Raw genomic sequence first — 72,089 nt, forward strand, 5'->3', positions numbered from 1 at the left:
AAAAATTACATAGATTTATCTGAGTTATTTTAAGAAATCCTTTTCTGCAGAATATAAACGTCTTCGGCCAAAATATTAAATTAAAGTAAAGTTATATACTATAAAATAGCGAATTTTTCATTATCCTGGCTGTCATTTTCCTGGCTTATGAATGCCAGGACATTAAAGTGTTACCAGAAATCCTTTTTAACTGCTAATACTGTAAAGAGGGAAAGCAAATATTAACCTAATACCAAGTTTATGTATGATTGTAATATGCTTGGATGTAATCAAAGTTATTTATTTATTTAATGATTGATTATTATTCACAATTTTATTCTGTACATATCAGCAACAAAATTTTTTTTGTTTCTTTCTACAGTGGATTAAAAGAATTAATTTAAGCAATTTATGATCCATCTAACATAAAGGCTTAAGTTACGTTACTTACTATTAACTTAAAATGACTGTTTTTTAAACTTCTAAGGTAATATGTCATTTTCCTGGCATTCAAGATTTGGTGAATTTCTATTTTTTTTCCTCAAGCAAATGTCAATGAACTACACTGCTGTCTATAAGATATTAATAAGTGTAGCTAAAGAAGTATACAAAAAAATTTTTTGATAATTTTGAAGACTTAAAATTTGAAGAAATTTAAAAAATAAATATTTTTTTTAAATTGAAGGGGATCTAGCATTCAGGCTAAATTTTTATTATTACGAACATCAACTTTTTTAATGACTCATAATTTCTTTTGCATTAAGATAATCTTATATGATGTGCCTATTTTATTACGCAAGCGTTTTGTAATTTTCGCTTTAAAGAAGAAAATATAACTTTTTTGTTATTTTTGTATTTTTATTTAGAGGTAAACAGATATTATAAGATGATTAAAATTTTGAAAAAAGTCTCTATGATCATAAGCAAAAATGTTTGTTATAGGAAGCAGTGCAAAAGTATGTAAAAAAAACAGTATAAAGGAAAGTAAAATAAAAAAGAAAAAGAAAACAACGAGCGAGAAAAACATTCGTCATACTAGAAAATAGTATAAGGCTTATATTTTTTTTTTATGAATGTAAACATTATCAAATAGGAATAATATTTTCCCCTTATTCTCATTTCTTAAACAGTTTCCTGTTCCGGAAATTTAAGTGCATGGTTGACTCTTCTTTTTCTTACAAACTTGGTTTTCAAGAAAAGATTTTTTTCTTCTTTTTTTTAAAGAGTTGTCTTGGATTTCGGTTTAAAGGAATATAATTATAAAGGAATAGTTATAATTATAAAGGATTATAAAGGAATAGTTTATTCCCTCTTTTTATTTACAGTTTTAAAAAAAGAAAACTTTAAAATAGTTTTAGTACATCTAAGTTTACTTTGCATAAAGTTGCAGATAATGGGATTTGTTTTGTTCTTAATAAAATAAAATTTCGAATATTTCATATAAGAATGCCTGCCGGTCTGTATACTTTATTAAAAGTTAATAATTTTTAGCACGTTTTACAGTTTATTGTGGTTTAGGTTACCGATTTTAAACTGTTTTAGTTGTCGATTTTAAATATGCTCAGTATAAAATAAGGTTGCCCTTTCTTTTTACTGCATTTTCTACTGTTGAATCCGATTTGCCATACTAAGAAAAGTTGTAATATATACTAGAGCTGCTGATATACTTTAACTTCTTAGATTAATTATCTTGTTGTACACTGTTAGAAATTTCATTCTAAAATTATCTTAAAATAACCGGCAGCAAATCTGTTATATGTTAGTCTGTCAGCAGCCAATTAACCGTAAAGTTTACGATAAAGAATTTTTTTTCAAACTTTTATGGCTTGGAAACCGTTTACATACAGTATGGTGAAGAAATCATGAATACAAAATCATATGGTTTCTTGTCCATTTATAAACCGTTTCTTGCCTAGCATTAAACCGTAAAAAAGAAATTTAACTCTACATTGGAGATAGATTAGCAGCTTTGTGGTGCTAAAATCTATGTGAGAAGGAGAGAATATTATTCTTATAGTCCAGGGTCACACATGTCCAGACACTGGAAACTCTTCACGTGTTGAAAGTGATCGCAAAACTGAGAGTCGAACCCCTGGTTTTGTAGGTCAATTTATTGACAGATTAACCCTCTGGGCTATAATATGTACCCATCTGCAAGGAACTAAGTGGCTTCTTTAGGTGGGTCTAGTAGGTGCTATAAAATTCTGGTTGTTTAACCATATTATAAGAAGACAGCTAATAAGTAATTTTTCTCACAGTTAACAGTTTGAATACCATCTTATTTATGCTTATTTGACTGTTTTGTTTGAATATGGTAAAATAACAATTAAATAGATTGCTAAATAACCATTTTTTTCAGAAGCATAAGAAAGAGAGAAATCCTTGCAGACTTTAAATCTAATGATCGCATATTCACATTCTAGGACTCAGCTTAAATTACTGGATGTAAATGATTACCTAAGTATATGATTTCCTAAATATGCTTATTTGTTGAATCAGAGAGTGTTCAACATTTTAAAGTTGCGAAATCAGACATAAACGTACTTTCCTTAAATTAGCACAACTTCATTTAAAGGATTTAGATTTTTAAAACTAAAAATAATTGAAAAATGTGTCCCTATATTCGAAGCAAGATAAATTGAAAATTTAAGTTTCTTAACGTTAATTTAAATTTTTGCGTATTTCGTAATCCCCAAGATTCTTCTTTAGTTTCTTTTCTTCAGTTTTATTAACTAAGAGCTATTCGTTTGATTTCTTTTCTGTTTCGCACGAGGAAGATTATTTTGATACAATTATAGCACTGTAAGACAGAGTAATTTCTGGTTAAAAAAATGAATAAAATAAATAAAAATCATATTTTTGGTTAAAAAACAAAATTTAAAAAACAAAATTAAAAATGAAAAAATTACTGTTTTTAAACTATTAATTTGTTAATTTGTCTGTTCATATTCTAGCGGTTTGCCTAAAATTCTGGTATTCTAAATTATAGTTCTTCATTTAGGGAAAAAAGACAAAAATTAAATATGGCCATCTAAATATTTTTTTTTCTGCCTTGCTCTTAGGTTCCCGGATGAAATTACTAAATTTTACCATATTTTCAAATTTTTTCAGATGTTATAAGACCATATATTATTTTAAATTTTACCAAAATCAATACCTAAGTGGTTTGGTAAAGATTACTGAAATTTTTGATCACCTATAGAGCCAGAAATTTGGTAAATGTTACCATTTTCTGGTCGTTTCAACCAGACTTTTTTCCCAATATGAATTTTTTTATTTATAATTACAAAAATTAATTTGATGTGTAATCCTGCTAATCTTAAAATTAAAAAATTTTCCCTCTATTAGTGAATTATATAAAAAATAAATAATGAATAATTATAATACTAATTTTTTACTTGTTAGATAAGCTTCATAATTGTGTGAAAAGTTTTCTATCTTTGTTAAGTTCAATTAAAATTAACTATCTTAGCAAAAGTTCTATAATTGGGTGAAAAATTGCTTTTATTCCATTCTTTTTTTGAGTCATAATGAAATCATTTGTTCACTTCTTAATTAATTTCTTTACAGAAATTTTGTAATAAATTTTTAAAGATTCAAATATAACATAATTTTGTACAAAAATGTAAATAAATGATTTGTAATAAATCTTATGAATTTAAAATAAGAGAGTCTTGTAATAAATTTTAAAAAAAATATTTACTAAAAAATTTTTTTTTCTTGTTCTTCTCTGAAAATATTAGCTATTGTCTACTTTGATGAACAGTGTTCCTTATTTTACATCTATCGCTTTCTTATACTATTGAAAATAGCGTTAATCTCTAGCTTCTGTTAGAAATAAACATTAAATCTTGTATCAAACTAGACTTTTATTTCACAAATAATTGCAATGACAAAATATTTTTAAATATTTTAATTTTGATTGAAGCGACTCAAAGACACCATATAATTCTGAATACAAAATTTTAAGTGATGTAAACTATCATTTTTTTTCAAATAGATACTTTTTAACTTTTTAATTTAAAAATTCTAGTGCTTTTAAAACTATTTCAAAATTGATGATAGCTAATTCACCTACACCATGTATAAAAAATCATGTATGTTAATCTTTAGTTATATAATAGATTGAGAGAAAAAAAATCAGGCATTTGAAGATAATAATAATCTTAACTTATTCTTTCTTAAAATTAAGTAATTTCTTTAAAATATTTACGAAAATAATATTCATAAAAAATATTTTTGAAACACTACGCTCTCTTTTTCCCCTTCAAAGCTTGAAATTCACAAAAACTTGCTCTTCCGGAAACTTTTAAAAGGCGTTTTGAAAAAAAAAAGAATGTAATTTGTTAGAAGATTTTAAATTGTGTTTTTCAAATGATTGCGGAACTTCCAAAAATACCCGGTTAAAAGTTATTTAAAACTAATTTAATCCTCTCAAAATATTTTTTTTTGGTTTGTTCTTTCTCCTATCATTATCTCATGTATAAATTACATTTAAAATAAAATTTATTTATTCTCTACATAATTTATTTATTTATTTAGCGATATTTTCTGAACTATGCTAATTTAATAAACTCTTCGCTAAATTAAACGTTTGTTTTAATATGAATACAAAATATTTACATACGCTTACAAAAATATTTCATCGACAGAATTTTCTTTTTTATATTTATACATAATAGAATTTAATTTTTAAATATGTCTAGACAATTTTCTTTTTTTTTAAATAATGTTGCTTTTAGTATACATTTAAAAATTGCTGCTTTATGACTATGCAATAAAATGCATTTTCAAGATAAATTATTTGTGATTGCGAAGTTTGCCAACATTAAAAATAACGGACAGCCATCTACTTGAGCAATGGAAATGACATCGCATAAAGCAGCAAGAAATTTGGAGGCCATAAATTGCTGTTTTACGGCGTTGTTATAAAATGTATTTTTAAGATAAATTATTTGTGACTGCGAAGCTTGCAAACATTAAAAAGAACGGACAACCATTTACTTGAGCATTGGAAATGATATTGTACAAGGCATCATAAAATTTGAAAGCGATATACAGTCAAATCTCTCTATAGTGAACACTGTTTATAGTAAACTCCCGGATATAATAAAGGAAATGTTTGATCTTTTGCCTTGCTATACACGTATAATGTTGGATATTATGAGTTTTTTCTGTCTTCGACTGATTTTTCTTCTTCATTTTCTTAAAAATAATTTTGAAGTGTCTACTTCTAAATAAATACTTATACTGATTTTTAAAACCATTTATAGAGAGTGGAATGTTGCAATAAGCATTTTCGTTTGTTCCCTTCTTTTATCACACTTTTCCACTCCTAAACAAAGGCCTATCCAGGCAGATGTATGGACAAATTTTTCCCTGCATCTGCTAAAGATTACTAATTTTTTTTTTGTACACAAGACGAAAAGTAATACAAAAACAGCTAGTTAACAAATTTTTTGTTGCTACGTGTTATTTTTCCGTCATTTTTCTATTTCATTTTATTGGTCATTTATTTAAGTAATGTATAATGAAAAGGATGTCGAAATCATTAGTTAAAATTGGTTGCGGAACAGATACAGTGAACTCCCGGTTACAGTGAACCAAAATTTCAGTCCCTTGAAGGTTCACTATAGCGGGGTTTGACTGTATAATATAGCTGTTTAATGACTGTGATGCCAGAATTGGCATTACATATTTATTTTCTATCTTTTAAAATATCTTTCATTATTTAAGCTAATTATTATTAATAGAAGGATTATATTTAAAATAAATCACAAACTTAATCTTTTTAAAACGAACATGAATATAAAATATTTATTTCTTCTCTTCTAGATCAATGTAACGGATACTTTCTTTTTATTTCATTATTATGCAGACATATTAATTCACTGTCGCCTCTAATCCAATACAAAAATCTATTTATAACTTTTTATTATAAATTTCCAACCGCAAAAATGTTTCAGTTGCATGGTTGTAATAATTCACATAAATTTGTTGGCGACTCGTGATCGCCAAGGTATTATTTTAAACCCAATATTGATATGCTGGTTGGTTTTATTTTGGCTATGTTATATTTTGATAATTCGCCAATTTTGGATCTCCTACCCATGCTTCTGTGTCCATTGGGAACAAAATACACGTACTTTTTAATTTGGCTTTTGTCTAGGCAGGTTGTGGGGGATTCGTCTCCCATGGCCTGTCCTTATTAATATTATTATGCAAAAATTGATTTGTTGGCGACTCGTGATCGCCAAGGTATTATTTTAAACCCAATATTGATATGCTGGTTGGCTTTGTTTTGGCTATGTTATATTTTGATAATTCGCCAATTTTGGATCTCCTACCCATGCTTCTGTGTCCATTGGGAACAAAATACACGTACTTTTTAATTTGGCTTTTGTCTAGGCAGGTAGTGGGGGATTCGTCTCCCATGGCCTGTCCTTTTTAATATTATTATGCAAAAATTGATTTGTTGGCGACTCGTGATCGCCAAGGTATTATTTTAAACCCAATATTGATATGCTGGTTGGCTTTGTTTTGGCTATGTTATATTTTGATAATTCGCCAATTTTGGATCTCCTACCCATGCTTCTGTGTCCATTGGGAACAAAATACACGTACTTTTTAATTTGGCTTTTGTCTAGGCAGGTTGTGGGGGATTCGTCTCCCATGGCCTGTCCTTATTAATATTATTATGCAAAAATTGATTTGTTGGCGACTCGTGATCGCCAAGGTATTATTTTAAACCCAATATTGATATGCTGGTTGGCTTTGTTTTGGCTATGTTATATTTTGATAATTCGCCAATTTTGGATCTCCTACCCATGCTTCTGTGTCCATTGGGAACAAAATACACGTACTTTTTAATTTGGCTTTTGTCTAGGCAGGTTGTGGGGGATTCGTCTCCCATGACCTGTCCTTATTAATATTATTATGCAAAAATTGATTTGTTGGCGACTCGTGATCGCCAAGGTATTATTTTAAACCCAATATTGATATGCTGGTTGGCTTTGTTTTGGCTATGTTATATTTTGATAATTCGCCAATTTTGGATCTCCTACCCATGCTTCTGCGTCCATTGGGAACAAAATACACGTACTTTTTAATTTGGCTTTTGTCTAGGCAGGTTGTGGGGGATTCGTCTCCCATGGTCTGTCCTTATTAATATTATTATGCAAAAATTGATTCAACTGAAATTCTTTTGGATAATATGTATATTTGGTACCTCGAGCTCTGCAAGTATATAAAATAAAAGCTTTTAATTAATTTTGATCCAGTTCAAGTATTATTTTCATCACCCTTCTGTTTTCATCGCAATCTTCAATTTGCCAATTATCTTCAACTGGCCCACTATACCAATACACTTCTCCTCACCACCTGAATATCCATCACCAATATAAAATGGCACCCTGAATATTCCTCATCTTCACCATAATGACGATGTTACAAAATGCATTTTTAAAATAAATTATTTGTGATTGCGAAGCTTGCAAACATTAAAAAGAAAAAAACAATCATTTACTTGAGCAATGGAAATGATATCGCATAAAGCAGCATGAAATTTGGATGCCATATATAATATTTTTAGGTCGTTTTCATCTTAAACTATTATGTATTTAATGTTGCTTTATATATTTCCTCTATATATTCAGCAATTCCGTCTGTTTGTGATTTTAAAGATATCAGAATCAGATTTATGTTTCCACTTATCAAGTGAGAATATTTTGCATCCATACATTGTTAATTTTATCTGTGTAACACAATTATGCTGTAAAGCGTCCAAAACAGTTTAATACAGCTAATTTTATAATTGTAAAGAATATTCCAAAACCATAAGATATCTAGTATTGTCTTCTTATGATTTAAAAAGAGTTGATGCTTAAAATTACTTTAAGAGAAAAGTTTTTGATGTATTTTTGTTAAATAGGCTTCAAATCAATATTGTATTTCTAATTATAGTACCGATAAAAAAAGATAAAATAGAAAAAAAACTTCCTTTTTTGATGAAAAAAAATTTAATACAGTTTAATACAGCTAGTTTTATAATTTTCCAAAATTTTACAAAATCATAAAATATTTAGTATTGCATTCACACGTTTTGAAAAGAATTGAAGCTTAGAATTAGTTTAAGCAAAAAATCTTATTTGCTTCTTTCTAATTTCAACTGCATCTCTTGATTATTTTTATGTGCTTTTAGTAAGCTCCTTTTTGGAGCTAAGTGAATGAATTTTGTTGTGTAAGCTTCAAATCAATATTCTGTGTGTGTGTGTGTGTGTGTGTGTGTGCGTGCGTGTGTGTGTGTGTGTGTGTGTGTGTGTAATTATATTACTGAAAAAGAAAGATAAAAGTAAAAACTCCGTCGTCCTTTTTTGATACATTAGATTTAAATTTATTTGCAGAGCTAATGTAATGCTGTAAAAATATTGATATATTGTAACAGAAAGAAAATAAACTAAAAAGATTTCTCTTTAAATGTAAGTTGTTTTTAACGAATCTTGACTAAGAGTGCTAAAAAATACTGAAAATCAATTTACTTCATGTAACTCAATAATGAATTTCACTAGTTCTTTTATTATTTTGTTGCTAAAAATGTGCTTATTACTGAGGTTATGTTTTATTTATAATTTTAGATAAATTATTTATTTTTATATCATATTTTTCTATTTAAAGGACAATCCCAAAAATGTCAAGCGGAAATATGTGATTGATAATTAAAAAACTTCCTTTGTATTGAAGTTTTTTTTGGTAATTTAAGTCAATGTTTTGAGTGCTAAAAAAATAAGTAATCATTCTGAAGAGTTTTCAGATGTGAATAAGGTAATAAAAAGGTTATTAGAAACAGAACGATTAGATTAGAACAACAAAAAGTTGCCAAAAAAAGCTGTGCTGGCTCAGGGGAATCCCAGTGATGGCTGGTCGATTCGAATTCTGCACCCGACTCGTACCGACCATAGTGCTGACGTAAAGTATCCTTAGTAGTAGACAGATCATGGGTTAAAGTCCCCTTGCCATCAGGCTAATTGTGGGAGTTTTTTTGTGATTTTCCTCTCCTTGTAATGCAGATGCGGGTCCGTTTCATCGAAAAAACATTCACGAATTCTAATTTCTCCCAATATATCATCCAGGAGTTCCCTCGTCTTATGGATCGGGTGCAAAATTACAGGGCTACGGAGTCGATCATCGGTAGTTGTAAACCAAAAATTGGGTTGGCTGTTCAGCGACTGATATAAAAAAAGAAAAAAGTAAAATAAAGATGAAAATCAAAATTATTAATAAATCTGCGGTTGTCGTCAGTGAAAAAAGTTTAAAAAAAAAGACTAGAAAAATCGCAATGGTCAAAGGAGACTAATCAGGACAAAATGCATTTCCACGAGCTATGGAGATATGTGAAGAACTCATGTTGTTAACAAGTTAATCAGTATACACAAGAATAAAACTAGACTTCAGAATATCAAAATAAGCTGATTTGAATGATGTGAAAAGAATTTTTTTCATTGATGAAATCAAATTTATTCCCAATATTCGAATAATACATAGCAATCGATGATTTATCGTGTTATTGGAAGAATACGATAAATCATCGATTGTTGTCACTTTTAATCATAATAATTTGTATAATTATTCATAGATTTGAAGCCATCATCATTTTTAATCATCAAGTACATTTTCCATTAATTTAACAGAAGTTTAAAAAAAAAATTACGAAAGAAAATTAATGTATGTTATTGCTCAATAACTTGTTTTTAATAAGTGCTGATTTAGTTGTTTTTATTCATACCAAAAGTTCAATTTTTTTAATCCTAACGTCCTATCATTACATTTGTTATAAAAATAGTAAATTTACGTTTATAATTTTTGGCACTTAAATACAAACATATAGGGTCAGTTGTCGATTAGTGGCTAAAAATGGATCGAAACTTCGAACTTTTTCTTTTATTATTATGTTGATACAGAAAATATTGACAGAATGCTCTCATAAAAAACTATAAACGATATGACAGGAAATGCAAGCGAACTAAAGATGAGGTGAAAACGAAGACTTTATTACAACAGAGCTATAAGCATGTTTGACTAATATTTCAATGATTTTTCATTTCAGGCCAAACAAGGATCAAAAGCTGCTCGTGATATTTATGCTATGAATGGAAGAATAGAAGTTTTAACCTCAAAAAGACTTCTCCTTCTTGCCGTTGTGTCGAGTTCGATGAACAGTAATTAAAACAAGTCTTGCACAAAACTCCGCGTCAAAGCGAAAGAGAGCTCTGGTAGAGAATCGGAAATGTTACCGTATTTTAAAATTTAAAAAAAAAGTCCCGCATGAATTAATAATTTTTTTAAAGTCATTTATGATATTAAAACAACGTTAGTTTAATTCTTTTACTTTTAAAAAATTTGATTTTAATACACCTAATTAATATGCCCCACATGGTATACCTACGTTTCATTTGGCTGGTAAGGAAGTAAAAGAAAACTTTTTCGAAAGTGATACAACACTGAGAAAAAAGCATGGTCGAAACTACCAGAAACGGTAAAACTTACCGGGTCTGGCTCTATGGCTACATTAAAAAGCGCTGTAATTTTTACGAAAGCACTTTGGTTATGATTTTCGTAAAATTAATAATGAAGCATATTTTTATGATTTGTGATAATTTCTGTGAAATTTGGTAATTTTATAGTGATACCTTACAGCATGGAATAAAAATTTATTCGGTTAAATTTAGTTTTAAATTGCGTATTTCCTGTAAATCTTGTGGTAATAAGAACTATAGAATTTTGAATTCCAGAATTTCGGTAAACCGCTATTATATGAATGAAAGAATTTCCAAAATAATGGTTTGGAAACTGTATAATATATAATGATAGATTTTTCCAGAATTTCGGTTCTTTATTTTACTAGAATATCATTGCAGTACTGTAATTTTAGCAAAGAACTTTTCTTCAAGAATTGTTTTGACTCGAAGCAATGCAAGCACGATTGGAAAGAAACCGTGCCAAGTGTGGTAATGGATTCCGCTTTCTCTTTTTTATAGAACAACTCAGAAATTTTCGAAGAGGAAATAGATCTTCAGACATTATTTTTGGATGTAAGAATTCTATAGTTGCGACGCACAGAATTGGCACCTTTTGCATTTTACGTACATATGAAATAAACATTCGCAAGCAACAAAATAGAGTTTTCGTTTTTTTTTTATCAAAACAGCTTTATTTAAACTTATTTAAATGGATAATTTAAAAAAAATTAATCAATTTGCCTAATAATAATTTGAACAAAATTGATCAAGCCGCTCTTGAGAGATTAAATTTTAAATTTTTAGATCTAATTAATTAGATATAAGAATTCTATAGTTCCAACCATAGAATCTAGCACCTTTTGTATTAATTTGTGTACAGATGAAATAAACATTCGAAAGCAATAAAATAGAGTTTTTTTTTCTTCTCAAAACAGCTTTATTTAAGCTTATTCAAACGGATAATTCAAATATTTTTTAATAAATTTGCCTAATAATATTTAGAACAAAATTGATGAAGCAGTTTATGAGAAATTCTTTTCAAAAAACTTGATGACTTTTAATTTAAATCTGATAACTAAGAAAATATCAAATTTTGCGTTTGGCAATTTAAAATTACACTCTTCAAAATGCTGTAAAAAGTTATATGTCTTACAATTCAACTTTTCTACTATTATTAAATAAAATAAGAAATGGTAAGTAGATATTAAATTTATTTTTGCATGGAATTTTGTTTTTATAAATGTATTTTATAATTGTAGACAATCGTTCCTGGATTCGCTTTATATTTTCTCGAGTTAGAGAGAAATATGGAGAAAAAATAATATTAAGGGATCCAAAGTTTCGGATTTCTAGATTGTGTCAATCCCCTCTCAACATTTATTAGGTCAAGAATCCGAAATCATAAAAAAAAGTTATGTTTATTTTGAGAGAGTACGATTTTATAACTGATTTTTCAACTTAAAATCATCATTGCTCTAATTAATTAGGATATTTAAAGCTAGACACTTAAATCAATAATGAGTTAGTCCTAGTACGCGGAAATTCGCTGATTAGAACAAACGCTATTTGAGATGTTCTCTTTTTCCATTTGTGCAATTTTCTTTTCAAGTGGCAGTTTTATTTCGTGAGAAAAATTGACAGTCTTTTACTAATTGCAGGTGAAAATACGGATATTAAAATCTTTTTTAGTTTAAAAAACATGCCAATTTAAATGTCACTGCACTGTTTTCATTCTTATGAATTCAAATTTGCATTTTTAGGAAACTGTTGACACTTTCTGATGCTGAATACGAATTAATTTAAAATAAGAAACTTGGTGTTCTAAAAAATTTACAATTTTTGTTTTAAGATATGCAAATGGAAATGTTAAATCTAAAGCATTACACACGCAAAAAATTTAAAAAATAGACTATTTTTTTATTTGAAAAGAAAGTTTTGATTTAAAGTTTTCCTCCCTCATGTATTCGTTAAATTTCGTCAATTTTTTAGTTTTCTCTATAGTTAAAAATGTGCAAAGTTGTATAACTTTCTATGGAATAGTTAGATAAATAGTTAATAAATTTTTTTTATTGTTCTTAAGAAAAACTTTTTGATATTCTTCTCTTGCAAATGTCGGCATCTCAGAAGTCTATAATAGTTCATTTAAAATTTTCACAGTGTCAGAAGAAAACAAATTTAAAAATATGGTTTAAAAACAAAAATTTACTTTGACTAACAATCACTTTCGTAGTAATGAAAACTTTTAATGACTATATTTGACTTTTTGATATCAAACGAACAATTTTAAAGAAATCTACGTAGGCAGATATTTCTTTTAGCTTTCTAGTTTTTCGTTTATTAAGGAAAAAACGGAAAAATTGCTCCATGTCATTTTATGCCAAAACATACTTCTGAAATTTCACGTTAGAACCGTTCTTCGAAGCGTTTTTCAGAAATTGCGAGGAATATTTTTGTTTTTTGCTAATTAAAAAACGCTTCTTTTCAGTTAAACATAACATAAAGACTAATTTCCAAACAAACAATTTCAAAAACCGATGTAAGGGAATTTTTTTTTGAAGTTTTAAAGTTCTTAAGTTTTTAGTTTATTTAGAGTAAGCCTACGGTCAATCGCCTAAGAGTAGAGATGGCTAGTTTCAATATCTTCAATATTTATTAATATATTGCAGCATATGTAGTTTCCAAGGAAGTAGTTTAACTTGTTTATCAATTTGGACAAAATGTTGCATTTCGTGATGGCCAAAGATAAACAAATGAAAACTCCTGATTTCCCCATCAAAAGATTTTCATGGCTTCAGTGCGATTCACGATGGTCCAACATCATTTGATGGTCATCATCATCATCCAACGTCCCGCAGTGGACTGATCGTTAAGAAACGGCTCCCAGCAGATCACCGAAGTCAAGCATCACTGGCTACGGTCAGTGTGCGGGTGGGTAACCACTTGGATCAGCCTGCTTAAAGACCGAGGATGCGCAGTATCAGTCCTCGTTAAGCTGTTCTACCGTAAAGTGCTCGACTTCGCGCGCAGGTCGTCGGGCTATCGAAACGGGGGTGCCATCCCCTCCGCAGAGGATCAAAATTGCGATGGCATGTCTTCGGATCATCCTCCGGGATGTTTCCCAGACCGTCGCCAATAGCCCATTGTGCAGCTCTAGTGCGACGTAAATTAACAACAGCAACAACATTATCATCCAACATTTACCATTATGCGTTCATGGTTTTCGATATGACAAACTTACATCAAGGAAAGTGATTCTTTAATACACTATTATGGTTAACCATCAAGAGAATCTTGATTCCCATAGCACAACAATCGATGATGATCCATGATGGTCCATGGTGATTCCAACTATACATTTCCATGATGGTTAATGGGAATTCTAGTTGGTTCTTAGGAATAAATCATCAAAAAAAAATTTTTTTTATTTTATTGGCCCATCATAAATCAGTCCGAATTCCTACATGGGGGTGATGGTGGTTCATGATCGTTCCAACATTTGATTTCTAAGAAACTATGGAAATTTCAGATGGTTCAACATAAAGAAACCATTAAAACAAATTACTCTTCTTATGTTGGACCATCATAAATCTGTCCGAGTTTTTACATGTTGGTGATGGTTACTTATTTTGGTTACCATCAAAAAGTATAATAGTTCATGGCGGAATAATTGATATTGGTCCATCAATGGAAAACGTTCAAACATTTTGATTTGGGTATGTAAATGTAGATTTCAGATAAGGATAAAAAATCTTTTTAATTAGTTATTTTGTTGCTTTTCATTATGTAGGCTATAATTTATTCAACTTGCTGAACCTTTAGAGTAAATACATAGTCATATCTTTATACCTGAGTAAAAAGAAAAAAGAATAATTCAGTGGAATGAAGTTATAAATGCAATGGCCTTCTCATCTTATCTTCATTCTTAGAAGAGATGGCCACATAAAACCGACTAGTGAGGAATACGTTTTATTAACGAATATAGACATATTAAGAATCTTAAGGTCGTTAGAAAGTTTAAAAATTGGTAAAAACGGTTGGAAAAATAAAATGTATTTGAATAAATTTGTATTCACTACGATCCAAAATATCTTCAAATAAGTTTGAAAAACTAGTTACAAAATTTAATGACATAATCTTTGGTATCGCAAATGGTTTTCGTTTTGTTTAATTTCAAAATTTTAAAATGAAAGCTAATAAAAACAAATGCTTCGATTTTTTTCCAAAATATTGAAGCCACTTCTTCGACTTTTTTTTAAAAAACCATACAAAAACGTATATATTACATTTTGATTCTACTGACTTATCACATTTTTACTTGCATTTATAACTTTCTACTGACTTATCACCCTATGACCTACTTTGTAGAACCTTACTTATTATCCGATTCTACCAACTCGAAATTTTATGTATGCCATTGTATTATGTGTAGAGAAGAGCAAAAATACTACAATAGATACAGAATAACAAGTGTAATGTATGTGCAGTTGTTCCATGAAACATGCACAAACTTCGAAAACTTTTGCAAAAAATTCTAAAAAAGTTTCTTCGAAAGTGATAGATTAAATATATTCATTCTCTACAACTTATCTTAAGTTTTTCCTGGTTAACTGTACAATGTTAAAAGTTTCTAGGAAAATAATGGTTAAATGACAATTTATTTAACTTTTATTTATGGCTATATCACACGAGAGAAAATATGTGCAACTGCAAGTGTAAGTGCAACTGTAAGTGAAATTTCTCCAAAAATTGCTCGTGTGATATAGAAATCACGGTTGCACGAAATATCTGCAACCGTTCAGGCAATTTCTTTCATGAACCAATCAGATCGTTTGCTTTTATGACGTTTCAATTTTATGTGATGACGTTTACAAATGTAAATAAAAATGGCGGCGACGTTGGTGAAGAGGATGATCGGATGAAATTTTTTTATAGACGAAACGGAACAGTTTTTTAGTTTAATAATAACATTTTCTTTAAAATCAAAGCATTAAAAATACTTTCACACGATGAAATAACCATCTCAATGCAGTTGATGTACTACCATAACAGGAACCTGCACATCATTTTAGTATCGGTGAGTATAGTACACTATTTTCTAGATAAATTTTCTTTTAAAATATTTATTTATTTTAAGCTAATAAAATTAAAACTTATTATAATTTGTTCCGATCAAAGTTTTAATTACTTTAAATAGAAATAATTTCAATTTTTATATATGTAAAGATTTGTACTGGCGAAAAGCTTTATTTTGAAATATTCGCCAAGCAACTCGCCAAACTTTGTTACATTATTATAACATAAAATATAATAATGATTATATTTCTTTATTTTCAAATTTTAAACTTTATTACTGTTGATTGAAAAAGCATGTGTCCGATTATTTGAAATTTTTTTATTATTATAATTATTTGTGAATTAATTATTTTATTCTTCCCTAAGAATTCTTTTAATTTTTGAAAATCTAAAATACAAATTTCCAATCTCCTTGTCTGTTTCTACATTCATCCCCTCAATTCTTTTTTTTTTTGTGCGTGTGATGATTTACTAATGATACTTTACTTTTTATTTATACTTCACATTTATATTTTGATACTTAGCTTTTCTACAATGACAGTAAGTATGTAAGTGTACCTTACTAATTTTTCAATATACATAAATTTTTAATAGTCTTCGATCATAAATACAATCTATTTTTCTTAAAACAAATTTCAATCCAAACATAAGAACTACAAAACCAAATATACCTGCCATCTTTCATTAGTGTATAGAATAATCTTAGAACTCTAATCAAAATATCTGTCAAACTTAAAATAAATTTAAAGGGGATACCTAAGGACTTAAATGATTTCAAATTAATGGTATTTAATCTCTCTTATTCTAATAATGTGTTGGTAAAATTTTATCATGAAAGTGATTTCTTTCTTTTATTTCAGATATTTCGTATAATCCTGTAAGGTTTGTCTGGTGAAGAAGGAAAGAGATGCAATACTGTTTTTATGAAAGAAATTAAAAAATAAGAAATGAAAATGAATAATGTTCTAAATGTTTCACTTGACAATAAATGTTTTGTTTTTTAAATTGATTCTTGTATTATTTAAAAAGCGAAACAAAACATGTAAAAGTCTGTAACAAAATAATATGATACATAAAAAGTATGTTCTTAATAAAATATTGTTTTTTTTTCATAGTTATAAATAAATTTTAATTTATATACTGTATATTACAATAAATTTGTCCTAAAATAAATCCTATAATTTTTAATTAAATTATCTCATATCAATAAAGAATGTTTTAAATTTTACAATAATAAATTGTAAGTATGACATTGAAAATCCTCTTATATTTAAAAAACAATTTTACTAAGAAATTGGAAAAAATAATTTTCATAAAAGTGATACTCCAGATATGCAATGAGTAAATGAATAAAATTGATGATCCCTTAAAAACTAAACTCAGCGACACAGCCCACAGAGGGCCAAGGCCTTCTGTGTCCATCTTAGTTTTCTTGACCTTTGGGCTCTGGGATGCAGGAGCATTTGTTCCGGTTAGGTAGTCAGCCATACGTGAAACCCCCAGTGTTTAGCTCCCAAGTATGCTTGGTACTCATTTATCGACCCACTGAAGGAATGAAAGGCTGAGTCAACCTTGCTCGGCCCGACGATCGAACCAGGGACCTGTGGCACGACAGCGCGAAGAGCTACCGCTCAGCCACCGGGCGTGATGATTCCTTAATGCAATGTAAATTAATTTGATGACAATAAAATTCTGACACATTGTAGTATAGACAAGTAAGACATTAGTAGTATAGACATTATTTATTATGTATTGTTTAGACTAAATTAAAAAAATAGAATTGATTTGATAGAACTAATAGTTTTGATGTTATAAATATTTTATGAGCAAAAGGAAAGTCAAAAATTTTATATTTCATACATTAAACCCTCATTTCTTCTAAAGAATTATTTCAAAGGACTATGTTTTTTAATTATGCTTAAAAAATTAAATTTGAAGAAATGCCTTACTTGTTTAGATAGCAATGTCAGTTGCATAAAATGGTATAAGTCATAAAATTGTCCTTTCTACACATGAAACTTTTATAAATTTTCGAGTAGCTAAACTATTAAATCAGACAGCTTGTTTTTATTCTCATTCGATTTAGCGTATACATAGATAACGATACCGCACTTGCCTAGCTAGCATGTTAGATAGTAAATATATATAAATAAACTATGCTTTTACAGGGTGCGGAGCCAAATTCAACAAAAAATAAGCAACTTTTAAGAACATTTTAGGCACTCAAAAAATATTTTCAAGCACTATGTAAATTGACAAAATGCAAAATAAATCTCAGACTTCACATGATCATGATAAAATAACTAGAATTTGACAAAGAACTCTTTTCTTGATTATATTAGCCATTAAAAAATGATCAGGAGATTTTTCGGTTCGATTTCAGAGAGTGAAAAATAAAGCCTGAAATTGAGAATATCTTGCAAAATACAGCAGAGTTGCACATGAGAAAGCAAGGATCTCACCGAACCCAGCTCACTAGACGCACATGCGGACTCGCAAGTACTTCACCAAACCTGTGAAATGATTGGCGCTTTCATACGCTATGGACTGACGGTACGCTGAAATTGATCGTGGTTGAATGAATTCTGAAAACGTGAAAGAGAAAAATGTGAAAAACACGTTTTTACATAATACGTGGCGAAAATCGACATTCCCTTTCATAAATTTCATTTTCGAAAAGGGAAAATAAAGCACCTTTTAAAAACACCCATTAAGAAAAGCACCTTTAAGGGCCTTTAAAAAATGAAAATCGAAAATAAGCACCTTTAAGCACTTTTCAAAAGCGCTGCGCACCATGTTCTATACCTTAGTCACTCAAATCAAGATAAAAAAAATTGTCAAAATTCTAGATAGTATTTAAGTCCATCCCCCTTTCAACCCCTTATCCTTTTAGAGACGCAGCATGTATTTAAGTCCATCTCCCTTTCACCCTCTTATCCTTTCAGGGACGCAGCATGAAATTCAATGATATCTTAATATCGTCTCATATTATGAAGTAGAAATCATAGTCCTTTCTATACTATGCTACTTCACTATTGGGGAAATAAAGTTTTTTAGAATTTTAATTTGCTGCTGAAAAAAAGACTTAACACAAATACAAATGTAAAAAATTAAATCAAAATCAATCAATATTCTACAGCGTCTGTGATTTCTTTTTCCTCCCTTTACGAACATCGTTCAGAAACTATGATATAATAAAATATGATAAAATAAAATATGAGCCAAAAGTAAAGATAAATAACAAAATATGGTAACCCAATTACATGCAACCGTTCAGGCAATTAAGCAACCCTTTCGGCAACTCCGAACGGAGGAATTGCGCTTAGAGTTTCACTTACACTTGCAGTTACACTTGCAGTTGCACATATTTTTCTCTCGTGTGATAGAGGCATTAATCACATTCAAACAAAACAGTCAAATAACCAAAATAAGATGGTATTTAAACTGTTAACTGGGAGAAAAACCACTTATTAACTGCTTCCGCCTAATATGGTTAAACAAACAGAATTCTATCGTTGCAACTAGACCCACCTAAGGAAGCCACTTAATTTTCTAACATATGTGTACATACTATAACAGAGGGGGATAGCTGTTGATCTCGGGACCGACAGAACGGGGATCGAGTCTCAGCGGTGACATCAGTCATAAAAAGTTTCCAGTGTCCGGCATTCCCTAATTTGTGGTCTTAGGCTTTTCGAATCCGGCATTCTCATTCTTAGATGGCATCAGAATAAAACTGCTAAATTAGCTCCATTGTCTAGTTAAATTCTTTTTTTTTACGGTTTTGCAACCGTGTTAGCTGTAAATGGTTGAAAACTGTGTGGCTTTATATTCATGGTTTTTTAACCGTACTAGTTGTAAACGGTTTAAAAACTGTACAGGTAAAGATGTTCTTTACCATAAACTTCATCGTTGACTGGGTAGGCAGACTACTGCTGGTTATTTTATAATGATTTTTTTTAATGAAAAATCGAACAGTGTATGAAATGTGTTATTTTCATATTTTAACTTCACTTTTACTTTACTGTATTGAATGACTAACACCAGCAGTCCCCTAACACCAACATTCATATATAGCAATTATGCACTCAGCATAAAATAATCATTAACAATTCTTGTATCTCTTTTCTTAAAATTTTTATTTCTATTTAAAAGAAAACAAACTATGTAAACTATCTTAGACTTACCCTATGAGAAAATTATTCCACTTCCTTCATCATTATTCCACTACAAGCGTTCTTTTGAATTTGCATTTTCAATTGCAAAGAATGTTTTTATTTTTTTTATAACTTAAACAATGCTTCTTCTCTGTCGAATACAACGTTAAGACTAATAACACTTTAAAAAAATTAACGAGATAAGCAGAAATAGTTCATTTTTTTAAAGTTTTATTAGCTTCGCAGTTTTTATTAATTAACGGAAAAACAGAGAATTCTTTTTACATCGTTTTCAAAATGGAATGTGTAAATTCTACTTTACATATTTAAATAAATAGTACTTGGAAAAAATATGAATAAATGTATTAGAATTATAAAGATAAGGAGTTATGTTGTCTTTGAAAGAAGTGAAGAAATATCTCTGTAAAAAATGTGTAATAACTATTTTTGTAATTGTTATTTTACCATATGCAACCAAACCAGTCTAATAAGCATAAAAAATGTAGTATTCAAACTGTTAAGAATGAGAAAAAAGTAAATTGGTTGTTTTTCTTTTCTTAATACGGTTTAATAACCATAATTCTAGCCACACCTACTAAGCCCACCTTATGAAACCATTCAGTTCTGTTCAGCTGGGTGCATACTGTAGTCGAGAGGGCTAATCTGTCAGTCTTATGACCGGCGGGACAAGGGTTCGAATTACAGCTTTGACACCACAATATTTCCTTAATTCCTTAAATACATGAAGCGTTTCCAGTGTTATTCAATTTTCAATTGGTGACATTTGACTTTCAAAATACGAAACTACCATTCACGATTCACGCATAAATTGTGCATCACCACAGAGCTGTAATCTTAATTTTAATTTAATTTGTATGGTTCAGAAGCTATGCTAGTTGTATTTGGTTGCAAATCCGTATAGTTTTGCATGCACAATTTTTCGATCGTGCCAGCAATAAAATATTACTGTAAAGCAACAACAACAAAAAAAACTTGTATGAAGCACAAACGAAAGATTCTAAATGGACATAGTATAATTTCAGTTCCATAAACAAGAATCTTCCTTAGTGTCTAAACGCCTAATGAATTCATGTCCCCTTCAAGAACGAAAACTAAAATATGCCCTTTTATATATTTTTATTTGAGATTCATTCATATTGTGTTTTGCTATAGCCTATGTGGAAACAAATCCATATTAGTAAATAAATGTTTCTAATCATAAACTTCATGGTAAATTGGATGAACAGACTACAGGCAAAAATTTTATCGTAATTCTGACTGTATATAATTCGATATATAACTAAAGATTTCTAATAAATATGATTATAACTCTTTTTTTTATTCTCATTGGATATAAAGATGTTCTCGGTAATAAGTCCATTTTTGCTGAATGTCTTGCTAAAATATAACTTAGTTAGCCTTTGACGGGTAGAAGAATTTAAGGTGAAATTATATTTGATAATTCTAAGGAAAAGGAAAAAATATTAATATTACATTTATGAAAAAAAACTCTTGTTTTTTTTTTCAATAAATGGATAAATTATCTTTACCTAATATAATTACGATATTTTATTAATTAGTCGCGTAGTGAAAAATCCCAGTGAAATGTATTGTGCTGCTTTATTTTTATTTAAACTTGAAGTATTTAATCTACTTTTTTGCCTTTAAAGTACTCAAAACATATTTAAATTAAATTAAGAATGTTTAATTTTTAATTAATATTAAGATAAAAGGAAAAGAAATGTTTTATTTAGATGCAAAGACTTTATTTCAGAAGTAAATATGAAAGAATTAAAAGTCAAATGACTCAACAAGCTTAAATTTCGTGTAATATTTAATCCAAAACTTTTGAAAATAAGTAAAACATGTTTAATTAATTCAGGAAATTTTATGATACTGGAAAGTTTAAATTAAAAGACTTTTAATTTTATGTAAGATGTTCTAATAAAAAGTATGGAGACTTGTTTCAAGTACGCATCGATAAATAAATCCTTTTTTGATCACATGAATTTAAGTTACTATTATTTAAATGCTCATTAATATTTATATGTCAGTATACCACTCAATTTCGCACAATAACTTAGTCAAATTTTACTTAAAATAGCACTTGTATGAACAATAATCTCCAAGAGATCTTACAAATTTAGTTAAACGCTTACTAATTAAGTTTATTTCAAACTGATTTAAATGTAACGCTATTAAAGAAAAATATTACATGAACTATCTCTTACGCTTATTTTAATTGAAATAATATGTTTTTGCTATCTGTTTGAGGAATTACTATTATTCAATAAAAACAGATGCATTAATTCCTGTTGTTGCTCTGAGAGGTATTTTAAGTTTAAAATATCTGTATTTTTACTTATAACTTAAATCCTTAAAATTGCAATAAATAAAAACAATAATATAATTTCATTATTATGCATACTAAATTCACGAAAAAAGTGTGTTCATCTTTATTGTAGAAGCAGATGGTTGTTTAGATTTCTACGTTCTATCTTTCATTGCATTATCTACGTTTAAAAAGTTATCAATGGTTTTATATCTAATAACTTCTAAATGTATCTCCTTAATTCAGTCTCTAATTTATGATAGTAATTCAATATTTTATTTATATTTAATAAAAAGTTTGAGCTAGCAAGTGAAGAAAGACAGACATTACATTTTTGTTACACTGAGAGTTGAAACTGGTGATGAAAGGAAATTCTTTTGACAATAGAATTACTATTTTGATAGTTCTTATTGAACTGTATATTAGAACAAGAGGGAAAAAATCAGGCAAAATTACTCTACAATTTTGTATTGACATATAATTTTTGTAGGGTTATGTAATGACATTTTGTAATGACGGCCAAGAAAGCAATAATTCCGGTCAATAAAACTAAAACATACAGTATGTAAACCATTCATTTGGCAGTTTTTCCTTTCAAATGGCAATTATTTCACGGATATCCTGATTTTCAAAAATGTAATTTTTTAGTAAAACTGAGGGGTAGTTCCTTGCGCTCCCGTGCCACAGGTCCTGGGTTCGTTCCTCCCGCCGGGCTAGGTTGACTCAGCCTTTCATCCCTTCAGTGGGTAGATAAATAAATACCAAGCATGCTTGGGAAGTAAACACTTGGAATTCCTCGTTCGGCTGACCACCTAACCGGAACATTTGCTCTTGTACCCCAGAGCTCAAGAAAGCTGTGATGGGCACAGTAGGCCTTGGCCCTCTGTGGGCTGTCGTGCCACTGAGTTTAGTTTTAGTAAAACTTCATTTAGAAAAAAAAGTACTTTTAACGGAATAAATGGTTTTAAGTCATGCACTAAAGTATGATTATAAAATTACTAATTTTAACAACATTTACAAAATTTATCAAGTAGTATAAAATCATATTTTATTAGAATTATATTAAAAATCGTCACCAAAGCACTTCGGTAAAAATTACAGAGATTTTTTGTGACTTCATAGAGCCAGAAATACAGCGCGTTAAATTTTATCATTTTATGGTTTGGCTCAGTGCTTCCTCAGCGTTTTTTTAATTTTTTTTATTTTATTTCTAATGCAGACAATATCCTAAAGCCGTACAGAGATAAAAAATAAAGACAAATACAAATACAGAAAACAGATGAAATAAATTCAAAATACAAAAACAAAAGCAAAACATCAAACACAAAAATTAAATCAAGAATTTAAATTGAACAAAAGGTCTCTGGCCTCCCAGTATCGGGAGTAGATGCAGTTCTTTGAGATAACTGAACAGTTGAGGAGATGTTCTGCATTCATCGTCGCACCACTGCGCCAGAGGGGGCAGGCAGGATTATCCACTATTTTAAGACGGAAAAGATGAGCGTATAAGCAATCGTGCTTGGTAGCAAGTCGAAAGGCAGCTACAGCACTGCTTCTTGGGCAATCGGGGAGATTGAGGATGTCATTTCTCCACGATTTTTCCTTTGTCCGTTCTTTTAGCAATGATATATGTGTTGTCTTAAGTGCATGATTAATCATTAACGAAGTGGACTTATAGCTAACCAAGTTATTTGGGGCTTGATTAACAAAGCAACCTTTTTTGGCCAGTGCATCCGCTTTTTCGTTGCCGGGGAAACCACAGTGGGATGGCATCCATTGTAAGGCAATCGTTTTATATCTTTCACCTATCTCTGTCATTAAAGATCTACATTTCACAATGGACATAGAGCTAGGGGCTTAGGAGTAGTTGGCAATGATCAGAATCGCAGCTTGGGAATCCGAGAAGATGACAGTTTGATCGAAAAGAGAAGGACGAGCATTTAAATGAGTTAAAGCTAATTTGATTGCCTCAACTTCACCATCAAAAGCAGTCTTGGCTGTTCCCAACGAAAGATAGTGGGAGAAATGCTGCTTCCTCAGTGTCGAGTAGTACATTCGCTACTTTTATTAATTGATTTGATTAACAATCCATTTGCTAATTATAAAATAATAAAATATTTGGAGGAACTGTATAGACACCAATTTAATTTAAGACAATCGCTCTCGCTTAGCCAATAAGAAAATTCCGTTTTTTAAATGTCTCTGAATTCAAAAATCAAATTAAAAAATAAAAATCAGGTTTGCTCATTTGTTTTCATCTGTACTAATCTAGCTTCTTGTTGAATATCGTATTTCTTAAGTCTATGGTTTACTCGTTGTCAGTTAGACAGTCACATACACAAATTCTTTATTTTATTATATACATAGATGGATGACAATTTAAGAAAATTAGGCATGCAATTTTCTTCTGTTGGATTCATGGACGCACTGAAAGGAGGGGAGGACAATTGTTTCAATCCCGGAACTGCAGAGGTTTATTTCTGATTTAAAAAAAATTACAGAGAATTTCTTTATATTTACATCTATCTTTATTTCCTTATATTTATAATGGATATATAAATATAAGGCTCTTTGTGTTTCAAAAAGAGTATTGCAATAAAGTTTCTTCTGAAGTTCTCAAAACCTTAGTTCAGCTACGAATGTTGTTATCTTCTCCTTCTGCTGCCTGGCAGTTTCCGTAGGACAAGCATAGACACAAATCTGGTGGAGGGTACTAGAACGGGTAGTCCCCGATCTTAGCCCACGAACATAGGACATCGAAATGAAACAGATCATTTGTATTATTGGACTAAATCCTTATTGTAGGCTTGGTAATGGACCTTTGATAATTGAATATTGAAATAGACTAAAAATAGTTTTTATTTCCGTTATGACTGATAATTAAGAATAACTTAAAAACGAGAGAAAATAAGAGAGCTGATATAGTAAAACAAACTTAGCTTATCTAATTAATTAACAAGAATATGTATTTGTAGTAGGTCCTACCTAACTAGTTAAGTGGAATACAGAAATTGTTCGATAAAGAAGGGACCTCTATCTATTTAGAAATATATATATATATATATATATATATATATATATATATATATATATATATATATATATATATATATATATATATATATATATATATATATATATATATATATATATATATATATATTTATATGTGTATACATATATAGATATATATATATATATATATATATATATATATATATATATATATATATATATATATATATATATATATATATATATATATATATATATATATATATATATATATATATATATATATATATACATGTATGTGTGTGTGTGTTAGTGTGTGTTTCAAAATGAGGTTTTGTAGTAGATTATATGACGATTTTTCTGTATATTTTAGTTGTTCTGTTTACTGTAATCTCTTTCACGTCTATTTTCTTATGAGTTTATTTCTTCTGTGATCCTGTCTGGAATGCTGAAAGATAACAGTTTGTTATGCGTGGAATAATAAAGTGAGATGGAAAACTTATAAAGGAGTTGCCTTTTTATCTGTTCAGCAAAACAGCTCAGCAAAAATGTCAACATCCCAATTCAATATGAATTCTTTTGCTGAATTCTTTATATCAATAATGCTAGCCAAACAAAATATTAGCAATTTCTGTAACATGTGGATATATATTGTCTTCCACAGATCAATGGATCCTATAAAAAATTCGAGGATGATTTAAAACGATCTAAATTAAATCAGGAACTGACTTCGAATTTTGAGAGAAAATATGGCATAAGGCAAACAATAAGTTCCTTTTTCACTTTGAACAAATTATGAAAGAAAACTTAAAAAAACTATTTTTAAAAATTTATGTCCAAAAATGCCCATATTTTTCATTTAATTTTTATATACAACGAAAACATCATAGACCAGAAAAGAGATATCATGCTGTTTTATTAACATTAAATAAATATCCTTTTGAAACGCTTGTTATTTTTGTACTATTTTTGAGCATTAAATTTGTTTTCTTTTTAAATTATGCTTTGCATATCATAAAATTAAACATTCTTAGATTTTCCATACATTCATTAAATACTATTTAAAATATGCTTTACGTGTTGTTATACCTATAAGATATCGCAGGCAATATAATTTAAATACAACGCAATTCACTCAGTCAATATAAAAATATAAATCACAATATTGACTCTACCTAATACGATTTATCAAAAAATATTTGAGTTAGATTGCAATACTTTGAAAACATATATTTTAGGAGATATTTCGAAATTCTTCCTAATTCTTAAAGACCCTATTACCAATATTATACATATATATATATATATATATATATATATATATATATATATATATATATATATATATATATATATATATATATATATATATATACAAACACCAAGCGTAGTCGCTTGGTGTTTGTCCGAAATATTTGCTAAATACCCTTATTCCTGACTCTCACCGGTGAATGTCAACAATCACATAGTCGCTTTGGTGAATGTCCGAAATATTTGTTATATCCAATTTTATATTAATTTATTCGTTAATATTATTATATTTATTTGATATATTTATATTTATTCTATATTTTAATACTTACTGACGATAGATTAGAAGAAACATCAGTGTTTGGAGTATCAGGCAAATATATACCGGACAATGGCACTTGACCTTATAAAAACATCAGTGTAGGGCATACCGGGCAAATGTATACCGGACAGTGGCACTTAACCTTAAAAAAACATCAGTGTAGGGTATACCGGGCAGTGTCACTTAACCTTCAAAAAACATCAGTGTAGGGTTAAAATATCGAATAAATGTAATTATATCCACGAATAAATTCATATCAAATCGAATGTAATAAATATTTCGGACATTCACCAAAGCATATCTGTGATTGTCGACATACACCGGTGAGGGTCCGAATGTACAAGAATGTATTGAAATATTCGATCTTTCACCGACGTATTTGGTGTTTGTCGACATTCACCGGTGAAAGTCAACAACCACAGTGAAAGTGAAATGACTATTCTACGTTTTTGAAATTAAATTTTGAATTGACTTCTAATTTTTTTAATGTTTTTCTCAAATGATAATAATCTAATGATTTACTTGCTAAATTTAAGACAAAATACAATTTTTGTCCTAAATGATTATTAAAATAGCTCCAATTCTAACTAAAATTGATAATACGGAATTCAAATTATTAAAAATTTGACAGTCCTAATCAAATCATAATCTCTGAGAAAAAAATAGCGAAATAACACAGAAATTAATATTAGTAATTTATTTTATTCCTCAATAACATTCAGACAAATATTCTATATTCTTTATTTTTTTAAAATCTTCTATGTACATGCATAGTTTTAAGAAATTAAAACTGGAACAATAAAAATTTAGTTAAGAGAAAAGTAGAGAATTAGATCAATATTCATTAGATATACATAACAGTTAGACAAATATTCTATATTCTTCTCTTTTTTTTTAAATCTCATATGTATATCGAATATGAATTAAAATTGAAGCCAAACAAGAACACAGTAGAGGTAATTAAATATTACATATATGAAGATGTTAATTCAGGTTTTTTAAATAAATGCTCTTTGATAACTTTAATTATTATAAAATCTATCGAAATCTGACATATCACTATTAAGGCACTAAAAGCATCAAGTTCCAAAATCAAAGCCTTAACCAGGTGCACATAGTTGACATAAATTCGTCAAGAATTTGGAATATTCCCTGCTTTTTATCTATATATTTAGAATCCTTATCAAACCATAAGTCAAGTAAGGCAACACATTGTAAATAATTAATTGCTGCATTAATTAATACGTTAATTCTTGATCTCTAAATGTGGAGTTTGATAATGCTATTAACATAAACTTCATCTATATAAAAAATTCAAAATTACGAATTAAAAAAAAAAAAAAAAAAGAAATCTGGAATCATAAATATGTAGATGACGTAGATTCTTCGACATTTCCGAAAATTAGGTGCTCTCAAATCGCTGCCCTTAGCATATACTGTTCGTAGAATTCTTATCAAAAAGATAGTCGAAAAAGTGAAAACATTACGGGTAATTTATTACAATACTGTGCAAAAGGATTATTCTTTTTAATGAAATTATTTTTGCCATTTGATAATTATTAATAAATATACTAACTCTTCACTATTATGGACGGTGGTGCTAAAATAATAAAATTAGTCTTATCCTCAAAATAAAACCGAAACGGTTTTCTAATGATCACCTTGAAACTCCTTGCTATTTCACCCAGCTATTGAACAATTTAAGTATTAACAATAATTTAATAATTAAATCAGCAATTAAAATAATCTAAGTTTTAAAAAAGCTATGTTTCCTTCGTTTAGCTACTAATTTGCGACTTATAATGTGCTGTCACCCTTTTTGAGACGGATTAAAATATATTTTTTATATGCGAGGATTGGAGAAAACTCGGTATATTTTAAATTAACCGAACTTTTATTTATTTAATTTTTTAACATCTCTCTTGCCTAAACCTAGGTTAGATCGTGCAGTATAGAGTGAGAATTTTGAAGAAAACATTAGCATTGATATTTCCGACATCTTCAGCAATTATTCGCAATAGACACAAAAACACTTAATTTTACAAATATGAACTATAGAAAAACGGCTGTGATCATTTAATCCCCTCTGGTTTAATTTCCTCATGCATTAGCCTTATAGGAACGTATATAGATAACCTTTATGCACTGTTAGAGATGACTTTGAAAAAAAATTATTAAATAACAGCTTATTTAATTGTTTTTTTAATCCATATTCAAACAAAACAGTCAAATAACCGTAAATAAAATGTTATTCGAACTGTGAACGGTGAGAAAAATTGTTTATTAACTGCTTTCACTTAATACGATTAAGCAATCATAATTTTACAGCACCAACTAGGCCCACCTGATGAAGCCACTTAGTCCCTTGCAGAGAGGTACAAATTATGTCAGAGAAAGCTAATCTTTCAATCTCACTACCGATGGAAACAGGGTTCGAGTTCAAGTGTTGACGTCATGATATTTCCTTCATTCCTTTCAAGGTATGAAAATTTTCTTGTGTCCTGAACTGGATTATTAGAATACGATGATCTCAACCACGAATAGATCGTAACACCATAAAGCTGCTAAAATATCTCCTATGTCCAGTTAAATTCATTTTTTTTACGGTTTTTGATCCACGCTAGTAGTAAATGGTTAAAAAAACACTTAGTTGTGTATATTTGGTTCTTTAACCATACTAGTCGTGAACGGTTTCAAGACCATAAAGGTAAAAAAATGTTCTTTACCTTAAACTTTACTGTTAATTGGATAGACAGACTGCTGCCGGTTACTTTAACATAATTTCAGGATGGAAATTCTAACAGTATACCTAGAATGACAACAGGGCCTAGTTAATTTAGTACCCTATATTCACAAGTAGGTTTGCGCATAAAATACCCTTTAGTAGATTAAGGTACCCTGTTTCATTAAAAAAACTAGAGTATTTTAACATATCTTCAATTATTTTTTATAAAATCGAGGAAAGTCAGGTATCTAAGTAACTAATGTGAAAGTATAATTGGAAAATCAGGGCCCCGTTTAATCAAATATTTCTGTTAATTTGATAAAATATCATAGATTTTGGAGACCGTGTCTCTCATATATTTCTTATTTAATTAATTATGATTGCATTTTTAGATTTCGCATGTCTAATTGATCTACATACAAATAATCTGGGGAGGGCAAAACTAGCCCCTTTTGTTTTCCTAGGTATACAGCATTGTTAATTTTTCTAGTGGTGAAAAAAATGGGGGGAGAACAATAGGTGATGTTTTATTTTTGACCCTAAATACTACATTGCATTTTTCAGATTATTTCGTTAAAAAACCAGCAATATTTTTTAAAGAAACAGACCTGTGTTGTTATTTCCTAAGCAATTATTTATAGATTAGTTTTAGAATGAAACGACCCATCTATTGTATTTCATCCAAAAGTTGTTTCCGGTTTTTCCATTATACAGTTAGAGTGCTTAATAAATTATTAGTTATGAGTTGAATTTTTTTCCTGCATATATTGCCGGAAGGAAGAAAGTCAAGGACATCTTTATTTTCCCTTAACTTCTTTTACTTGTAGTAATAAAATGGATGAAGTAGTAAGTATTCTCAATGCAGTTTCTTCCTACGCATAAAAATGCATTTTCTATGTTTAATTCATCGTTTTTTTTAACCTAAAATATCTTTTTAAAACTCATTATTTCTAACTAGTGCTTATTCTATCTGTATTGGAAATAGTTACTTCAATAAGTACTGAAATACTTTTAACTATATGTTTGTTTTCAGAATATTATATTCTTTCAGTCATGACGTTCTACTTAGGAAATTAACGTTTAAAAAACTTTACCTGTCTTGAAATGTTAAAGTTATTTCATTTTTGTAAACATCGTCGAAGTCCCTGAATAAAGTGATTGTATGTTTTGTAAAATGTAGGCAAAACGTTATTTTTTAATCAGATTGTTTGGCATGTCACATAAATTGCATTACGAAATTTTAAAAATTTTAAGATACTTTATCATGTTTCTGCATGTATATGTATTTTGTAACATATGTAACAATACCAAATTTAAATATGTATTATTATATGCGTAATATTATATTTTTTATATATTGTATTATATTATATGTAATATCACATGTTTATATATGTTACATATGTAATAATACCGAGTTTTATTATATGAAAGTATGTTTAATATATTTCACCATTCTTCAAAAAACTCGTTATTTTTGAATAGTACACTATAAAATATTTCGGATCAAATTACGTTAGAAAATTCATTTTTACCGGAACATGTTACGAAACAAAATATCTGACATACCGCTATTACATATCATATTTTTACCATAATTTTTACATTTACAGTAAAATCCCTCTGAAGATTACGGTAAAATATGTTTCACGAATCATGCACCCAAAATGCCGGTAATCTGATCTGGAATTTTTTACAGTGTACTTTTTATTGTATTTGAAAAGAGTTTTTTAAACAAGTTCAGAAATACTTTTAACTATTAGTTTGTTTTAGGAATATTGTATTATTTTTACATCCATTACATGTCATTTATAAGATTAATGTGTAAAAAACTTACATTTTTACTTATTAAATTTTATTGTAAAATCTATAGTTCATGCCGCCGGATAAAAACAGCGAATTTTGTAAAAGGCACGTAGCTTGCATTATTTATATTTAGTTCAGGTTTTTTGTCCATGGCACATACATTGCTATATTTACCATATTGCTATATATATTTGGCACATACATTGCTATGGTTTATTAAGGTTCACTTAAATACTAATCGGAGAAGGTTGGCATACTTTTAAAACTTTAATTTTACGCAACTTTAACTGCTTTAATGTAAAACTATAAGCAATTTCTACTTTTGCGGAAAAATCGTCTCAATTTAAGCAATTCTGAAATCAATTTCATTATATAATTATAATAGATTGAAAAAAAACGAAGTTTCATTATAGTTATTGAAAAACTTATTCGTAGAAAAATAACAGTCTTTATAGTTAAATATTTAAAAATAAAAGTTTCAGTAGCTGTTTTATAAAATGTGTCTGGAGTTTTTTTTTTCTGGTCATTGAAGGTTTTTTTCAGAAAGTTTTAACTTTTACTTTCCCTTTAAAATTTGTGAATAGCTTTTTCATTAAGCCTTTATCAACCTTTTTCATTTAATATAGAAGTGATTTTGTCAAAAGAATAGGAAGAGGTACAGGAAAAAAATATCTTGAAGGAAAAATATGATTTCTCGACTTATTGTCTGTCAATGAACGTTCTTATGTAAACATCGGATGTTTGTTTTGGTAAAGTCACAAATTCTGAAAGCAAGATTGAAAATGAGAAAAATAGCTTTGTTAAAGTTTGCAAAGAAGTATACTGTTACAAATCTACAGTGCATAGTATCAAAGCCTACTCTTGTGCCTTAAGAAAATAAAGACAAGAAAAAATTCTTAGTGCAAACGTCCCATCAAAAATAAACTCAACAAGATTGAATTTTATTTATCGGAGCAACAAAGACCTTGTAAGCTGTCTTGCTTTAACTAGGCGGGTATTAAGTACCTTTATTTGTGTTTCATTCTGGTTGTTTTTGTTTTGTTTAGAAAAGTGGGCTTTTGAGAGTATACCTTGTATAATTCAGCAGCTTTTATCTCAAGACAAGAGGTAAATTTAAAAAATCCATTTAAAATGTTCCATTAAAATTTTGTTTTTTACGAGTATCTAAGCCTTTACTAATTGTTGCGTGTAAGCATTTTACAAAACAAACAAATTTCGAATTGAATTATTTTCTAACACGATTTCACAATTATATTACTCTGCGTCAAACATTAATAAAAAATGGGACTTGGTAGATATCTGATGAAAATGTCATGCATATACATGCCGATGCTTCTGCTTATGTTACTAGTGGCGTTAAATTTACGGCTATCAATTCCATTCTTCAGTTTGCAGTTAAAAATTCCTTATTATATGGCGTTTCGATCACTATTTGCTTATGTGAAGTTTTTAATAAGCACAGGAAAACAAATTGTATGTGACCGTGCCAAGATTGTTTTTTTTTTATGTTGTATTCTTCAGTTTTTTGTTAAGATCATCAATTAAATTGCAAATTTAATTGCTAAATTGTAATTTTTTTTTACTTAAATTATTTCAATAGATAAGAATTTGTTTTTTTTTTATCTCAAGTATTAAAACTTGTACTTAAAATAAAGTAAAAAGCCATATTGTTAGTAAGAAAAAGTAGGACATGGAAATGTAAGTTTATTATTTTTATAATTTCTTTTAATTCTTGCGTTTTTATTTAAAGTAACAATTTACGTAACAATCGTATATAGTTTTATGAATAGGGACTTTTTTCTACATTATTTTCAATTATCCATAATTTTTTTTAATTGTATAAAAATAATTTTTGTTAACAGTTTATGGCATACAATTTTTTTTGCATTATAAATTTCTTAGTAAGTAATAGGTTTCTTTAAAGAATATTAAACTAAAGAATCAGAGTAACTGCTTCTCTATTTAGCTTTCCTTTCTTCAATATATTTATTCTGTTTGCGTTCTTTTAATTCTTCTGTGGTTTAGCCAGATGGGTCTCTCTATCTTCCTGAAAAAAGGGATATTTACAAGAATAGATACGAACATCTATATCCTATTGAGTTATCTATAATTCTAATAGACTTGAATAAGAGTTAGATTTAAATTAGTTTATCATAGTATTACGATGTTAAATAGAATGCATAAATTTTATTACAAATATTTAAAATAATCTAAAAATTGTTAAACGACGTGTGCTTTAAGCTGGAATGTGGTATTCTATTTTGGCAATTCAGAAAATATATATTTTGTCTTTGCTCAAATATTAATAAAAATATTGAACCAATTTTCCATTCTCCGGAAAACAAAAATAAATAAATTTATGACACTATTTACGTACATTTAGTGACATGAAATATGATATTTGTATCATTCCTACACTCAAAGCTTTAAAATAGAGCAAAAGCAAAATGAACTTGCTATTTCATAAGTAAACTATTGAAGAGTAAAGTGATTTTGTTATTGAAATTTTTTTTTAACTAAATGCTGCTTACATTTTTTGTGAGACAAAAAATGTAAGTCTTAAAAATGACTGTTACCACATTTAATGACAGTTACAACATTTATTATTACTAATATTGTGTAGATTAATACTAATTTTAAATCATGAACACAAAACTAAATGAATGCAAGTTTAGATAAAGATTATACTACATAGATTTATATCAAGTGTTAATGTTATACGGGTACTTTAGAAATTAATTTTACAAATTTGCACCGCAAAATCCGAAACTTATATTTCCCGACCTTATGTATTTCATATGCGTTTTTTAAAATGCAGCTATCACTTTGAGTTTTACTTATTAATAATATTTTCCAAATATTATTAATATTTTCCAGAAATAATTATTATTAATATTTTCCAAAAAAAATATTATTATTAATATTTTCAAAAAGCGAAAACTGTATTTTCAGATGAAGAGATGGAATAAAAAAGGTACACTTTCGAAATTAATTTCACAAATTTTCACAAAGTAACCATTAATCTTAGAACATAAATATTTTTTACAAAAAGTGGTGGTTATTTTTGATGAAAATGTCTTTTTTTGGAAAATGATGAAGGAATTTGTCTTAGAGAAGTAAAAATATCCCAAGGCCTTATAAAAACAGTCCTATCCTACTAAGGGCAATCAAAAATTCTTCTGTTTCTAAAAATTTGGTTCATGAAAGTTTCTACATACGTTGTTCTTTAAACTTCCATACTATAGTTTGAATTAAAGAATGCATCTCTGGCTACTATTGATAGCAGGTACCCTACTGACAACAGTATACACATATGATTTAGTTAAAAGCTAAGTATAAAATATGTTTTTTTAATATAAATGTCATTTCTAAACAGTAAGGAAATTTTGAAAGAATTTTTTTTTGTTCTTGCGATTTATTCGTTCTCTAGCTTGGACTGATATTCATGAATCTCAGTGTATTCTAGAAACACTGTCAATATAGAAAATCCCAGTTCTACGGAGATGGCTGCTCCTCCTTCTTCAACAAGAGATGTTATAAAGTGTAGAAAATATAAAATGTAAAACTTGTATAATTTTGTTTTATTTTGCCAATACTTCGAAGAGGTGGCTCAGTGTACAGAGCGTTCGCCCTCTAATGAGGTGAACCGGGTTCGAATCCCAGCGATAGCTGGTCAATGCGAATTGCGCACCCGGCTCGCATCGACTGCAGTGCTGATGTAAAATTCCATCAGTGGTAGACAGATCATGGGTTAGAGTCTCTTACCAGCAGGCTAACGGTGGAAGGTTTTTGTGATTTTTCTTTCCATGTAACGCAAATGCTAGCAAGTTCCATCAAAAGGCAAAAGGCCACGAAAGCAAATTTTACCGAATACTTGATCCAGGATTTCCTTTGTCCTCTGCATTGGATTCAAAAATACTAGGCTACGGAGTTTAACATTAGGATTCGTAATCTCAAAAACGTGGGTCGGCTTTCCAACGAGCGTTATATGAATATTTAAATAATTTCATGTAGTAGTGGTAAAAAGGTAACGACCTTCACCTTTTTTAGATGCTATATATATATATATATATATATATATATATACACTGGTGTGCAAAACTTAAGCAACAAGTGGTTTTTCGGCCACAGCTCCCAATCAAAGTATAAGATAGCCATGAAATTGCAGTATAATATGCACGTAATTCAGTAGAAAGATTATTTGTATGCAAATTTTAGAAATAAAACGTCGTAGGTGATGCAAGTGTACGCAAACCTTGTGGGTCGGCGCGCGCAGGTCAAAGATGTGATAAAAGGATGAAGAGCACCATAGTTAAAGACATTCGCTGCAAGTGCAAGTGATTTGTTTTGTGAAACATGTGTTCAAGAAATCATTTAGACGACTTTACTCGAGGAAGAATGATTGGGAAGCTTGAGGAGGGGTGTAGTGTGATCAGTATCGCCGAAGAGTTCGGGATCAACAAAAGTGTTGTTTCTCTTGCTTGGAATGCCTTTAAAACTTCTGGTACAGCTGTTCGGAAGGTTGGTGGTGGCCGTCCAAGGAAAACAACACCAAGAGATGACCGTCACATTGTCCTCCAGGCGAAAAGAAACCGTTTTCAGTCAGCGAGCGCCATATCTCAGCAACTATGCACAGCCACAGGAGGACAAGTATCAAGATTTACAGTGGCCAGACGGTGGCCACAAGGTGGCAGCCACAAAGGTGGCTAATTTGCTAGACGTCCTGAACGCTGCATACCTTTAAAAGTTAGCCATCGGCGGCACCGTTTAGAGTGGTGCAGAGAACACAAAACCTGGACACCTCATCAGTGGAGTCGCGTCCTCTTCACAGATGAGAGTCGTTTTAGTGATTCTCAACGTCAGTTGATCTGGAGAGAGGTTGGAGCTCGATTTCATCCCAATAACATCGCGGAAAGAGATCATTACGGTGGTCCTGGAGCTGTTGTCTGGGGTGGCATTATGTTGAACGGGCGGTCTGAGCTTCAGATCTTCGACCGAGGTTCTGTAACTGGAAACCGCTACTGCAATGAGGTAATCCTACCACATGTGCGTCTGTTCCGAGGGGCCATTGGATCAGACTTCATTTTTATAGATGACAATGCCCGACCACACCGTACTGCTAATGTTCAAGAGCTACTGGAAAGTGAAGATATCACACGAATGGATTGGCCAGCTTACTCTCCAGATCTAAATCCCATCATGGGTGGGATGCATTAGGGAGACGTCTTGCGACACGACAGCATTCTCCTGGTAACACCCATCAGCTGAAAGATGCGTTAAAGGAGGAATGGAGACATTTACCCCAAGAACTCCTGGATAATCTGGTGCTTAGCATGGAGAGACGATGCCAAGCAACAATTACAGTAAGGGGAGGGCATATCTCAAACTAGGGAACATCTGCCAGTTGTACTTACGCTTCTTCAGGCAATCATGTGTAATGCCACAATATATCAAATAAAGCCTTTTTTTGTTCCATACCCTACTTTGAGCTTTATATTCATTTCCGCGCCATTATTCTTTTACCATCGTTTAAGTACAAAATAATGTACATCATATTAAAATTTCATGTCAATCGGATGATTTCTTGTAGAGTTGTGACACACTTATTGCTTAAGCTTTGCACACCAGTGTGCATATATATATATATATATATATATATATATGTGTGTGTGTGTGTGTGTGTGTGTGTGTGTGTGTGTGTGTGTGTGTGTGTGTGTGTGTGTGTGTGTGTGTGATTCTAATATTGTGATTCTAATCGCAAAAAATCTGGAAGGATGCTTACTAAAACTAAAAAACGGGAGCACTAACTTGGACTGTCTTTTGATTGCGAATTTGAAATTTTCAAAGGGTGGTTTATAAGCAATCGCCACTTTTCGGTGTTATGAAGTTCGAAAGCAGTAACAAAAATCTAATAATTCATAATTGAAACCTGTTATTATAGATATTACACATCCATTAATATCTTTGAATGGTATCACCTATTCATGCTGCGTTTTTGCTATAGATTACTAATATTCATACGATTATATTGCTTTATTTTCCTTCCATTTGCGTTGAATTGTTCGCATGTGATGTAGAAAAACATGTTTTTTTTATTGTTTAAACGTTGCGCAGTCATAGAACCAGCTTAGTTACACAACATTTAGAAAAATTAAGAAGACAAATTTTGAGAAAAAATTCCTAATAAAAGCTTACTAAGCTCTTGGGTTAAATGCTGAAGTAAAAACGCGTGCTCTAAATAGATACGCAGCATACGATATCAAAATTTTAAAAATCTACAGTCACATGTAATTTTACACATAAATATGTTTTACTTCATTTGCCCAAATCGCATTTCAAATTCGAGACTTTTAAATTCCTTATCTAATTATAATGTTAGGGGGATTAGCTGATTAGATGTACCAGATGTCATGCTCAACTTGAAAACTTGGCAATTTACAGTGTTGGGGACGTCGACAATGGCAACCAGATAGCTGAGTAAGGTTGATTTTAATGTCAGCAACTACCTTTATCACGAAAACCCAAGAAGGTTTATAAATGATTATCATGTAAGCCGGAAGCAATGTTGAATTTCACTATGTACTAAGTGGTTGACAAAAAGCTTGCATAAACACCATTTTTATATCAAGAATGAATCTACCTTTAGAGAACAAAGCTAGAAAAATCTTCTGAAATCAAAGATGAATCTTCTTCCCGAAAAGCGTTCTCAAACGAGGATAAGTTCACCAGGATAAATTTATTTTACATTTTGTGACCATAACTGAAACAAGGTTCACTTGTACAGGCTTTTATATACTTTTTGTAACATTTTAAATGTGCAGGTTGGTGTGATCATTGAGCATTCAACACAAACAAAAAATGGCATTTGAGAACCTAAGTAATGCCAGAATGATAACAAGCCAAAAACAAAGTCATTCGTTGTATGTCTGATGGTATGGTTTCATTGTATGTCTTTATTTAAACAAGCATGGACATGCAAATATTTCCACTAATTTTAAAAAAAGGATTAATTTGTCAACCTTTTTATGATAATCTAATAAAAATGAAAATGCAACGTTTGTTGTATGGTTATCTTGTTTCTGGGTAAGAGATAAGCCTAGATAATAAAATAAGGTTTATTTTCAGTCAGCAAAAACCTTTTCATGTAAACCTAAAACGGTCTTTATAATGTTTACGTGTAAACTTTTTAACCCTAAAACTAGGTCTGTGACAATCTGCGCTATTCTAGGCACATTATCTTAATCCAAAACCTTGGAAAACAACCTTCAATAAGAAAACCTTACATGTTCCTAATAGTCCTAACTTTTTAACTCCAAACGGTGATTACATGAAAACCTTGAAAGAACGTTTTTCATGGTAGTATCGGAAGGCCATAGAAAATAGTAAAAAAATTAGGCATTATATTCGTTTACTTGCTTTCCCTTGAACGAGGGTTTTTTTGCAAAGGATTTTTTTATTATTTATTAAAAATTTGGCGGAAAAGATTCGTATTTGTATAATTTCGTTTCCTTGGAAAAAACTTTTGCTTAGTATTTCTGTTTGAATTATCATGAAAACTATGATAAAAATACTGAACAAAGGTTAACCATTCGCTTTTTTTTAACCTAAGTAACAATATTTTCTGAAAAAAAGCTTTAAAAATCATTTTTCATCGTTGTAGGAAAGATATTTGATATTGCAATAATTTTTCTTTATTGATAAAATTATTTCAGTGCAAACGTAAAAAGAGAATTCCGATACAAGTTTGCCGTAAGATTACATGTTTTCTGGGAATATTATAGACTAGATTAACATTCCAATGTTTATCATTGATTCTTGGCATTTCTCTTTGCGATTACATGCTTTTCCTGAGTATGGATAGACAATAACTGTTAGAATCAATAAACAATCTGATTTTCGTTTCAAGCAAACTAAACCTTATGTTATACGCTATTTTCAAAAAACTGCTTTTACTTCTTTCCTCATATTTAATCATTCAGAAGAAAAAATCAATAAAACGCTATTATCCTACTCACTTTAATGGATAAAGATTTCTTGACTTAGAAAAATGTCTTTAGTTTTTCGATGTGTGATTTAAGATTTTATTTCTTGTGCTCCACGCTACTTTTGAGACTAAAAACTGTTCTGAAAAGAAAAACATCGATTTCTGTATTATACTGCAGCACCTCGAAGGATAAAAAAAATGTAGATCCGAAAAAAAGTTTTTTTTACACTCAATCAATTATTGATTTGAGAATTTTTTTCACGTTTCTCAGTAACTTCGAGAGGAAACTTCCATTTCAGATTTCGCATGTGGCTATTATGAAAAAAAAACTTGTGTTTCAGATCTCGTATAAGTTGTTCTTACTCGTTACGATCATTATTAGCTCGAAATTACTTTTCAAGTACTTTTCTTTTACGGTAACTGCATTGAAGATCTTTTAAAGTATATTTTTTGTGCTTAACATAGCTCTGCAGCAATAAGTTCCTATTTTGTTTCGAGTTATTTTTGACGATATTTGGCTTTTTTTACTAGGTTATTATTTTTTCTTTTCATTTTTTTCTTTAGTAAGAAAAAATATTGTAAGTCATTTTGTCTGAAGAACACGCAGAGTTGAAATATCTATCGTGTTTTGGCACAATTTTTTTATTTCTGAATAACTTTTAAAAGAAGGTTTCTTCAGAATAAAAGAAATAAAAGGAAATTCGAAGTGTAACCTTATAGAGATTTATTAGTGTGATTTAAATTTATTTTTCTTTCTTTTTCTTAGTAAGAAAAAATATTGTAAGTCATTTTGTTTGAAGAACACGCAGAGTTGAAATATCTATCGTGTTTTGGCACAATTTTTTATTTCTGAATAACTTTTAAAAGAGGGTTTCTTCAGAATAAAAGAAATAAAAGGAAATTCGAAGTGTAATATTATAGAGATTTATTAGTGTGATTTAAATTTATTTTTCTTTCTTTTTCTTAGTAAGAAAAAATATTGTAAGTCATTTTGTTTGAAGAACACGCAGAGTTGAAATATCTATCGTGTTTTGGCACAATTTTTTATTTCTGAATAACTTTTAAGAGAAAGTTTCTTCAGAATATAAGAAATAAAAAGAGATTCGAAGTGAAACCTTATAGAGATTTATTAGTGAGATTTAATAACAAAAAATAAAAGAAAAGCAAAAGAAAATAAATTTAGTTGAAAGTTTTCAACTACGCTAGATTCAACACTGTACAAATTTGAGTGCAAATAGATTGAACACTGAACAAATATCTCCGAATTTTATATATTGAACTAACTTAAACATTGGGGGAAGGAACACTTCTCTTTTCAAGTTAACACGAAATTGAGCTTCAATATACAATTTATATGGTGCAGTAGATGTGCAACACTTATAATCGAAAATATTCCCACCGAATCAAGCGCATTCATACCATTCACTGTTAGAAACTCCATCTGAAAATTATAGAAAGATAACCAACAGCAGTTTGCCCATCCAAGTTTTAAAACTGTTTACAAGAAGTATAATTAAAAAAACATGAATACAAAACTATCTGATTTACTAACCATTTACAACTAATATGATTTCGAAACCGTAGGAAAAGATATGTAATATGACGTTAGAGATAGTTTAGCAGCTTTATGAGGCTGCAATCTATGCGTAAATGACAGTGTCCTATTGTAACATGAATACAAAACTATATGGTTTATTAACCATTTACAACTAACATGATTACGAAATCCTAGAAAAAGATATTTAATATGATGTTAGAGACAGTTTAGCAGCTTTATGAGACTACAATCTATGCGTAAATGACAGTATCCTATTGTAGCATGAATACAAAACTATATGGTTTACTAACCATTTACAACTAATGTAATTTCGAAACCGTAGGAAAAGATATGTAATATGACGTTAGAAATAGTTTAGCAGCTTTATGAGGCTGCAATCTATGCGTAAATGACAGTATCCTATTGTAACATGAATACAAAACTATACGGTTTATTAAACATTTACAACTAACATGATTACAAAACCCTAGAAAAATATAGTTAATATGATGTTAGAGGCAGTTTAGCAGCTTCATGAGACTGCAATCTATGCGTAAATGACAGTATCCTATTGTAACATGAATACAAAACTATATGGTTTACGAACCATTTACAACTAATATGATTTCGAAACCGTAGGAAAAGATATGTAACATGACGTTAGAGATAGTTTAGCAGCTTTATGAGGCTGCAATCTATGTGTAAATGACAGTATTCTATTGTAACATGAATACAAAACTATATGGTTTATTAACCATTTACAACTAACGTGATTACGAAACCCTAGAAAAAGATATTTAATATGATGTTAGAGACAGTTTTGCAGCTTCATGAGACTGCAATCTATGCGTAAATGACAGTATCCTATTGTAACATGAATACAAAACTATATGGTTTACGAACCATTTACAACTAATATGATTTCGAAACCGTAGGAAAAGATATGTAATATGACGTTAGAGATAGTTTACCAGCTTTATGAGGCTGCAATCTATGCGTAAATGACAGTAACCTATTGTAACATGAATACAAAACTATACGGTTTATTAACCATTTACAACTAACATGATTGCGAAACCCTAGAAAAATATATTTAATATGATGTTAGAGACAGTTTAGAAGCTTTATGAGACTGCAATCTATGCGTAAATGACAGTATCCTATTGTAACATGATTACAAAACTATATGGTTTACTAACCATTTACAACTAATATGATTTCGAAACCGTAGGAAAAGATATGTAACATGACGTTAGAGATAGTTTAGCAGCTTTATGAGGCTGCAATCTATGCGTAAATGACAGTATCCTATTGTAACATGAATACAAAACTATATGGTTTATTAACCATTTACAACTAACATGATTACGAAACCCTAGAAAAAGATATTTAATATGATGTTAGAGACAGTTTTGCAGCTTCATGAGACTGCAATCTATGCGTAAATGACAGTATCCTATTGTAACATGAATACAAAACTATATGGTTTACTAACCATTTACAAATAATATAATTTCGAAACCGTAGGAAAAGATATGTAATATGACGTTAGAGATAGTTTAGCAGCTTTATGAGGCTGCAATCTATGCGTAAATGACAGTATCCTATTGTAGCATGAATACAAAACTATATGGTTTATTAACCATTTACAACTAACATGATTACGAAACCCTAGAAAAAAATATTTAATATGATGTTAGAGACAGTTTAGCAACTTTATGAGACTGCAATCTATGCGTAAATGACAGTATCCTATTGTAACATGAATACAAAACTATATGGTTTACAACTAATATGATTTCGAAACCGTAGGAAAAGATATTTAATATGATGTTAGAGACAGTTTAGCAGCTTTATGAGACTGCAATCTATGCGTAAATGACAGTATCCTGTTGTAACATGAATACAAAACTATATGGTTTACTAACCATTTACAATTAATATGATTTCGAAACCATAGGAAAAGATATGTAATATGATGTTAGAGTCAGTTTAGCAGCTTTATGAGACTGCAATCTATGCGCAAATGACAGTATCCTATTGTAACATGAATACAAAACTACATGGTTTATTAACCATTTACAACTAACATGATTACGAAACCCTAGAAAAAGACATGTAATATGATGTTAGAGATAGTTTAGCAGCTTTATGAGACTGCAATCTATGCGTAAATGACAGTATCCTATTGTAACATGAATACAAAACTACATGGTTTATTAACCATTTACAACTAACATGATTACGAAACCCTAGAAAAAGATATTTAATATGATGTTAGAGACAGTTTAGCAGCTTTATGAGACTGCAATCTATGCGTAAATGACAGTATCCTATTGTAACAGTCTAGGGTTGCAAATAGGGAAGTGTACGAGGCAGGAAAATCTTCATACCTTAAAAGGAATGGAGGAAATATTGTCGTGTCAACGCTGGGATTTGAACATCTGTACTGTAGGTCATGAGAATGACCAATTATCCCTCTCGGCTATGATATGTACCCATCTGCAAGGAACTAAGGTGCTTCGTTAAGTGGTTCTAGTTGGCGCGATAATATTCTTGTTGTTTAACCATAAAAGGTTAAAAAGTTAATAAGCAGTATTTCTCACAGTTATAATTTAGAATCTTATATACAGTTATTTGACTGTTTTGTTTGAATTGGGTAAAATAACAATTAAATAAATTGTTGTTCAACCATATTTTCGGAGAAATTTCTAACAGTGTATTACAGTACATTGAATATTTTTGCTTTCAAAAACACTTGCACAGCCGCACTTTTCATATTTTCTGTAAAAAGTTTACAATTCATCGCATTACTGATGTTTTTTAAGCTGCTATATATTTAATGAAACAAAAGTTCGCGACTGCTAATTTTAGGCATGTTTTTAGTTGGGTTATAAGGAAGCTTATATATTTTTGTTTCCAAGTGTCTGTAAACTGTATTAAGTAATTTCATAATGCATAATTGATAATGCACATCTGCTCTTTTAAACCTAGTTCGAATTCGTCTTAATATTCTATCTGTACTATGCGCATGTTTGATTTGCCAGCTAAATATATATTAAGATTTAGTGTATATATGCATCCTAAAATAACGATTCTAACATTATATTGTCTCGTAAAAATATCTTTAATGATTCTTACGTGTCTCTAACATTAGTGTTATATTAGTGTAGTAGTTAATAAGATTTTATGGCAGCTACTTTACACCAAGTAATCAAAAGAGGAATATTATGATAGTTTCAAAATAACACTTTTGGTGTAAAGTAGTTACTATCATTTCTAGTGTTAAAATGCGCAAAAATTGTTTACAATTTATTTGGTAGCTCAAATGGAGAATAATGGCTGAACTTGACTCAGTGCTTAAGAAAAGCAATTAAATTCTTATTCCTGAATCAAGAAAAAAAATTATTTCTAAGATAAAATTTAACGTATACAAATTTGCTCCTTAATAAAATGTGACCGCCTCCATTTTATGCAATTTGCTTCAAAAATATATAAATTGAAAATAACTGTTAGCGTGTTTCAAACGCTCAAAAATGGGACCATTTTTAAGACGTGAATGAGAAGAGACAAAAGTGATTTGAAAAATAAAAACGCAAATTTTCCAACGAAAAATAAAAAACTGGAGGTGATAAACAAAAGTAGAACAGACGCAGTAGTCGAGAGAAAAAAAAAATTTCTCTTTCTTTTTTTCTCTTAAGAAATCTTGAAAATGAACACCAATTTTTTAACGTTTGAAACATGTCGACTGTGTTATTTCTAATTTATATTTTTGAAGCAAATGAAGTTTTTTTATAATCAAGTAATCTTACTGCTGCAGTTCCTTTGGGTTATTTATTAATTTTTTACCACATTTGAGAAATAAATTCTGTTTATTTTCTAGAATAACAAAGAAAAGTTTCACGTATGCTAACTTCGCTAAAAATTTCTCCATTCTCAATTGTTTTCAAACACCATGCCAATTAGTTAAATCTATTTAAAAACTAAATAAATGTTTAAGTCTAGTGTTTATAGTCAAATAGTTTTGTTTTTTCAATGTTGTGTTAGTTCAAAAAAGTTTCAATGCAGAGCATTTTTAAAATGTTCTTTTCTTTATTCTTAATTTCTTTTTTCTCGGAGTCACAGAGCTTGAATAAAATACATTTTCGAATAAGTATTCTTATTTTATTTTGATTTCAAGATCAGACACTTCGGAAATTAAATTATTTACATTTATATTACCGTACCATGACTTTTAAATTGCTTTTGAAACCCATGAGAATGCTTAAATGAAACAACAAAACTTTGAGCAGTAGATTCTTTCTCAGATTTAAACCTCTTTGATGTTCTTTGGTCGAATGATTTCTCTTGCGAAAATGAAAGATAAGATGGCGTTTGAGATTAGTTTTCCTTAATGTGGTTTGTAAAATGTTTATTAAAATGTTAGTCCCGTGGCATTAATAGTTATATTTATTTTTTTAAGAAATGACAAAGAAGTGAAAGCAAACTTTTTTTGGAAAATGGAATATTAGGCGTCAAAAGAATTTTTTGTTTTGTTTGTAGGAACTATCAAGAGATTGGTTTGAATTTTTCAGTAAAAGTTTACATTGTTAAGTCAGTTGCTGGAAGAGTTTGAAATTCGTAAATTTGCCAAAAAAGACATTTTGAGAAAAATGGCTTTTTCTAGATATTTTTTTACAAATTCTACTTTTGAACAATTGTTTCCATTTTTTAAACATAAATAACTATAAATATAATCTTATGAACTAGTTAAATAATTAGATGCCTTAAAATTTAATAAAAACACAATTTTCAAAAGCGAAAACTTACTTGGGTATACAGCTGGGTGCAGGCAAGAAAATGCAGACAAAGGAGCGTGGTCAAAACGAAAATCAACATAACTTTGTCAATTTTGCTCCGATTTAAAAAGTTTTCGTTTTAAAATTAATAGTTAAATCTAGATATCAAGAATATAAAAGCTAGAAAATCAATTTTATGACGAATTTTCGTTCATTTGGAAGCCTGTAGTCGCCTTTTAAGTACACTTCCCAGAAGAGAATAACAATAATGTTCACAGATGCTAGTTTTTAATACTTTTGATATTTATGTTATATGCTCTAAATATGCATTACTTATACGATATACTTTTCTATTTAAAAAAAATTTGTCACTGAATTTTTTTTCATTTAATTTTAGGAAATCAAATTGCAGTCTGACACACTTAAAAAAAAGCCACGGTAATTTTGTTTTAGAGTTGGACCCAAAGAAAACAGATGTTAATCAGATATGTATATTTAGAAAGTAGGCATCAAAGCTTATATTTATAAATAGCAATTAACTCCTCACTGCCTTATCTAAAAAAAAAAGATTCGATAAAAAATGGAAGTGAAAGAGCCACTTCTGATAATAACTAAAACACCTGCCAAATTTATGTAAGACTTTGCTTACCAGGTATCAAATATTGGAAACAATCAATTCTGTCACAGACTAAAAATGCCCCTTTATGGTGTTTTCAGTCCCACTCAGCATTAAAACCCACGTTTTGGGCACATATCTTGGATAATCTTATATTCCACGTATTAGAGGATTATAATTTATTTAATAAATATTTCAAATAACCTAAATACGGGGGAAATTGTTTTAAAAATAGATAAATAAGTTGAAATGTATAACATACTTGCTTACTTATTTTCTGTCCAAATAATAGCGAGGTCTTATACTCTTTTGTTTTTGTACTCCTTTGAACATGCATCAATTCATTAAATTATTATTATTGAAGTTATACTTCTTATGCGACTTCCAACAAGGTTGCGTTAAACGTTTAACGCTACATTTTTATTGGCCTTGAAATCACGTGGTAGGATCCAGTTTTCCCTCATTCATTTCCATATTGTTTTGGTTCTCACTAGCATAAAAATAATAAAAGTCATAAAAGTATTCGCGATCGCAACGAACTATAGGGGGCGTTGTTGTATGAGACGCATACCTGCGATTTCTACATGAACCGTCATTCAGTTACTCTAGAGACGTCGTTAATGTAGCATGTAGCATTGCAACGTTCCTTCTTTATTGTGACTAATTAAATTTAAAAAAGAAAAATGCTTGATATTCTTTCTTATGCAAACGAAAACAAAATGGTGTCTCTTTTTATTAGAGAAGGAATATCCAAAACACATCGGAAAAATATTTGTACATTAACAGAAAAAAATATGCATATTCTTATAAGAGTTAAAACCTAATGCCCGAGAAATAGTTTTACTAAATTTAATGATATAACATGAAAGGCCCATTTAAACTTTACATTCTATAGTTTTAAGAATCATATTACTTCAAAAATTAAAATGAACAAAAAGTATACATAAGCCTCATAATTTTATGAAATTTAATTTTGTAAACAAAGTTTTTTGACAACAATTTTTTTAAAAAATTTCAAGTTTCAATAAAAATCATTATTTAGAAACTAAGAAACGTAAAATAAAGAATGCTGACGAAACAAAAACAAATGAACAATTCTTTTTTGTCGCCATTTTTAGTGCTACAAAAATTCGTCTTTGGGATTTGCCAAAAACAATACAAGATGCAATTGTATTTTTTTAGGAGGGAAATATTTTACCGAAAAAATGAAAATGTACCAATTCCCACAACATAAAACTTTATCTTGGTAAACGTTCGTTTTGGAAATGTTATTTCATTTGGAATCTTATTTATCAGAGTTCATATGGCGATATGATTGTTTTGAATCTTTGCTAAACTCTATATCGGCTCATTTTCCACCGAAATCCGATTGACTATTTTGATTTTAAATAAAGTGTTTTATTTTATGAATTGTCGCAAAAATTTTAAGTGTAGATTAGCGGCACTTAAAAACCGCCAAATCTGTAGCGGCGGTGGCGTTAATAAGTAAGTACCGAATTTTTATTCCATACTTTTCTGAATCATATTACTTCAAACATTGGAATATACAAGAAGTATACATAAACACATAATGTTATACCATTTAATTTTTTCAAAAAAAGTATTTTGAGAACAATTTTTATCAAAAAATTATAAACTAAAAAACGGAAAATAAAGAATTCTTAGGATAAAAAAACGATTTCAAGAATTCTTTACATTGAAATAAAAACTTTCATATTGTTTCTTTTTTTATTATTCTTATAGTTCTTAATCAGACGTAAAAAACCATTCTGTAGAGAACCATCATCAAATGAAAAAAAAATATTTACAGTCAAATTTTTTATTGTAAATATCATTGCACTTACCTGATTTATAATTCCCGGAGAATTCCAAAATGATAAGTTCCTTGTTTGAAAACTTTATTCTCAAATAATAGATGCATAGTTTATCCCTTCATTACTTTTAGATAACATACTATACAGCAAAATTTTATAATAGATATGAAATTTAATATGTAGCTAAAAACAGAATAGCTGAATTCTAGTTGAACTTATTCTTTCAACACTAAAAAATACTTACCAAGAAAGCGATTAAAATTAATTAAGAATCAGCACAAATGGCACTATTTCAAGTAACTTGGATAATTTTTTATTGTTGTTTTCCGAATTATATGGATACAGAAATATATACTATTCTATAACGAAGAAGAATATGTTATAACTATTACAATTCTGTATGTTCTGAATTCATATTTATTCACTGGAATGACGAAAGCAATGTTGACTTCACTTTAATTCGTAATGAATTGAAGACAGAAGAAATGCATTTTACCTTAATACACACATCTGTAACAGTATCCGAAATCGGAAGTCATCAGTTGCAAGTTTGTTGATAATAGAAATAAAAAATTATTGCGGAATTTTTCTTCAAATGTTTGTCGTGTTCTGTTCCTGAAAGATTTACTAATATTCTGGAGATTTTTTTCAAGTTCTTCGGCCTTTTCCTTAGGGAAATTTTGTTTCTTATTTGCTGCTAAAAAATGGCGTCTGATTCAGTCAATGACTTCGATGGAACTAAATGAAAACGTGATAAATTAATGTCCGATATTTACAGGCTCCCGCTAGACGGCGTACTCGAGCGTTGCGATCGCGAATTGTTTCTCTACAAATATTTTTTTAGCTTGTTTTGATTCACATATAATTTAATAGGATAGTATTTTTTATTTTCAAATTTAGTGGATAACAATTGTAAAAAATTAGTGAAAACAATCCCACGGACAATGCGACGGATTTAAGGTTATGTCAAGGTACGTCTCTTGTGAATATTAATTGCTTGTTAGGTTCTCTCTTTTGAAATTACATTATAACGCATTCACATACATTTTTAAATCAAATACATTTTCCATGGCGAGGCGATGAGGCAACCACAAGCACTGCCACTGGTTCAAGAGGTCCACGAGGGGTAAATGCACAATATTACCGTGATTACAGAGCAGAGAAGCGAGCGGAGCAGGAAAAAGAGTCGTTGAATAGAGCTAGTGATTCTTCTACGACTGCTGATTCTTCTACAATTAACGTCGCAGGTTGTGAAGTTTAACTTCTTCCGCGAGGAGGGACTCCACGCACTATTTTTTTTTATTATAAAAATCTTTCACTCCATAAAATTAAATTTTTATCGATTGTTGACATTTGCGAAGAATATTGTTAAGTAACTATTGAAACTTTATTCTCTTATTTTTATTTGGAAGCATATGAACACTACTAAAAATTTTATGTTGGTGTTTCATCGCCTCAGTTTCCATCATGGCTTGAAAAAAATTATATTTTTATGATACTTATGAAACAAATTGCAACAATTCATGTTTTCCAGATACTAACATAACTATATATTCACTCTAACCATTTTACAGGAAATTAAATCTAAACATAATTGTTGTCAGATTTTAAAAATTAGATTTGTATTACGCTCCCATTATTTTATCCCTGTGAGTCTTTATTTTTTATCTTCCTATTTTTATCATAAAGATTGTCTGGCCTAGAAATTAGTTAATCATAAATGATTTTTAAAACAACCAAATCGAAAGTGCAATAAGGAAAGGTGTTAATGAGAAATTGTATTTCAGTTCATTAATGTAATTTCTAAATATTTTTTGTTAACAAAAAGAAAATGATATAATGATTTTTATAAAAATGCATTAGCAAAATTGAGCTTTTATCTACGGTTCTCCTACCTACCATTTTGGCAAACGCAGTGTTTATTTCCCATTTGTGCTGCTCAGCTGTGTTTCAGTAAGGTGTACTTATTGAGCCAAGGGACTTTTGTAAATGGCTCAGTAATTGCGATAAGTGTATTTAAGTCTGTTCATCGAAAACTCTTTCGTTACATTAAGGAAATGTTTTTGCAAAAAAATAAACTATTACAATATCATTATTCAAATATTACAATACTTGTTTGCGACTGTTATGCACTGATTTCATCTTTGGCTCATTAAGGCTAATCATGAAACGGACGCAAAATGATAATATAAAGATAAGCCAGAAAGAATTTTGTGCTTGATTTAATTTTTAATAAATGAGAATTTACTTGGAGTCTGCATTGTTTGTGTTACTGCAATTATTTAGTTTGTTCAATGATTTTCCTCTAGAGGAGGAAAAAATCACCAAATTGGTGAATTTTGAGAAACGTTATACCTATTTTTATTAATTTAAGTAAAATTTAGAAATTTAAATATTGAAAAATTTAATTAAAAAAGGTCGGTGTAAGAATTTAAATGTGTTTAAAAATGGCAAACTTAACTGTCTATTACCTGACCTAAAGTAAAAATGACGTTTTTTTTAAACAACTTATGAATGCTTACTTTATTACTGAAGCTCATTCAAACTAATATCAAGATTGTTTAATGATTGATTTAAAGAATTATGTGTAAACACAGGTAATAAAGAATCATGCTATGCATTTCAGAAGAAAACATAACTTGAAATATAACAGCTCTATCAAAATTTGCATCGGGGTCTACTTTTTAAAGGAAATACTTGAAAAATATAATTGACTCACTTGCAAAAAAGAGATATGTTTAATCCTCTTCTTTAACACTTATTTTGGAAGTTTCATATTTAATATCAGAAAAATAATCATCAATTGTATAAGTAATTTATTCAGGTTTTTTTCAAAGATAAAAGAGAAGCACTCTGCAATGCACTTTTAGTGAGAACTTCTCTATTTTAAAAGACTTTCGAAAATATGAAATATATAAAAGTTAAAATCCTAACTATCAGCAAAATGATCATCATCTGCATATGATAGATATGTTTTTTCAGCCGTATGCAAAGAAAATACATAGGTTATGTGCCATTTATTTTCGATGGATTTTTCATTCCAAATTCTGATTTATTCATTTCATTTATATCCTAATTTCTGTAACCTTATTTTGTCTGGATAGTACGTTTTATGTTATTTTATACCTTATTATGTGCACTATGTGTGCCGGTTTAACCCCTTCCTTCTCGCTCCCGTGATATTTCTGGGCTGGAGTGTTGAGTAGTAACGCGCTAATAAGAATAAAACTAATTCATTTCTTTTGTCCCAAAATATTTTTTTTTCTCATTTTACACATCAGATGGCTGTACCAGGATAGTTTTAAGGTAATTGTGGATAATTAGTTTATTTTAAACTAGATGTCAGCACTAGATGTCAGTTTATTTTAAACTAGATGTCAAAAAATAGGCACTTTTATGACAGCTATCTTGAAAATTAACCAATCGTTAAGGGGTTAATTAAATTCTATGCTTAACTTTTTGAAATATGGCACTTTCAGTGATTTTTCCCTTCTTTATGATATGCAGTATAGATGTGTTTTTCATCCATATGCGAGAAAAACGCAGAAGTTATCCGTCATTCCCTTTTGGTTACGCAAACAAATAAAATTTACTAATAATTGCAGAATTAATTTGATATAATAACTTTAATTCAAGAATAATCTGTTTCTATGTAGAAAATGAAATGCCTCTTTTAACAAGAATTATCCAAAGCCAAGTCTTGTCTCAGAGGAACTTACTAGTTTGATTTATCTACGTTCCAGAGAAAACTTTAAAAAAAAATCAGAGGGACCAGAAATTCCGATTCTTTCATTTGTTGCATACGTCTTACTCAGAATAGTAAGATTCAGGTTTGACATTTGCTTTGTATATATTGTAAGTACATGTTCATTTCTCAGAAGAAAAAAAATTGCATATACCTATTTCTTATGATGCTGTTTGATTAGACTAGGCTGGGAAACACATATTTTTTCTGTAGCACGAGATTTTTCAAATGCTCTTTGCTACTATCGTATTTCTCATTTCAAATACTCTAGCGTTTTTTTTATTTATCATAGGATCTGATTTCGATAAGAGCAGTGTTTCCCAATGTGTGGTACATGTACCCTCAGGGGTACGGGAACAGTTTAGTGGGGGTACGCGTTCTTATGCGAAATATCTTGCAGTAAAAGAAAAATTCAAGACATTTTATTTAAAAACAAAGCTAGCCATGAAAATTTACTATTACGTATTTACTATCTGCTATTTAATTGCAGAGGTAACAGTTAATAATTAGTGGTATCAACAGTCAGTTGTGATTATTAACTTTTGTGATTTTTTTTATAGTAAAACATACATTCATTATTTACAGTGGTACACAGCGTTACGAAAAATTTAGAAAGACTACACGAAAATGATAAGTTTAGGAAACACTGCGCTAGAGAAATAAACAAGTTTTAAAACGTTATATATAGCAAGAGAATTGGAATTTTTCGATAAACCTCTAGGCAAGTTAGGGTGCATCATCAGGATTAAAATTACATTTTAACCCATGCCCGGAAATGCTATAATACGCCACGGAGAGTGCTTCTTCCTTCTTCGCTTGCTTTTGAATAGTTCATAGAATAGAAGAGCTCTAGAAACGTTCCTACGAAATTTTCATACTGATTGTGAGACCTAACTCCCTTAAAAGTTTATCGTAAGATTTACTTGGCCCTCTTTTATACACTAATTTTAGATTGGAATTCCGTTTACTCGAATTAGACAAACTGTATAAAAGCAACAAAAAATTCATTCCCTATTGTTATCCACTTATTAATTACAAAATTAGTTACAATTCTTAACATTTTTGGTGAGTGAGTAATTTCATAAAAATAGCTTCGAAAAAAGTGGTAACAGTTCTTAACCTTAGCAAAAATGGAAGAAGCGTGGGAGATTTTGCATGATAAATAGTTAATTGACCATCATATCTCTAAACTAAGCACGTTTAAATAAGTAACATGAAACGTGCGAATACAATCATTGAAAACTAGGTAAAAAGTGCCTTAGGAAAGAAATAAAAGGAAACAACCGATGTATTTATCTAAACATAATTATTTCTTCCAGAAACAAAGAAAATCTCTGAAAGCTTTCATTTAAAACTAACGTTATTTTTTTGCCTTATTCTCCCATAATACATGCAAGAAACCAAATATGTAGAAATTTGTTTCTCATATCTATCTTCAGGTACCATTTACTTTTAAATTCAGGTTAAACTAATTGAAGGTAAAGAAAACGTAATAAGAATTAATCTTAATTATCTGCCTCATTCATGACCCAAAGCGAGTTGTTTATTAGAGCTAGAAGATATTTTTCACTTTAGTAACACAGCCTTCGGTGAAGAATCATGTGTCTAGGAAGTTCTAGGATGCACACCAATTAAACAATTATACCAGAAGTGTCTTATTGTTTATGGAAAATATAATTCCATCAGGATCATTATATTTATTGGAAACAGCTTTTAAAAGAGAATCTTTTCTTAAGGTTAAAACAAAGAAAGTGGTAATTGAATAAATACAATTGAATAAATACATACAATACAATCTAAAAAATAATACCTCATCAAATTTACTAGATGCAAATTTATCAAAGAAAAAATTCGGAAAGTTTAACAATTAATATGGGATATTATTAATTAAGAGTTTTTACTTAACATTAGGTATTATTTAAAACTGTAATGAAATGCTTAAACTATGTAAGTTTTTAAAACTCTTTTTAAATGGGAACTTTTTCCCTCTTTTTTATTCTCTAAAAAAAGCAGTTTAGTGCTAAACCATTATATTGGTACCTTGCACTATTATATTGTACATGTATAATGTGAAATATGCAGTTAAACCCGATTGATGTGCTTACTCTTATGAAAATTGTTTCCCGTGAAACTTTGATTTCGAACAACAACAAGTTTTTAAAACTCTTTTCCAATGGTAACTTTTCCCTCTCTTTTATTCTCTAAGAAAGCAGTTTAGTGCTTAACCATTATATTGGTACCTTGCACTATAATATTGTACACTTGTAATGCGAAATATAAACTGAGTGGCCAAATTATTATGACCACCCCTTCAGTACGGCGCATTGCGCCCCTATACGGCGCAATGTGCGTCGAACAGTCCGTTCAGAGACGTTCACAGTTGCTCCTTGATTAAGATCACTTGCGATTTGTCACACTGTTGCTATCCTGTTGCGCTGCACAACCCTGGCCAGCCTTCTCTCTGATCGAGCATTCAGTACCCTGTGACGACCACAAGTCTGACGTTGAGACCCGGTTTTTAGCTTGATTGTCCATTCTTTGTACACATTAACAACTGCTGCTCTGGAACACTCCACAAGTGCAGCCGTTTTGCTGATACTCGTTCCGACACATCTCGCACCCACAATCATTCCACGTTGAAATTCAGTTAAATCACTTTTCTTTCCCATATCTGAGCAAGCAACACAGTATAACTGATGACTCACTTGTCCAACATTCCCGTGTTATAGTTATCTTGCCCTCTAGCGGCAGCGCTGTGACGCCATAACTCATTTGCATAAAACTCTGAGGTGGTCATAATAATTTGGCCACTCAGTGTATAGTTAAACCCGATTGATGTGCTTAATCTCATGAAAATTGCTTCCTACGAAACTTTGATTTTCATCAACTACACTTGATGCGTTCCAAAGCCTTTGAAATTCTTATCAGCGCTGTCAAGTGACAAACCAGTTTGACATACGATTCGTATACTCAAAACATGCTGTATTTACTGTATATCGTACTTATGCTAATTTTCCCATTTTCCAATGTTAATTTTCTCAGTGACAAACCGGTACAACAAATGATTTGCTTATACAAAACATGTCTTACAATATCTAGTACTTATACTAATTTTCCCATTTTTCCTACCTTCAATTTTGTGGGTGCTATCGTCGCTATTAACATTCATCCTTGGCAATTGTCCAACAATGCATTTAATTAATCAAATATTTTTGTGATTAAAAAAATTGTGTTCATCTTTGGTAGTTGTTTTTCAGTGTGACTTCGCAATTCACGTCACTATAAAAGCAGCAAAAAGTTAAAAGAATTACCAATTCTATACGAATGTGAAAAAATGACGCATTCTTTTTTACATGCAATTAAAAATGTTGACACTTTATACCCTTGTTATTGTAAAGGCCACTATTAACTTTAAGTTACATGGTAGCTTTTAGTTAATGTGGTAGTTCTAAAGAGTACCCCTACAATATAATGTCTCTGCCATACTTTTATTTTCTCATTTATTATTAAAAAATATAGTAAGATTAAATGCAAGAGGAATTAGGAAATACAAGAAATTATATTTGTTAGAAGTTTTGGTTCTTATTGAGCAATTTCCAATTAGCTACAGCTATAATATGATTGAAACATATTCTCATACTTTTCAAAACTGATTACATGTTGCAGAAAAGTCTAAAGAAATAATATTTATTTTTGAAAAAATAATATTAAGGGAATCAAATTTACCGCAAAACAATTTGCTCTCATTTGTTATATACAGCACTATTTTTACTTATAAATATATTTTAATATATAGAATATTGTATTTATAATAAAATCCTCGAGTATGTTACTCGATAAATACATTATTTTTCTAATTCGATAAGATAAAATTCTACAAATATTTTTAACTCGGCAAAGGGTTTTTTTTTTATCAAAGCTCAACCAAATGTAATTCAGTCTACACATATCATTTTAGGAAAAAACATTTGAAGGTAGAATAAGAATCAAATTTGATCAAGAGATGGAAAAAATACAAAATAAAATGTTTCAAATTTTCTTATTAAGGAGAAAACTTAAAAAACTAAATTATTAAAGAAAAGAGCCAAAATCAGTATTTCTTATTTAAGAGAAAACAAGCATAATTTTATTTCACATATTTCGCACATTTTTCATACCATTTTAAAAAAGAGGCGCGTAAAAGGGGAATAAAAATCAAGTTTGATCAAGAGTTTGAAAAAAAGGCAAGATGAAATTGTTATCAACGAGAAAACTTAAAAAGCTAAATTGTTAAAGAGAAAAGCGAAATTTAGTTTATATTGTTAAAGAGAAAACAAATATAATTTATTTGGCACATTTTCATAACATTTTGGAAAAGAAACATGTAAAGAAGCAATGAAAATCAAATTCGATCAAGAACTTGAAAGAAATGTTTCAGATTAATGTTTTGTTCATTTGATAGTATGAATATTATACATTTCGCTATACAATGTTATAAAGTTTTTTGTTGTTTTTTTAAAAAAAAGCAGACTATTTTCATAAATTATTCGTCATTAAACCTAGAGATAAAATTTTAGATTATTAATATAAGGATAAAGTTTTAAATATATAGAATTTGCAAAATAAAACGTATTATTTTTAAAATAAGGAATAAATTTAAATAGTAATGGTTTTCAACCTAAATAAGGTTTTGTTTTTATGGACGTATCTGAAACTAAATGCTGTTTTCTGCGGAGCTTATTTAAACATAATTTTGACATAAATTATCTTTATTATTTATCTCAAATAAATTTTATTGCTAAAATTACATATCAAACGTTTGGTAATTGATTTAAAAATTGATATCTTCTTAGAGTAAAAAGCAGTTGCTAGAAGAATGAGTTGCTGAAAAAAAATAGTGCGTGGAGTCCCTCCGCGCGGAAGAAGTTAAACTTCGCAACACGCGACTGCTGATTGTAGAAGGATCAGCAGTCGTAGAAAGATCACTAGTTCTATTCAGCGACTCTTTTTCCTGCTCCGCTCGCTTCCGCGCTCTGTAATCACGGTAATATTGTGCAGGGGCTGGTGGGCGCAAGATACGCCCACTTGAAGCTTGGGGGGAATTTAGACGAGAGAATTTTTTTTAGTACATAAGTAAAAGAAGCAACGTAGTACTATTTCAAACAAGGTAACATGAAAGGGGGAAGTTAGCAAATTTTTTTTGGGGAGGGGATGAATGCGCCCAAGAGCGGGGGGGATGGGGGCCACTGATATTGTGCATTTTTCCCTCGTGGACCTCTTGAACCAGTGCTTGTGGTTGCCTCATCGTCTCGCCCTGGAAAATGTATTTGTATTAATAATGTATGTGAATGCGTCATAATGTAATTTCAGAAGAGAAAACCTAACGAACAATTGATATTCACAAGAGACGTACCTTGACATAACCTTAAATCAGTCGCATTGTCCGTGGGATTGTTTTCGCTCATTTTTTTACAATTGTTATCCACTAAATTTGAAAATAAAAAATACTACCCTATTGAATTATATGTGTATCAAAACAAACTAAAAAAATATTTGTAGAAAAACAATACTTTTATGACTTTTATTATTTTTATGCCAGTAAGAACCAAAACAATATGGAAATGAATGAGAGAAAACTAGATCCTACCACGTGATTTCCCGGCCAATAAAAATGTAGCGTTAAACATTTAACGCAACCTTGCTGGAAGTAGCATAAGAAGTATAACTTCAAAAATGTTGTTGTTGTTGTTAATTTACGTCGCACTAGAGCTGCACAATGGGCTATTGGCGACGGTCTGGGAAACATCCCAGAGGATGATCCGAAGACATGCCATCACAATTTTGATCCTCTGCGGAGGGGATGGCACCCTCGTTTCGGTAGCCCGACGACCTGCGCGTGAAGTCGAGCACTTTACGGTAGCACAGTTTAACGTGGACCAATTTCGAACACCCTCGGTCCCTACGCAGACTGATCCAAGTGGTCACCCACCCGCACACTGACCGTAGCCAGTGATGCTTGACTTCGGTGATCTTCTGGGAACTTTGTCTTAACGATCAGTCCACTGCGGGACTTCAAAAATGTAATAATACTTTTTATTTCTAAATTTCACATGTGTTAGAATTTGATAAATTTCTAACGTTATACACTGTAAAACTCTGATAATGATGCTAAAATTCATTTAAAACGAAGCTTGAAATCACAAATGTTAAATCGTTTCTGAATCTGTATAATCGTTTCGGTATCATAATGGTACACCTTCTTCTGTACACTCTGTTAGAAATTTCTCGAAAAAGATGGTTAAATAACAATTTATCCACGTGTTATTTAACCAAACTCAAACAAATAGGTGAAATAACCATTAATCAGATGTAATTCAAACTGTTCACTTTGAGAAAAAATGAGGTTGGAGTCCAAGCGTTGACATCAAAATACATTTCCTCCATTCATTTCAACACATAAAGAGTTTTCAGTGCCCTACACTGGATTCTCAAAATACGATACACTCATTCAAGTATAGTTTACAGCACCATAAAGCTGATAAATTATCTCCTATATTTGCAGTTTTGAAACCATGCTATTAGTAAATGGTTAGAATTTCGCATAGTTTTGTATTTATGATTTTTTAACCATACTAGTCGCAAACAATTATAAAACCGTAAAGGTAAAAAAAAATTCTGAAAATGTTACGGTTAATTGGATGGACAAACTGTTGCCGATTATTTTACCATAATTTTAGAATGAAAATTCTAACAGTGTATAATAAAAGACAAGAATGGGAAGAACAGAGATTTCTTATTGAATCATCTCTGTTTTTACCTTTCCTGTATTTAATCTTTCTGATGAAGATGTACCATTGTCACACGGAAACGTGTATAGGTTTTAATCAAAACTTAAACATTTGCGGTTTTCGAGGTTGTTTGAAAGGATTTTTTAATTCTGTATTGCGTCTCAAAATATTAGACTAGATTTTGGTTTTATTAATCATAACTACGTTTTTTCGTCTAGAAATGTCATTACCACAAAGTACGTTAATTTTACAAGAATAATTCACATTATCATATGGTCAATTTTCAGACCTATGAAACAGCTGCAACGTTACTTGAAAGGCTTTGTTAAAAATACAGATTAACTTATACGTTTTTATGCAAAGCTGCAACATAGATGAAGGGTCAAGTTAAACGTCATTATCGTTAAGTTTAATCCTTTCTAAAATTGAATACAGGATAAAACGTTTAAACGTAAACGGTATTATGATGCGATTTAAAAATTTTCTGAAACTTTGTGTCAGTGTAATGGATGATTATATGGTGCAAGATTAGCCCGATATTTTTTTAATTCGGAAATCCGAAAAAAAAGCAAAGCTGATAAAAAAAAATTTTAAAGTTCGTTGAAAAATAGTCTTCTTTCAAATTTTCACGTAATACTAAATTTTTTCATAGCCCTGAAGTCTTTTATCACTAATCTATTGAAAAATTATTTATTTAAAAATTAAGTCGTTAGCAAAAAAAAAATCTTCTATTTCAAAATTAAACCGTAAATTAATATTCAGTATCATATATATTTTTTAATTTTCATTAAATATCTGCAATATTTAATGAAAATTAAAAGAGGGGAAATTATGAGTTTGAATTTCAAATGTAATTCAGAGTAAAATCTGTTTTGACTTAAACTAGGTGACCACTGAAAGCTCAAAATTATCTTCGGAGAATTCATTTTTATCAATTAAATAAATTATTCACGAAAAAAATAAATTACTCGAACTGTTCTTAACTAAATTCGTAAGTATTGGAATTGATATGAAATAAAAATTGCTACGATATTTGAAAATACTTTTATTATTGAATATACTTTTACTTTGAATTATTGAATATTGATACTTGAATATTGATACTTTTTATTATTGAATATACTTTGAAAATAATTTTGATATTTGAATTGAATTGAAATCATTGAATTTTAAAGTATCTGTAGTTGCTACAAAATTTACACTTTCTTTATGTTTGAAAACATTTTCACTCCAGTTGTCAAATTTGGTTGATGATTGTAACGATCATAAAAATATCATGGACATTAATTTTCTGATAAAAACATTTATAATTATCCACAGAATTTTTGTTTTGGATTCAATTTTACAGCGTTCATTTATGGTAACTGAAGGAAAATATGTTTTTTTATTGCTTAAGTATTTAATGAAATAATTTTAAATCAGTTACACATGCATTTTTTTCCCTTATGCTTGATAACAGAATCTTTCATAATTATATTACGAATTTAAGTTTCTTCTAGAAATAATTACATTTTACTGAACTAGTCTGTACGTACAATGTAGCCTCATTTATTTAAAATAATACAATGAAATAAAAACAAAATGTTTCATTATAGGTTGTAATTTGATAATTTAAAAACAAAAATGCACTACTATGCTTTTCTTCTTGTGTTTGGTAATTGAAATCATATTACTATTAAGAATATCAGGGAAAAGAATGTTCACGAAAATAGCCGTGTTTTTAAATTTTTTTTTTTTTTTTTATTAAACATTGATTTTATTTGAATTGAAAAATTTTGTTTCATTATATCCTCAAGTAATAAAATATATCTTAAATAAGTTACAAAAGTATTTTTTTTCCTTGAGTTTGTTCATTGAAATATTCAGAATATTAGAATGAACCTCATTTTTCTTCTTAAAAATTATATTCACCTAAAGAAATTTCATCTTTACGTTCAATTTAGCTTCATTTATTATAAATATTTTTATAAGGTTAATTATTATAGGATATAATTAAGCAAATTTTAAAAAAAAAGTCACTGCGATTTTTTATGTGCGTTTTTTGATTGAAACTATAGAAAAACTGTTATAAGCATCAGTCCTATCTAAAAAAAATATGAACACACCCAAATACTTAAAGAAAACAAAAAAGAATTATCTTTTTTTTTTACTTAATGTTTTAATTACATAATTTAGAAGAAGATGAACATTTTTTTTCTTCCTTAAGAAGAAAAAAAACTTATAAATTCAGAAATCATGTTTAATTAATTACAGATTAAAAGTATTCTGTTACAAAAAGTTCTAAATTAACTTAAACACTCTAAGGAAAATTCTTTTCTTATGTTATTTTAGATTTCTTAAACGTATTTAAAAGAACACTTAATTGATTTTATGAATTTTTCTTAATATTAATCTAATTCTTACAAATAATGATTTGTCAGATCAAAAGAATAAAAATGTTCTGTATATTATTTTTCTTCATTATTTCTTGTGTTTTCATGATTCATGTTTTTGCATTCAATTTAAAATTTGTTTCTTAGTACTTTAAAGAGAAATTAAAAGTATGAACAAGCCTGTCTGTCTTCTCATTTGTTAATTTGATACATTTATACAGGGTGTTCGGAAATTCGATCGATACATTCAAAAGAATGATTAAGAACATCATGAAGGGTTAAACTTGCTTCCTTAGAGGCACCGCAACCATATTCACGAAACGAAAACGCATTCATGATAACGGCTTAATCGCATTTAATTGTTTGATCGTGAAAAACACTGAGGATTCTAAATGTCGAGGTCAGCTAAGGTTAATTCTCACCAAATTAAACACTTGTATGTTATTCACTCCGAGAATCATGTTTACGTCATTGTTGTCATCGTAAAACACTTCAATCAACTGTAATAATAATTAGTCAAATCTCTTTACAGTTAGCCGGTTTGGAGTAGCTTAGGTAGTTGTTTTTCAGCTTGATGCTGAAATCGAAATGAGATTTTCGTGAATTTGAGATGAGATTTTCACGTTACCTCTCAACTACGTTTTCGTCTCCTAGTTTTATGGTAAGTCTTTGTCTTCTGGGTAACCCCTTGAATTTTTCATTGGAAAATTAAATCGTTAGCAATATATAGCTGCAAAATGCAATGAGAAAGAAAAGGAATTATGTATTTTAATTTCTAACGTAGCAACACTTTAATTTTTCTTTTTAAGTTTTAATTTGATGAATGACAGCTTTATTTTGATCAACCAACGTTTTTGATAACATAAAAAGACAAAAAGATTTAATACACAATTGTTGTACATGTGCTTACGTTCTGTTTATATGTTATATTATGTTTATTTGAATTTGTTAAGCAATCGGAAGATATGTAATAACATAACAAAACACAATGTTACTTGATTAAAAACTTTATTCACTTGAAAAAATATATAAACTGGAAGTAATAATCAACATGTTTCAAGCACACAAAAACGGGCGTTCATTTTCAAGACGTCAAACATAAATGAGTAGAAACATAAGTGATTTGAAATATAAAACAAAAAGTTACGAACTTAAATGGAAGAAATAAAGGTAAGAAACGATATAAGAAAAAACCACAGTAGCCAAGGAAGAAAAACGATGAAAAACAGAACAAGGAAAATCACAGTGGCCGAGAGGGGCAAATCACGGTAAATTACATTTCCACGCGCTATCAAAAAGTGGTGAGAGACTATTGTCACCTGTTTTTAAATGTTTGACACGTGTCGACTGTTATTTCCAGATTATTTACTTTTGAAGCTAATGAAATTTCTAATCAAGTAATATCTTACAGCTACAGTTTCTCTGGTTTATTCATTTAATCAAAGCACAATGTATTTAAATCTTAGACACTTCACGGAATGAAGGAAACAATTAGTAAGAATTGTAAGGTAGCTATTTTAGAGTTAGTTTGATACCTTTCTGTCAACAGTTTTCTAATATTGTCACTTATAAAAACGAAATGATTGTTTTAAAACGTTGATTTTCTAATATATAACCAAATTTATGCATTGTGGATTAAAATACATTCTTCAATGCATGTCTTCATTCAATACATTGTCAAATATAATTATATTAGTGTCTTGTTTGCCTTATGTTAATAACAGCATTAATTTAAAAGCAGAATAAGTTTTTCTTTCTTTTAAAGATATTTAATTCCACAACAACCTTTTTTAAAACTTAGATATGCAATGTCTGATAATATAATTTCCTAAATTAAATATTCAAAATAAGGTTGATAACTTAAAGAATTCCGTAAAACAAATATATATGGTTGAATGTATTAAATATTTAAACTGTGTAAACAAAAACACAAACAGTCTGTACCATTTAAAATAGTTTCAATTACTTATTATACGTTGTTAAATAAAATTGGTAAAAATGTTCGTCTGAGCTATGGTTTGACATCTTTTATGAAAAATATTTAAAGCTAATTTGTAACTAAGAATTCTCTGGTAAATTATTCATTACAATATAAAATTTAATTTTTGTAAAAATAGCTTCATAAGTTTAAAAATAAATATCGATAAACTAAGTAGTAATTTATTTTGTAAATATGTTCATGCTTTAAGCTAGGATACCCAATATAGCAATCAATTTCACAAATATTTATTCGATCTTTTTATACTCTTGTTTTGAAAATCTGTTTAAAGTATATTAGTATTTTTTTCCGTTTATTTGCAATAGATGAGTATTCTTCACACTTAAATAAGATTTATACTTCCTAGCATTTTTTTCGATCTGATAGCAACCTAGTCTAGGAAGTCTAGGGTAATCCCTAGACTTGAAATATCAATTTTTTGTCTTTATACATTTCTTTTTAAGATTGATTTAAATAATAATAAACTAGCATTTTTCATTAAAAGGGCATAAATAGGTATTCCTAATATTTTAAAGGATAAACTTTATAAATCATAACTATTTTAAATCTAATTACAACCTAATAAAGGATGTCTATGGTAATCCAATTGATTTGTTGTACCTTTTAATAAAATTGTTTCATGCACATTTTTTCAAAATTGTTTTAAATAATAATAAACGAATATTTTTCCATTTCTTAAAATAAATATCTTCATATTTTGAAAAAAGAGATTCATACATCACATCAATTTTTCTTAAATATGATAACATCCTAGTGCAGTATATCTAAGATAACAATCTATATAAATATTTATCATACCTTTTCACAAGTCTCGAACAAATATGTTTAAAATGATAATAAATTGGCATTTTTCGATCATTCTTTACTCTCAAACTATGAACTTTACACATCATAATTTTTTTTTATAAATCCGATAGCAACTTAGTCCAAAAAAATCCAGTTAAACCGTCAAGGGACCCACAAATTGACATGTTGATGAATTGGTACATGAATGATGGCAGCAAGTTATTTTGATGGCGATAGTATATGATTAGATCAATGCATCGATGATGGCCGTAATCTTGAATGTTTTTTAGGCTTAGCTATAATGGTTATTCATATGTGAATAAATCACGTTGTTGAGAATGTTAAGATATCGACAAGATAAGTTCTTTCAGAGGACAAAGAAATAGATGCCTTTGTAAAAAAGAAAACTAATATTGATCGATGAAGTGACAAAATCCATCGTTTTATTCATTTATTTATATTTCTTTCGATATATCAGCGAATAAAGTGACAGTGAATTTCCAAGTTTAAAATCAAAATATGTTTTAATTAAAGAAGATTTTGCTGTATGATGGCATGGTTTTTCTCATTTGCCATGTTATTAAGTTTCCTAGATGGCGTGCTAGTTTTACTGTCAATAGCATTATATAAAGCATAATCAGGCTATAGCGAATGCAAAGTTTTTTTTTAAATGCTATGTGATGACGGTTACTAAAATACATATCACTTAATACAATTCATTGCCCATAAAGACACTGCATTTTAGATCTATTACTTTAACCAAATAATCATATGTAACCGAATGATTATATCTGACCAAAGACATATGGAAATTTAACCGAAAAAATTATTTTTAGTGAGCTCTTTAAAGTATGATTAAAAATACCAAATTTTATTGCTTATTATAAAACTATATTTTATTACTAATTTTGCGAAACTCAATAAAAATGCGCATCGGAAAAATTACCGCACTTTTTACTGTCTCCATAGAGTGAGAAACACTGTAACTTTTGCCATGAAGTGGTTTTAACCATACTTTTTCTCAGTGTAAAAATAATCTCTGACGTTTCACTAGAGTATTTTAAGTGTAAAATAGTTGCCACACCATTTGGTGTTAATATACTCTGAATTTACTACATTTTAGACATCCTTGCAATGATGTATCTGGATCTCTGACTAATATCAGGATCTTTCAGCCGGAAATGATAATAAATTTTAAAAACTTGTCTATAACGGGTTTACGTTTCACTAGAGTATTTTAAGTGTAAAATAGTTGCCACACCATTTGGTGTTAAGATACTCTGAATTTACTACATTTTAGACATCCTTGCCAGCGATGAATCTGGATCTCTGACTAATATCAGGATCTTTCAGCCGGAAATGATAATGAATTTCACAAACTTGTCTATAACGGGTTTACGTTTCACTAGAGTATTTTAAGTGTAAAATAGTTGCCACACCATTTGGTGTTAAGATACTCTGAATTTACTACATTTTAGACGTCCTTGCCAGCGATGTATCTGGATCTCTGACTAATATCAGGATCTTTCAGCCGAAAATGATAATAAATTTTAAAAACTTGTCTATAACGGGTTTGCGTTTCACTAGAGTATTTTAAGTGTAAAATAGTTTCCACACCATTTGGTGTTAAGATACTCTGAATTTACTACATTTTAGACATCCTTGCCAGCGATGTATCTGGATCTCTGACTAATATCAGGATCTTTCAGCCGGAAATGATAATGAATTTCACAAACTTGTATATAACGGGTTCACGTTTCACTAGAGTATTTTAAGTGTAAAATAGTTTCCACACCATTTGGTGTTAAGATACTCTGAATTTACTACATTTTAGACATCCTTGCCAGCGATGTATCTGGATCTCTGACTAATATCAGGATCTTTCAGCCGGAAATGATAATGAATTTCACAAACTTGTATATAACGGGTTCACGTTTCACTAGAGTATTTTAAGTGTAAAATAGTTTCCACACCATTTGGTGTTAAGATACTCTGAATTTACTACATTTTAGACATCCTTGCCAGCGATGTATCTGGATCTCTGACTAATATCAGGATCTTTCAGCCGGAAATGATAATTAATATCACGAACTTGTATATAACGGGTTCACGTTTCACTAGAGTATTTTAAGTGTAAAATAGTTTCCACACCATTTGGTGTTAAGATACTCTGAATTTACTACATTTTAGACATCCTTGCCAGCGATTAATCTGGATCTCTGACTAATATCAGGATCTTTCAGCCGGAAATGATAATGAATATCACGAACTTGTATATAACGGGTTCACGTTTCACTAGAGTATTTTAAGTGTAAAATAGTTTCCACACCATTTGGTGTTAAGATACTCTGAATTTACTACATTTTAGACATCCTTGCCAGCGATTAATCTGGATCTCTGACTAATGTCAGGATCTTTCAGCCGGAAATGATAATGAATTTTACAAACTTAACTATAACGGGTTTACGTTTCACTAGAGTATTTTAAGTGTAAAATAGTTGCCGCACCATTTGGTGTTAAGATACTCTGAATTTACTACATTTTAGACATCCTTGCCAGCGATGTATCTGGATCTCTGACTAATATCAGGATCTTTCAGCCGGAAATGATAATGAATTTCACAAACTTGTCTATAACGGGTTCACGTTTCACTAGAGTATTTTAAGTGTAAAATAGTTTCCACACCATTTGGTGTTAAGATACTCTGAATTTACTACATTTTAGACATCCTTGCCAGCGATGTATCTGGATCTCTGACTAATATCAGGATCTTTCAGCCGGAAATGATAATGAATTTTACAAACTTGTCTATAACGGATTTTTTCCAATGTCCTCCAAAGAATACTTTCCACATCATAATACTATATTGATATTGAATGATTAGTAGTGTGTGTTTAAATGAACTGTCACATCGTAATCCTTATTTAAAATTAATTATGCATTACTTCATCTATATCCTCTACAAGCAAACCACACTTTCCCTCAAAAACATATTTTAAAAAGAAACAATCTTGTCGCATAAAGATAAATATTTCTTATATCGCTCGAAGCTGTTCTGTGGCACGCATATAAATGTAAGAAGTTTTTAGGCATCTGCAAAGGAAATACAAGAGTTTCAAGACATAATTCGTCTGAGATGAAATAAATTGTTACGTATGAAACATGGGTAAAAGAAAAAGAGCAATATGAAAGTTTAATGCTTGATGTTTGAGGGAATATATTTTATGTATGACTTTTCGGATTCACCAAGTAATCAATAAAAGTATCATAAGTGCGAGGTATATAAGATACACACTCTGACCCATGTATTAGAAACCTTAGAAATGCTTGTTAATAACAACTCCTTTTGCAGAATTAATACACTTTTAAGAATTTCTAGAAAAAAATGGTTAAATAACAATTTATTTAATTGTTATTTTACCGTATTCAAACAAAACAGTCCAATAACCATAAATAAGACGTTATTCAAACCTTAAACTACGAGAGAAACCGTTTATTTCTTGCTTTCGCCTAATACGGTTAAACAACCAGAATTTAATTGTTATCCAACTAGGCGTACCTAATGAAACCACTTATTTCCTCACAGATGGGTACAAATCATAGCCGAGAGGACAAATCAGTCAATCTTATCACCTTTATAACGGTGTTTCGAGTCCCAGGGTTAAACACGCAATGTTTCCTCTATTCTCTGCAACTTATCAAGAGTTCCCAGTATCCTGTACGCCCCATTTTGTGATCCTATACTCTTAAAATACAAAACTCTCATGCACGCATAGATGGTAGCACCATAAAAATGCTTAAAGATCTCCAATGTCTTTTTTACTATTTTGAAACCATGCTAGTAATAAATGGCTAAAAAACTGCATAGTTTTGTATTTATGGTTCTTAACTTAGTTGTAAACTGTTTCAAAAACATAGAGGTAAAAAATGTTTTAACTGTAATCTTTACTCTTAATTAGAGGGACAGATTTTTGTTGGTTGTTTCATCATAATTTTAGAAGGAAAATTTTATCAATTCACCTCGTACTTACTTCAGGAGTGTATATATGTCTAGATAATACCATGCATTAGCGACACAGACTTAAAAATCCTATAAACCTGTAATTTTTAAGGAAGAGGAGGTTGCTGTCAAATGCGCCTTTCCAATATGTCCCAAAGATTTTTATTAGGTTAAGATATGGATTTTGCGTTGACCGAGGAAGGTGTTGGAAGTCAGATTGGTGTTTATTGAAATAATTTGTAAGCTTCTGGCATGATGTTACTGATGCATTATCGTTCATGCAATAACCGCGATCTTTGGAGCAAAAATGTAAAATTCAAGGATGAATTTGATATGCCAATGTGTCCAGGTAACAGCTGTGGTGGCTTTTACCTAAATTTAAATAAATAGATTTACTTAAATATTAATCGGTAATTTGAACAAGGAGTATATTTACATTTTAATTTTTTTTCTGAAAGAGTGAGCGTTGATGTATGTTATTTTTTTTTTAACAAGCACGTTTACAAATAAAATTTTTCTTCTCAAAATCATATTGCAGCAGTTTAAGAAAGATCACGCGTTAATGTAATTGTTGTGACCATTCACGACTTTGTTGAGATTCACATATTTAATTTCAAGAGGATGCGAAAAACTGCTCAGAAGACTTTCAAGTAACTGGTCTGACTTTAGTGAGACAAGTCCAAAATTATCCATATATCTTTAGAGAAAAAAAGTCATAAAATGCTTCTCGTGTGACTTTCAAGCAATCAAAGTTACCCAGAGACTTTAGTCCCAGTAAAGTATATTTTTGATAACCAAATGACATAAGTCACAATAAATAGCCAAGGAGACATTTATATGAAATCACCAAATAGTGTAACATTAAAGTCACATTATGACCACCTTGGTACAATTCAAAACTCTCACACCTGTGACTGTGACAATTTTTGACTTTTTTATTACTTCGCTGTGATAGTTTGTGCTATCTGGGCAGGCCTTTGAACAATGCGAACATGACTAGTAAAAATCTCGCAAGTCTCTAAATCATTGTCTTGTGTGTGCTTTATTGAGATTTGATGTCTGAGACATTAAGGGGGATCCTACCCTAAGATGGTAAAATATTAAAGTTTTTTTTGAATTTTTTTTAAGTAATAGAGACAAGGCAGAGACTCCTTGTTTTTTTATGTTATTTAGCTACAATTTAAGTCTATTTTAAATTTTTTTCTTTTACGAAATAATAAAAAATAAGTTGGTGGCAGCTCCGTGTGTAGCTGGTAATCAAAAATTAGCACCTCACTGGCCTCATGGATTTAGAAGTCCTGAAACATAGGAAAACGATTTTGTTTAGATTTTCTGAAACATAAAGACATTATCTAAAAAGTAGCACAGCGGTTTTTTTGATATTCGCAAAATTACCAAAATGGCGGCAACTTAAAAAAAAAGTTCAGTTTTTCATTGAAAAATATTCAATAAAATGCTAATATAAAATCGAAATATAAAATTATCAAAAAAATCTTAAGCTACTTTCTAAAGAATATATTTTTACGTAATTTAAAATAAAGAACAGCTTATTTCATTGTATAGATCATGAGAAAAACGTTAGGCCAGGACAAAAAACAGCGTTTTGAGAAAAAAGTGTTTAAAGTTTTGACTTATGGTAGGGGAAAACGTTTAATTTCATATACATAATGGTCGATAAATGAAATGCCTACAATAAGTTTCTATATACAGTCAACAGAATGGATGAGACATAAAAAGAATGTCGCCCCTCCTAATCCGGCCGAACGGGCCTTTCTACCTGCTTAGCGACGACTCTCTATTTTCCGGTATAACTTCCAAACGAAGTTAGGTACCGAGAAATCGTTTAAGACAGACATTAGAAAGGGTACAAAAATTCGAAAAATACAATAAAATTTTTTTCGAATTTTTGAAATACTCAGGGTGGATATATCCCTTAATTTATTTAAAATTTCTACAGATGAAAAATACACAAACCTTCCCTAGAACTGAATTAAAATACGTAAGATAATTTTTTGATAAAAAATAATTGAAATGTTCACTTTTTTTAACAGTTTCAGTGCTCAATAAGTATTTCAAATAGGCAAGATTTAAAAAATGAAAATAAAAACAAAAATAAAAATTTCTAAATACGCAAAATGGGAAGGCAATTATTCTCACAGTAATATGAATTAGTGAACATAATGCTACATGCCAACACAAAATTTATAGTTAAAATGTTTTAAAAGCTCTCCAAAAATGCAAAATGTTAAAAAGTTTCGTCTTCAAAGTTCTTAAAGCCCCCAATCTGAGCAATATTAAAAGTATAATACCAACGTTATATTACTGTTTTAAGATTTATACTATTGTATAAATAATTGTTTAAATTGCAGCATTCCTATTAGTTATGTTATTATCTATGATAAATCTCTCGAATAGGACTTAGTTGCTTAGAAACAGTTTGTGATATGAAATATTCCGAAAATTTTTAAAATTAATCAAATGATTGCTTTGATAAAAGTATTCGCTACAGTTTTATTAAATGAAAGAAAAGCCATTATTTTAGAAGAACGTTATTTGTTTTATTTTTCAATATCGCATGAGTTTAAAATGAGGTTAAAAATAGCTTTATTATTTAGAAAGTTTAAGAACTTGTAATTTCAATATCAATTCAGCGTTTGATGCATGAAATGATTTCTCTGCGTTCGATTATTTACATTTAAATTAAAATATTTGAATAAGTATACCATAAATAAATCGACTGAAGTTGATTGAAAAGAGATTTGATGTTTTTGATGTCAAAACTGTCAAAAGATATGACTCGTCAGATGTAAAGAAGGTTTTTCAGGATTCAGATCAAAATTACTGAACTTCTTATCTCTTTAATAGTTTATTGGAAGTCCACGGAGCACATTTTACTCTATTTTGAAGTTTTTACTCTATTTTGAAATTGATTTTAATAAACTAAATACTTTTGATAATTAAGAAAATTGCATTTTTAAATTGCTTAAGAAATATCCATAAAACTCTAAACGTTATAGCTCAAGATTATTCACAAAAAAAAAAAGAAAGGAAAATTAGTAAAAAGATAAGAACGTTTTAAAAAACTTAATTTTATTTTCGGTTTTAATAAAGACTACATCTACACTTAAAATATAATCAGAAAGCTACGTTTCTGCACATTGAGATTAATTTGGATTCTAAATTTATTTATAAATATACTTTTACCAAATGTTTTACTGCGCTGTGTTTGGAATATTAAGGTCTAAATATTTAAAAACTTTCATGCTGAAATTTATCCTATCCTCCTTCTGAAGTTAAAATAAATAAATAAATAGCAAAATTTCTTTTTTTAATTTTATTTAACTCTTCCTAGAAAATATTTTTTTTTGGAATAAAGTATAACAATTCCCAAAACGTTACGTTTATTTTTCGGCAAAATACAAAGGCAAATATTTATTTGTAAATAATGAAATATTGTTTTACGAAAAAAAATTTCAAATTATTGAGCATGCCAAACCTTATCTCCCATTAAATATTTATGTTCTTTAGCATTATTTTGCGAAATTATTAGGGATAATAGCAGCAGCAGGATTTGTTTCAATTTAAAAGTAGGAATGCGCAGTTGTCAAAGACTTGCTGATGCACGAGAAAAAAAAAGTTAGGGCAGCTTTTTTCTATCAAATTTCCTGTGCGTTTAATTATTCGAGAAAATCTAATTATTTGATACTAACAGCTGCAATTTAGGAGCCGAATGTTATCACCCGATGAATTGTAAAACTTTATTCTTCTAAGAGAATATAATATCCAGTGATTAATTATTCTGAGTTTATTGGTCACGTTCATTGAAATATTTTCTGAATATGCCAATAATAAAAAAGTGAACTACTGTGGAAACTGAAACCAACGCAATTATTTAATAAAATAATAATTGAATGAAATTTAAACAAAATATTTTTGTTTAAAGTAGACACTCTCAAAAATTAAACTTTATTTTTAGACAATTCAGTGGTTTATAAGTTGTACTTCATAATTTTTGATAATTATCACGATTTAACGTAATTTTTGACGAAATGTGATCTTTTAAATATTTGACGGAACTATTTTCCTCATTCGTGCGTCATATCGGTACATTACTGGAATAGTTTTATTTAAACTTAAAGTCGGTTACTGTATTACGGGATAGTATAGGGGTAGGGCTCTTGTTGTCAATCTTAATTCCTGGTGATGATTGAGTTCCAATGATGATATATTTTAAGTTATATTACTAAATCATTTATGTTACTATCATTTTTATATCATTATCTTTGGTATTTTGCATTGCATCAAATGATTTTGACGCAATGTGCGTCTGCAAATGATTGGAGATACACGATAAGAAATTATAGTGTATCTACACACCAAAAATGGTGGTAACTACTTTACACCAAAGTAGTGTTTCATTAAGTGTCCCACTGCACCAAATCCAAGAATAGTTCCCGGTGTATTAAGTTACACTTAGAATGTTCCTTTGCACAACTTCATGTAAATTATTGGACACC

At 29.5% G+C, this 72,089-nt stretch overlaps 1 protein-coding gene and 1 long non-coding RNA gene across 2 annotated transcripts; one reads left to right on the forward strand and one right to left on the reverse strand.

Moving 5' to 3' along the window:
- Positions 1-15,172: 15,172 nt before the first annotated feature.
- On the forward strand, positions 15,173-16,571 carry LOC147809430 (uncharacterized). The gene is made up of 2 exons (XR_015433535.1): positions 15,173-15,567; positions 16,427-16,571. It is a non-coding gene; the product is annotated as an uncharacterized LOC147809430 (long non-coding RNA).
- Positions 16,572-23,390: 6,819 nt separating this feature from the next.
- LOC107446193 (uncharacterized) lies at positions 23,391-23,873 on the reverse strand. The gene has a single exon (XM_016060776.3). It carries the CDS (start codon positions 23,871-23,873, stop codon positions 23,391-23,393), a length of 483 nt encoding a protein of 160 aa, XP_015916262.3.
- Between the last annotated feature and the right edge of the window lie 48,216 nt (positions 23,874-72,089).

Source organism: Parasteatoda tepidariorum, chromosome 5 (genome assembly GCF_982258835.1).
Source record: "Parasteatoda tepidariorum strain Cologne lab strain chromosome 5, Ptep-v5.0, whole genome shotgun sequence".
Lineage (NCBI taxonomy): Eukaryota > Metazoa > Arthropoda > Arachnida > Araneae > Theridiidae > Parasteatoda > Parasteatoda tepidariorum.

Coding starts and splice junctions, on each gene's coding strand:
- LOC107446193 (XM_016060776.3), bottom strand. CDS start 23,873: ATGACAGAGATAGGTGAAAGATATAAAACGATTGCCTTACAATGGATG.